General features: G+C 37.8%; 1 protein-coding gene across 1 annotated transcript; it reads left to right on the top strand.

Moving 5' to 3' along the window:
- The first annotated feature begins 19,766 nt into the window (after nt 1-19,766).
- On the top strand, nt 19,767-71,403 carry Samd3 (sterile alpha motif domain containing 3). Its single transcript, XM_042666835.1, has 10 exons — nt 19,767-19,845; nt 20,546-20,738; nt 23,537-23,647; nt 41,340-41,525; nt 41,764-41,848; nt 42,381-42,548; nt 61,996-62,196; nt 69,805-69,976; nt 70,750-70,832; nt 71,054-71,403. Exons 1-10 carry the CDS (start codon nt 19,767-19,769, stop codon nt 71,336-71,338), a joined length of 1,563 nt encoding a protein of 520 aa, XP_042522769.1. The 3' UTR covers nt 71,339-71,403.
- The last annotated feature ends 686 nt before the right edge of the window (nt 71,404-72,089 follow it).

The following is a 72,089-nucleotide window of genomic DNA, read 5'->3' as shown; positions in this document are numbered from 1 at the left end:
TGTCTTTAGGGCATGGCATACATCATTCCAGGCTCTTCTTGCTTTGTCTCTGCTGAGAAATCTGAGGTGATTCTAATTGGTTTCCCTTTAGATTGATCTTTTCTCCTTGACAGCTTTAAGGATACTTTCTTTGATCTGAATTGATCCTGTGTGGATTATAATGTGATGGTGGGATGTCCTGTTTTGGGTTGGTCTATTTGGGGTTCTAAAAAGCTTCCTGTATCTGAATAGGCCTATCTTTTTGCATGTTTGGGAAGTTCTCTCCTAAGATCCTGTAAATAATTTCCTAGACCATTAACTTCTGTTTCTAGTTTCTCCTCTACAACCATTATACTCAGATTAAGCCTTCTGATAGTGTCTTCTAAATATTGAATAGATCTATCATATTTCTTGGATTTGTCTTAGATAGTTGTGAGCTCTTTCTCTATAATATCTAGGCTGTCTTCAATCCCAGATTTGATATTCTGCATGTTCTAACCTAATGTCAAGTTTTTACTTTTTTTTATTTCCTTTCCTTCTAATTGGTCGGCTTTGATGGTTTCAATTCTTTGTGGGAGCTTTATTTTAGGTCTTGTATGGACTTCTTTACTTCCTTCATTGTTTATTCTCAAATTCTTTAGTTGATTGGTTATGGTTTCATTGGACTCCCTTTCCTTCAGATGGGCTCCATTCAGCATTCCCTTTGTGGTATCCCTGGATTCCCTCAGCTGACTGTTTATGGATTCCATGAATACCTCTATTGATCTTTGTCTATTCTCATCCAGCTCATGCAATTCCTGTATTATTCTTTGATTAGCTTCCTCATGCCTATGTAATTCCTGTATTAATTGTTGGCTAGCCTTATCATGCTTGAGAAGTTCCTTTATTAATCTTTGGTTAGCTTCCTCTTGCTCCCTATCATGCTCACACTGACTCCTTTGCAGTTTTTCAATCTTTCCATTCACCATATTTACCAGTAGTGTTTGTAGGCCTTTTTGGGAACTCTCCTCTGGATTATTCATTAACTGTTCTGTCACCTGATTATCATGAGTGGGAGTTGAGATACCTGGACTTGCCATTTTTCTTGTGTTTCTCCGGCTTGTTCTGCCCATTTGGTATGAAAGTAACACCAATTTTGTACTAGAACACTATTTTAAGGCAAGCATCAACCAGAGTCCTATCATTGCACAGTCAAAATGGCTGCAGATACAATCTAGTTCAACAGATACAATCTATTCAACATCAAACAACTCTGGATTAATGGGCTAAGAACATCAAAAAGGGATTCAGCAGACCAGAAATTAATAGGTTTAGGGAGAATTGTGGGGAAGAATAGGATTACAGGGATGGGGAGAGGTAAAAGGAAAGAATGAATTTAACCAAATCCTAATCTCAGAGAGGAAATGGATAGAACAGAATGAAAGGAGATAAAGAAACAAGAAAAATGAAAAAACAAAAATTTAAATTTAAAAAATGAAACACTTAAAAATTCTGTAAGTATAAAGAAATAATACTAATAGAAGAAAAGGATAGGATGAGAGGAGAGAGATAAAAAATTAAAAGGAAAAAATTAAAAATGGAATACTTAATGATTATATTGGTATAAAGAAATAATACTACTGTTAAAGAAGTTAAGCCTAAGAGGTTGAGAATTGAGTAATCAATTTCTGAATTAAGTATGTACACAATAAGCGTAAGGTCTAATAATAGATGACAAGTATATATCTGGGGATGAGCAGAACAGCAATTAAGTCATGCAACCAGTCTCTTGGTGGAGTCTCTGGTTTGCTTGTGGTGCTTGGTTTTCCTGTGGCTTGATTGGTTTCTTAAGTCAGTTTGTTTGAGCAGGCAGAAAAATGCTCTGCCTGACCTAGGACTTTGTAATCTTCCTCCCAGACTAGTTCAGTGAGAGGGAGATCTGCTTTGAGTCTCATAAAAGAAGGAGATGGCTGTTTCCTATAGTTTGGAGTTGCTGTGATGAAGCTAGGTTCTGGGTAGGGTTGAGGCCTATCTGCAATCTGAAGCCTTTCCTGTGGGGCTAGCTCCTGAGACTCTCACAGAGCCCAGTCTGGAGCCATTCTCAGGATTTATGTTTACTGAATTTCAATTGTTTGTCTTTTACCCCTCCTGCTGTCCAGGCTGCAGTGGGGAGGGGCAGCCTCTGGTTCTGTTTACCCAGTGAAGAAAGTCACTCCTCTGGGGGCAGAGCATTCTCTACCTGGGAAGGGTGACTTTCCCCTGGGTGGAGCTGAGCCCAACAGGTCAGGACAGGTTCCTGGTGAATGGCTCCTATTGTTTTCTTCCAAGGCCTGAGTTGGAACTAGCTACTCTGCTGGACTTTTGTCAGTATCAACGATGGAGTTCTTCTCTGGTGGTGGGGGAGGGGCTATCTTCCCACCGCTGCTCCGTGAGGAGTGAGGATGTATTGGGTCTACTCACAGCATCCTCTTAGTTTCTGGGCTGTCCCTGGTCTGTGATCAAGAGGATGAAGATTTCTGCTCCTTGTCAGTTCTTGCTGGTGGTGAATAGAATCCGCTTGCACACTGAGTCTGGCACCTTTGTCCCGGGCTCTCTTTGTTGATATGGCGTTGGGAGCAGCTGTCACAAACGCCACCTCAGATATCGGCAAGTGCTCAGATCTGTCTCCTTGACCAAGCTGCCTGGATTTTTTCTCTCTGGCCAAACGTCCTGTACTGTGGTAGCAGACTTGGTGTGATTCTCTAGCCTAGGACTGTTCACTGGAACACTAAAACTGCTTTCTATGTGAGAGCTTGTTTAGCCTCCAGCTTCTTCTCTGCCATCTTCCTCTGGACTCAGCTACCTATACTTTTTATCTAATATCATAAACAAGAATCCAAAATCAAGTTTCAGACAAGATACACTTCTGAGACTACATAAGAACAAAGCAACATACAAGCAGCCATGGATAAATTTTTAATTTTTATTCTATAATTAATGACAGATTTGTCATATGTGGTATACAGTGTGTCATTGTATATGTGTGTGTGTGTGTGTGTGTGTGTGTGTGTAACACAGATTAGACATCTTGTTTTAGCTGTCTAATGGGAAGTTACTAAAATTCATTGAACCCTATGGTTTCTAAATGAATTCAAAGGTATCGGTCTGCTTTTCCATAACTGAAGGGACTACATTTAGCAAGAACACAGTTCAAATCCCTGATTCCCATAAATCTCATCAATGTCTATGCATTAATATAGATTAATTAATTAATATAGAACTAAAAAATGCTTCCCGTTGAATAAAGTTGATTTTAAATTGTATAATATTTATTTATCTATTTATTTATATTTATTTTGCTTTGCCTGTTGTGGGGCTTAGACTCAGGGGCTGGGTACTGTCTCTGAGTTTCGTTTAGCTCAAGGCTGGTACTCTACCACTTAACTCACAGCGCCACTTCAGGCTTTTTTTCTGTTTATGTGGTATTGAGTAATCGAACCTAGGGCTCCATGCATGCTAGGCAAGCACTCTACCGCTGAGCCACATCTCCAGCCCTATAATATTTATTTTTAAAATATCATCTGAAGACTGTTTATATGGCTCAAGTAATAAAGCAACTGACTAGTAAGCACAAAGTTCTAAGTTCAATCACTAGTACCACGATAAATAAATAGATAAATCATATTGTTTCAGATTTTTATTTTCTATTATTTGATTGTACAAATGCAATAAGAGTAATAAAAATGTGGTAAGAATGTGATAAAAACAGCTAAGTTTTCTGTTAATGAATATTTGTGTTCATATCAGTTCAATGCAAAGAAATAGTGTCTCAGAATAATAAGCATAGTATAAGGAAAAATCACAAAATGCAATGAAAATTAGGTAGGAGTTAATAGGTTAAAATGATGAATTGTGCAAATGACACAATATAAGAATCTTTATCTAATGATAGAGAAGTAACCAGGGCAATCATCGCTCACACCTATAATCCTACCTACTTGGGAGGCTAAAGTGGGAGGATCTGAGTTTGAAACCAGCTCCAGGCAGAAAAGTTCAAGTAATTCTATCTCAAAAATAATCTACCATTTAACACACTCATAACACACACACACACAGAAAAAGAGGGACACAGAGAGAACATGATTTGATTCTGACTAGGGGATGGGTTAGGACAATAAAAGGAAGGTAAAATGCAAAATAAAGGCTGGAAGGTGAGTGATTTTGCAGTTCATTGCACCTGTATATGAATATGACATAGCGAATCTTAATGAGAGCTGTTGATACACTGTGGGGTGGAGGTGCAGACAAATAGAAATAAGCTTTGTTTGGGGGGGGGCGGGTCTCAACATGGTAGGTTTGGGCCAACAAGGATGGTAAATGAGATTGAATGGCTTCTTTGCATTGATGACTAGAACAATGATGTCATGGAAATTGTGTAGGGAATGGGGGAGGGGTAAAAGAAAGTGAAAATTATGGAGAAGGGTAGGTTGATTAAGATAGATTGTGTACACACAGAGAAGTGTCAAAATAAAACTTCTAATGCAATTAATTCATACTAAGAGAAAAAATGAAAAATGAAAAATTAAAGAAAAAACAATTTACAGGGCTAGAGGCATGGCTCAAGAGCATCAGCTTAGTGAGTGCCAAGATGTGAGTTAAAGTATCAGTACCACAAAAAAGGCTAAGAAAAAGAAAAGGATATATTTCATATTGTAAACTAGACATAACTTTGGTCATTTAAACAAAATAATCCTGGTTATTTTTTCTTAGTTTTATTTGTTTAGAGTAGGAAAAATAAAACCTTTAGTCTTAACTTTTCATGCTAGTTCAGACTAGTATACAAAAATAACATAGACTGGTCTGCAAAGATGAACATGACTGTGTAATCCAGAATGTGAAGTTGAAAGTTTTACAGCCTGACTTTAAAAACTAAATCATTGAAAGTGTTTGGCTATTAAGTAGAATTTACAAATAATTTACATTAAATGATTTGGAGAAATAAAATCTGTGCATTCATTCAAAAGTCTCTTCTAGATATTATCTCATTGTGAATTTTGAATATTTTTAGGTTATAACTAAAATCAAATAAATTAAAAAATCATTTAGGCAATGAGTTTTGGAGAGTTTACCCCTGAATTGAGACACAGAAATTACTGGCTATTGGGTAGCTTCACTGCATCTCAACTATAAGATGAATGTAATTGTACTACTACACAGACGATTGCATAATATGATATCTGTTAAGATTTTGCACAGTACTTCTCAGGAAGTGTTGTTCATGATACTAAAATCATTATTCTTAAATATAACTGAAAAATAGTCTGTACTACATAATTGGAAAATATAGCCATATGTATATCATCATTTTTAAATACTGAGAGAAAACTACTTTTAACCCTCTGAGGAGGCAACTGATAATTGATGAATATAGAGGAGCTAGTCATTTGCATCTGTAAAAAAAGAACAACAATGTCAAGGGAAGTATGCTGGGTATGAGAAAGGAGGCAAAGAGCAGTGTTGGAAGGGAATGATTGATTGGATATACTATATACAAGGATTCTATTCCTTGTATACACAGTATTACATATTTATTTATATTCGAGTCAAGTGTCTTTTTTCCTCATAACACTCAGAAAGCATGCAGTTTTAGCTGAATGTTTTACAACCTTAAGCTATGGTCAATGACAAAATTCATTCCTAATTATTTTTGAGGGCTGATATTTTGTGTTCAATCTAACAGTGGACTCATACTTAAGATTTAGATTTCAAATCAATGAAAAACTTATTTAAGGGAAAAATCACATCATTTTAAAAAACTGTACTAAATTCAAAACTCATCACAATGTTCAAGTGTAGTATAAAATCAAATGATTACTTTCAAACTCAGCATAGAACCTTGGAATTGGTTTATAAAAATCATTTTTAAAAATAATGCCCTACGCTGGAGTTAAGTGGAGAGACTATGATGCACAACAAGATTTAGCTATGCTGGAAGATAACACGATCACAGCATTATATACAATGCCACTAGGCATATTACATTATGTATTTAGATACATGGATGTTTATACATGTATCTTACATATGTATATGCACATGCATGTAGATAAATTGCATACATACATATTTTTCCATCATTAACTTAGTAAACTTACCAAACAAAAGCTAACATGTTTTCATATTCTTGGGATATAGCTAAAATAGGCATTTGATTTGTCACTTTAAAGAACTGTACTTTTTTCTAGTTCCTCTTACAATTCTTTGCAATTTCAAAGACTTTAGCAAAATGCATAGAGATTGCAGTTCAAAGAAAACTTGTCTTTAATCTCTGACATGACCATAGGTGAGTATTGAGGCCTGGACCAACCATTCCCCATCAGTAGGGCAGAATAGCTGAGTGAGATGCAGGATAGACCTTCCAAGCAGGGTTCGTATAGGAATTCAGCAGTCTTCTTACATCCTGGGCCTGATTTACTATGCAAATTTGATAGTAATTCAAGACATGCAACTTTGGGGAAGATATATTAATGATTTCATGGATATACAAATATACACAGATTTCCGTAGATTTCATTGCTGTGTATATTAAAATTCATCATGTTGTACTTTTTGTTGTTGCTTGAACTCAAAGCCTGGGCACTGTCCTTGAACTCTTCTGCACAGGGCTCGTCTCTACCACTTTGAGCCACAGTTTCACTTCTGGTGTTTGAGTCATTAATTGGAGTTAAGAGTCTCACGGCAACTTTTCTGCTTGGGCTGGCTTCGAACTGTGATCCTCAGATCACAGCCTCCCGAATAGCTCCAGGTATGAGCCAACAGCCCCCAGCTATAGTGTACATTTTAAAAGGTGTACCTTTTTGTAGATCAATTAACTTTCATGAAGTTGCTCGTTAAAAAATCTCTTTGAACCTGACTTATGAAACCCCTCTGTACAACACACTAATAATAACAATAAAATTATATATTTTTAAAATACCATCATAAAAACCTTCTTTGGGCGTAAATGAGTGAAGAGAAGAAGAGGGGAAAATACAGTCAAAAGCTCAGTGAATGTCTTACAAGATTAATAAAAGTGAGGGAATTTGGGGGTTGGGAGGCGTGGGTGAAAATGTTGAAAAAGGGGTCATTGATCAAGATGCATTGTATTCGTAAACTGCTTTGTTCAAAAGCAACTACTTTATGCAACTATTTAAAGATAGGAAAAGAGAAAAACCTCTTTGATATTGGAAATAGTCAAACAATTAGAGATGTAAATTTAAATTTTATATAAAAATAAATGTAAATGGACCTTGACCAAATGTCACTTTAAAGTACAATACTTTTTTTAGTTCCTCTTAAAATTCTAACCACAAGTCAAACAGAAAAATTAAACCTTAGCTAACCACAGGAGTGGTGAAAATCACCTGGATTGCCAGCTCCCATGACGAAGATGGGAGTGGATGAGAGGGCACTTCCTCACATTTCTAATGGCCATGGAAAACGATTAAAAGCCCATACATTAAAATCTGGCATATGCTACCAAAATTTCTACCAAAACAACAATGTATTTAGTTTTGATCCAGCAAGTCTTCTCTGAAGATTGTATTCTCCAGATTCTCTTACTGAGGATAAATGGTGCATAACCACAGACAGCACCACAGTCGGAATGAGTTGGAAAGCAGTGCATTGGGACCCTGCTTCATGAAGTGGTAGGAAGTCTACCCAGGGTGCTGCAGAGCTGTAGGCGGGAGGTATGTGCACTGTGCTAGGATGAGGAAGTATTTCTGAAACTTGTTTTTAATAAAACTAGACAACAGTGTACTATTAACAAAATGAGAATGTGTGATTTCATCATATGTGGTCATAGCAAAATGAGAGGAAAGTAGGTTAAAATAACACGTTACTTCTAACAAGGGAAGAGTTGGTAGTTGGAAGCAGGAATGGAAATATGATGCTTATGTTTCTTATAAAATTATTTTGATTTTTAACTAGAATGTTTTTAATTTTAAAATATCGAAATATTTATATATCTATTAAAACAGAAACAAAGACTAACGATATTGTCATGTTTGTTAGGTGGGTTTGTTAGTGTTACACCTGATCATTTTTTTTTCTTTCTTGTTTGTTTGGTTGTATACTTGTTTCTTTATTTGACTTGTCCTGGGGCTTGAACTCAGCACCTTGCACGTGTTAGGCAGAAAGTCTTGCACTGAACCATGCCTCCAAACCTATAGATGTTGGATAGCTCGTGTGTTAAAGGATTGATCCCCAGAATGGCACTATTACGAAACGATGAAACTTGGAAAAATGAGACCCAATGGGAAGTCTTGGGTCATTGGGGTGTTTCCTTGAAAGGAATGGACTCAGTTTTTGAGGCTAGGATGTCAGAGGCACATACCTCTGCTGGCTTCTGGTGAGAGCCCAGCGCTGTGTCAGCCCATGTGAGGAAGCAGACAGGCAGCTGAGCGTATACAGAAGAGACAAAGAGGAAAGGCAGCCTCATTTTTACAATTATCTTTTCTCCCAGAAATGAAAGCAGACTCTCCAGATCCAGAGTTCACTCACACTAGAAAACATTTGTACAGACAAGAGCCTGGGTTCCATCCCCAAACTTCCCAGAAAGAAAGAGAGGAGAGAAAAAAAGAAGCCTGGAATAGGGGAAGAGAAAAGCGGGCAAGGGAATGTGGCTTAGTGGTAGCGTGTTCGCCTAGCATGCATGAAGCCCTGCGTTCGATTCCTAGCTTTATTTCCACAGAAACAGAAAAAGAAAGAAGTAATGCAGTGGCTCAAGTAGTAAATTCTAGCCTTAAGCAAAAGAAGCTCAGGGACAGTGCTCACATTCTGAGTTCAAGCCCAATGACCAACAAGAAGAAGGAGGAGGAGGAGGAGGAGGAGGAGGAGGAGGAGGAGGAGGAGGAGGAGGAGGAGGAGGAGGAAGAAGAGCAAGAGAGTGTGTGAGAGATTATTCTTTCTTAATGATAGATTCATCTCATAACTATATTACCACAATGCTAATTATATTTCAAAATAAATTTTGGTGATGATAATTTGCATTCAAATCATAGCTAAAAACATACCATATTTGAATCTAAATGTAATTGGGCAAGAAAATTCAATCCCTAAATAAGCATGAAATGATAATAGAATGGCCTTATGAATGCATGGGGTTGTGCTCATGTTGTAAGAGCATATAGAAAAGTGTCTATAAACCGCATTTTCACCCATTAATATATTAATGTTTCCTGGTGCTGGGGATGAAACTCAGACCTCATATGTGTTAGGTAGCACTCTACCACTGAGCTATATCAGCATCTTCAGCTCTGGCTTTTAAAAAGTAAGCAATGTGATCTTCACTGAAAAAGCTATTGCCCTGTATTACCGAGTAATGTTCCATAAAGTTAATTTAAAAAATAAAGTCAGTGTCTTCATTTCAAATACTAGATTAGCCTTATGTGGGGGAAATCAATTTCGGTGGTGATAGAAATCAAGCAGTTCTACTTCTGGATTAAAATTAAAATTAAATCAATAGAAAATAAGCCGAACAGCCTATCACAAAGGTCAAATGTCATCTTTCAGCAAATCTTGTGATTTTTTTTCCTAAAAAGTCAGCATTTAATAGAAATCAACAGCTTCTTGACATTTATTCTTCCATGCAAGTCAGGATCTTTCATGACTGCATTCATTTTGCATTCACCTTGCTAGGTTGTTGGAGGACAATGTGGCACATTAGTTAATCCAAAACTTAAAACCAAATCCTTTCCATTTTTAGCTTGAAATTTAAATCCCCAGTGATGGTTAGTAATCAAAGCATAAAGTTAGGATTATCTGATTCTCAAGGACTTTATGCCAAAATGACAAATCCATTTGTGGACAATTTCTTGGCAGCTTTCCAGGGCAAAACAAGACTTCTAAACAGCCTACATGATCTCCATCCTGGGCAAAAACTGGATACTTTTTTTTTTTGGTGCTGCCACACATTTCTAATTTGTGCCACAATAGGAAATGTGAATCCTGCCTGCCAATGGAAGGAAAACTACCTCAGTAACTTAGGGTGGGCCCCAGTTGGAATTTAGAGGTGAACACACACAGATTTTGCTCACAGACATTTGCTTCTTTCAAAGAAGTCAGGGGAAAGTAAAGGTTGTAATATTGCTCTCTGCCCCTTCTGTGTTCTTCCCAGGGATTTTCATAAGTTCAAGTGTACATTATCTTGGGGAAGTGAAAGAAGGTTCTTCCATCCCCCTGTATATGTCTGTATTTGGTTAACTCAGCCATATGTACTATGTATTGTTAGAGGTGTTTTTTTATTTGTTGTCGGTCATGGGCTTGAACTCTGGGCCTGGGCACTGTCTCTGAGCTCTTAAGCTCAAAGCGAGCACTCTACCACTTGAGCCACAGCACCCCTTCCGGTTTTCTGGTGGTTAATTGGAGGTAAGAGTCTTTCCTGCCTGCGACCAGCGATCCTCAGATCTCAGCTTCCTCGTGAGCCACAGGCACCCCACAGAGGGCTTATTTTTTTCTTCTTCATTTTTTTATTGTCAAAGTGATGTACAGAGGGGTTACAGTTACTTAATAAAGTAATAAGTACATTTCTTGTCAAACTTACCCCTTCCCTCATTTTCCTCCTACTTTCCCTCCCTCCACTCTCCCCACCCCCAAGTTGTACAGATCATTTCCAAAATATTGTCTTGTGTATATCGCTGTTGCATTGGTTCTTTGTCTCACCATTCTGTTGTTCCCCGCCCCTTCCCTCATTCAAATAAACGTATATACAATATCAGGGTACCAAAATCAAATACAGTGACATCAGGGAATATATCATAGGAAGAAGAACATACAAAAGAAACAAAAGAAAATCACATACTACATTAAACACAACAACAAGACAAAACTTATGTCCAAAGAATGACACCGCCTCATTTTAAGGAAATGGAAAGACTTGGAAAAAATGATACTAACTGAAGTTGGCCAGACCCAAAGAAACACAGGTCCCATCGTTTCCCTTATTTGTAAATAATATATGTTTAGGATATGCAGATTAGTATATGTCTAGGATAATCTTAGCAGATGAGCAGAATAGCTCAATAACTATGTACATATGACCATATAAGATGATGCTAAGGGAGAGGGTTTGTTTTTTAAGTCCAATATTTGTAGCCTATCATGACTGCAATACAGGTTTTATAGTTACTTTTTCTTTCTTTCTTTTTTTCCTTCCTTCCTTCCTTCCTTCCTTCCTTCCTTCCTTCCTTCCTTCCTTCCTTCTCTCTTTCTTTCCATCTTTCTTTTTTTTTTTTTGCCAGTTCTGGGGCTTGAATTCAAGGCCTCAGCACTGTCCCTGAGCCTCTTTTGCTCAAGGCTAGCATGAAGCCCTGGGTTCAATTCCTTGCTAGGTGAGCACTCTACCACTAAGCCATATCCCCAGCCCTATAGTACTTTTCCTTTAGGCATCAAAACCCCAAAACTTAGGGAGAATAAGGACCCCGGGTCTACACAGGATGCTCTATCATCTGGGTGGTTAATGGTCTCATGGTCTTACTATGCTTCAGACAATTATCTGGATTACAAATTGTCTGGCTAGTCTTTATTCATGGTAGAGAACTTCTAAGTACTTGGCACTCCCAAGTGATGGGAATATCTTTGTGTGATTTAATCCAGAATGCCTACCTAATGAGTCTTCACACACACACTGGATGCTGAATCTTGGGTGATTCAATGCCCTTTGAGTATTGTCAAACTTCAAAATAAGGAGACTTTTGTCTGGAGAATAATGAAAGCGTGGCATTTAGATATTCCTCAGACTGCCTTCCATGTCTTTTCTTTGGATGATTTTAATTTGCACCCCCTTTCCACAATAAAACTTAATCATATGTATAGCATTTGCAGTTAGTCTTCTATCATGGGACTCTAGGGGGTATTGAGAGGGTGTCCCCAATTTGTAGCCAGCAGTAACAGTAGCTGTCAGGATTGCTGAACTTGCAGCTGGTGTTGGAGCTGAGTGTAGTGTGGTGGACAGCCCTGGCCTCTGTGTAGTTTAGGGAACTCATTTTACTTCCTTAAACCTTGTAGACAGACTTGCCTCTGCCAGTCAGAGGGCTGGCATGACATACTCCACTTGTGCCAGTCATGTAGCAAATAATAACCCGAAGCTTATGCCGCATCTATGGAATGTTCTCTGTAGCTTCTAATCAAGCAATTCTTTCAAGAATTGGAAGGCATACAACTCTTCCACTTGAAAAGGTAGGCCCAATTAGTAATAGTCTCAGATGCACTTTTCCTCCACAGCATTGCTAAAATTAACAATAAAATAAGACATAATCAGGTGTCAGTGGCTTATGCCTATAATCCCAGCTATGCAGAAGGCTGAGATCGGAGGATTGCAGTTCAGATTCTTATCTCCAATTAACCACCAAAAAGCTGGAGGAATTGTGGCTCAAGAGGTAGAGCTCTAGCCTTGAGAAACGCAAGCTCAGGAACAGCACTCAGACCCTGAGTTCAAGCCCCTGGACTGGCACATGCACGCACGCGTGTGTGCACGCACGCACACACACACACACACACACACACACCACACAATAAATTCTAAGTACAATGACTGGTAATGTTTTTTGCAATTTATGAGGCTGGCACAATTATCATTTTTGTTTTACAGAAAATGACACTGAGGCTTAGGTTATAGAACTTGTTCAACATCATACATTCATACCGAGAAAGAGACAAGATAGGAAGCATGTCAAGTCCATTCATTGAACTTTTAAACTGTATATATTCAGAACTTACTATTCCTATTTGTACCACTAGCTTGGTGTGGTTTGGAGAGGGCAGCACTCTTAGTTTTGGTTTCCTAAGATCCTTAGAAAACTATGATTCAAGGGCTGGGAAGGTGGCTCAGTGGTAGAGCACTTGCCTTGCATGCATGAGGCCCTGGGTTCGATTCCTCAGCACCACATAAGCAAAAAGAAAAAAGCCTGAAGTGGCGCTGTGGCTCAAGTGGTAGAATGCTAGCCTTGAGCTGAAGAGCTGAGGGACAGCACCCAGGCCCAGAGTTCAGGCCCCACAACCAGACACCCCCCCCAAAAAAAAGAAAAAAAAAGAAAACTATGGCTCAAAAAAATACTAGGAGTGGATATACAGATCAGGAATAAAGGGTAGTAAGGTTAACTGATTAATTTGAACTTGATCCTGCTCAGGAACCCTTGCAGTCTGAGAGAACCTGTGTCGCTGTGGAATCTACAATGGTCTTTTCCAAGTAATTTAGGGATATATTTACAAACCCAAGTCTATTAGTCCATTAGTCCATCTTCTGTTCCAGCCATTCCTGTGTGGGCTCAGTCTGCTGACCATTTGCACTATAAACCTCTTTGAGTTGTAGTTTAAATATTCTAAATGCAGAGTTTCAACATAATGCCATTCTTCTAAAAGGCTTGATGTAATTGTTGCAGTGTTCAGGGTCTCTTCACAAAGATTCTATGGAATAAATCTGGATTCTTTTCATTAGGAATTTAATCACCAGCAGTGTTCTGCTCCACAACTTACACTGTGTAAGATGGAACAGCACACATCACAATTTATTACATGAGATAATATTTGTAGGAAGAAGTAATTGTCTTATGAGTTATGACCAGAGGAAAAGAATTCCTCCAGCTGTAAAGCTTGCCTGTTTCAGGATCTGCAGTTGTAGATTTGACAATCATTAATATTGTCAACATGGTGAGATTTGCTGACTCTTTTCTGCTTTGAGCTTCCTACACAGCTCCTCTCTACGCAGTTCCTTAGCTTGTTATCCATTCAATGGCTTCCTCTGTGCCAGTCATGGTGCTAAGTACTGAAACTATGCACAATGTTGGGTAAGAATCAGTCCTTCCCTCAGAGCTAGCCCCAAACTCCATCTAATGAAGAAACCAATTGTAATTCCATGATGAACGATAGAAGCATAACATGATACCGTGCTACTCTATGACTTGGTTGTTTCTTTTTAAAGTATCAGCATTTGGTTATCAAGGTTATCAATCTCAGTCCACTGAAAGCAGGAGATATACATCTTTCATAGTCATTTAATATCAAGTCATTTAATATCTGAGTCCTGGTTTGGTCATAGTAAAGAGAAAGAAAAACAGCTTTAGTTCTTGGTATCTCCTGCTGGACTCCCTGGAGCTGTTAAGAATTCCACAGCATGGACATCGCTAGGGCCTCGGCAGCAGAGGCTGTGGAGCAAGGCCTTTCATCATTGGACCCACATGTCGACCAGTTCTCACATTGAGACCCTTCCTCATTACTGTATCCCCATGTGTTTAGGCATTCTTCGAAGACCCACAGAGATCTCAGCATGAAGACTCAGGCACAGCAATGTTGCTGCAGTGTCACGGCTTCCTTGGAGCTCTGCCTCTTCCTCCAGTTTGCCAAGTCCTCCTCTCTTTGTGTTTCAACAGAACTCTCTCTAAAACCAGGGAGTATCTAAACTCTCCCTAGGGCTCTGGTTTTTGTTTAAAACTAAAAAGTAGAAACCACCTCCAGGTTTCTTCAGTTTCTTTCTTCATATAGTTTTCATTGTACAGGTACTTTGCCTCCTTGGCTAGGTTTGTTCTTAGATATATTTAGTGACTATTATGAATGTAATTGTTCTGCTAATTTCTCTCTTCATCTTTTTAATTGATGCAGAAAACCTATGGATTTTATAGTCTACTACTTTGTCAAAGGTATCTATCAGGTCAAGGAGTTTGGGGTAGAATCTTTAAGGTCCTTGAGATATAGGATCATATCATCTATGAATAGGACAGTTTGACTTCTTCCTTCCTGGTTTGGATTCCTTTTATATCTTTCCTTATTGATCTGGTTAGAAACTCTAGTATTACATCACAAAAGAGTAGAAGAAATGAATATTCTTGTCTTGATCTTTTAGAAGAAGTGCTTATATTCTTTCATCATGATGTTGGCTATAAAGACTTTATTATATTAAATATGATTCTTTTTCCTTTTATTCCTAAGCTTTTCCAGAGCTTTAATCATAATAGGGTGTTTAATTTTGTCAAAGGCTTTTTCCCCACCTACTGAGATGATCATGCTGTTCGTGACCTTGCTTCTGTTTATGTGCTGTATTGAATTTATTGATTTACATGTGCTAAGCCAGGCTTGCATACCTGAGATGAAGCCAACTTGGTCATGATGTATGAATTTTTTAGTAGCTGTTGAATTTGATGAGTAAGCATTTTATTTAGGAGATTTACATCTATATTCAGCAAACTATAGTTCTCTTGTGTATGTGTGGAGGTGGTGGTTCTGAAGCTTGAAACTCAGGGCCTGGGCACTGTCTTGGAACTTCTTTTCTCAAGCCTAGAACTCTTGTACTTGAGCCACAGCTCCACTTATGATTTTTTTTTGTACTGAACTGGAGACAAGCATCTCATGGATTTTCCTTCCTGGGCTGGCTTAAAACCACAAGCCTCAGATATCAGCCATCTGAATTGCTAGGTGACACACAGCTCTTTTCTTTTTTCTTTTCTTTGTTTTTTGATATGACTCTTGTGCATTTGCCAAAAAGATTTCAAGTCAGGATACAATAAAGATACCTGAACACTTACTTTCATTGCTGCAGTATTTCCAGCCTGGTCTGCTCATTTCTCAACCTGCAGATCCCATTCTGTTGATTGCAGGAGAAAAAAATTGTAATGCATGCTGGGCTGAATAAGTGAGGTTGCTTAAAGTCTCTGAGTATGGGGGACAAGCTATCACTGCAGCTTCAAGGTTGACTGGTTCTTAATACTGTCCACCAATTGGAGGCACCCAGGAGTCTTTCTGTTTATACCGCATTAATAGAATTGCCTTCAAAGCATATTCACACAGTAATTGTAAATGCATCTGTGCTTGCAATTTTAACTCGGTAATCTCTGAAGGCCTGCTAGTAATGTAGAACACAGTATGCAGACTCCAAAAAGACACAGTTGTTATCCTAGATGAAGGCTTCTGGTTTATATTAGACTGAAATTTAATTGCCATTGAAACGATTGCTACAGCATGCAGACTTACATTCATTTTTATGTCCTTAGGTATTAGGAATATTATTAGAAGGTTGATGGGTAAGAACATTCAGAAAGTTTGGACATGGACATTATTTGTCGAAATGAGCTCCAAGAAATGGAAACAAGAGGTGTTTTCTCTTTTCTTTTCTTTGTGTCTTGTTTGTTCAGTTATCTGTCCTTGGGAGGGTAAGGGGGTCACATAAATAGAGGGACAAAGGTTGAACATATGCAGCAGTGGGACTCACTAGACACTACGCATCCCCATTGTCTGGGGATGAGAGGGAAAAACTGGTAGGGAACGAGGGAAGGAGTGATATTGTCTAAAAAAATGTATTTGTTACATGACATGCAATTGTAACCCTTTTGTACATCACTTTTATAATCATAATATTTTCAGCTGGTTAGATTGGAATTCAGATTGTTTTTGTGCATGAGCTATGGAATATTAGATAATTTATCTTTGGAAAGTTCAAGATCTTTAGCTATAAATAACATAGATAGAAATGACATGACAGAAAAGCTATATCGAGTTATATTCCCCCTAGCAATGTATAAGAGAACATATCACCTTTTTCTTTGGCTAACCTTATTTTCAAGCATTCTGTCACTCTAGTGTGTTGTTCCTTGGTGGTAAGTTTTCTGGCTTCTTTAGTGTCTCATTATTTATCTAACTCTGGGCTATCCAGACAGTAAGTGTCTTTTTTGGAGAAAGGATAGAGGAATTGGGATTGAATTTAAGGCCTTCCACTTGCAAGGCAAGTGCTCTACCACTTGAGCCATGCCTCCAGCCTCTTTTGTATTGGTTATTTTTGAAGTAGAATCTCAAATAAATGCTTGAGGCTGGCCTGGACTTTACTCTCTTACTGGTGCTTCTTTGTGTCCCTGGGGATGACAAGCATGCACCACTGTGCCCCGTCATTGAGTTTGCCTCAGAGCTCAGATCATGGATATGTCACAGATATATGACACCATGACTTCCACCCCCTTGTTGCTTAAAAAGGAGTCTCATGAACTTTCTGCCCCAGCTGCCCTCCCATTGCAATATCCTGTTCTTTGCCTCCCATGTACCTAGGATTAGAAGTGTAAGGCAGCTGGGCTGGAGGGCAATAAGCTTGAAGGAAGTGCATTATTTCAGTCCTCTTGGTCTGGTGATGGTTAGGATGATCATCAGCCCCAGGCAGATGAGATGTTCACTCTACTGGATTACCATCAATAATTTGCCTGTATCCTAGCAAAACTACTCCCTAATGAAGTTGCCCAGAAACTATACCTTCCTTAATTTGGTAATTCCGTTTACCTTCTTTTTTTGCCCACAGATTTGAGCCTAAGGGTTTGTCCTTTCAAGTTCAGCCATGATGGGACCTGCTTTATCCCAGGACAAAAACAGATGTAGACCTAGGACCGGCCATGTCTTTTTTGTCTTTTGGTTGTCTTAGTTTTTGAACTTCAGGAAAAGAAACCATTGAATGCAAAAATGAAGAAATCTGATAAAATGTTCTTATATATTCTTTCAAAATACTGCTATGTGATTGTGTTACGTTGTCCCTTAAGATTCCAAGATTCGCAGCAGGGTGTTCTATTATCTTTCATTGGAGTGTTAGCACATTTATTAAATTAATGAGCTCATATTAGGGCGCTTTACCTAAAGTCTTACTTATTGCCTTCAGCTTGATGAGTCCCTTTAATATTTAATATACATTTCTTTTATTGAACTATAACTTAATCATATGAGACTGTCCTCACTGGAACAGTTACACATAATGTTATTATTAATTCTCTTTATTCTTATTATTGAGTCTTAAAATATTTAGGGATAATAGTTGTTCTCCTATTTTGTATTCTTTTCAAAATATTTCCGCATCTCAGAGTAAAGATTCCAGATATTTTTTCATTTAATATAACCTTTATCCATTCATGGTATAGGAGTTCAAAATATGTATCTTTCATTCATATTAGAAGCTGCAATGTTGCTACCTAAAGATGTAGCATTGCCCTAGGCAGTGATATTATTTTACTTAATATTCAGAGAAACTATAAACCTACTATTTTTATTTTTTGTTTGTATGAGGTTATAATCTAACAAGTGTTTTTTTTTTCTTTCCAGAAGTAGTATTGAAATTAAAAGCTGCAAAATAAAAATATGTAAATGGTTTCAAGTGCAAGTATTGGTTTTATTGTTAAATTTCCCTTATCCCTCAAGTCAGTATCTTTTAATCTTGGATTTTAGTGAATTGTTTTCTTCCTTTTTATTTTACTTCTTTATTTTTCCCTACATCCTACTCTTCACAAGGAAGCCAAAAGTGTGACAGGAAGGTGTGATTTTTAATTTACACCAGAGTCTCGCAAATAATGACTTTTCACACCCTGCTCTTGTTGCTTAGCCTAGGGGAAGAGTTCTGTGGCTACTGTTTGTCATAGCAAATTAAACTCACTGCTGTAATGCAAAAGACGTTCTTCTATATTTAACCCTTGTTTTCAAATTTTCAACTCAGGGTTTGTGAATACTCATGGCTATGTTCTTATTGATTTGAAGTGTACTTGTTTTCTAGGAAATCATTTTTGGAGGCAGTTTTTATTATATTGTCAATTATGGAAGTAACATCTTTTCCCTTTCTACCACTCTGACCATGAGGTAGGTTATTGTAACTTTCTTGGATATATACAAATAAGAAATGGCAGAATAGTTATTCTTAGAACTTCTAACAATATATATAATCTAATAAATATATTTTTCTTTGTTTATGATTCCATTTCACCAACAGCAGCTTTTTCCTCTGTCTTTACAGAATCATCAGTATCATAGGATCCAAATTAATCAGTCGCTTAGATTGAAAATCAAAATTGAAAACTGTTAAATGGTCAAGATGTTCGTTTCCAGTTTCTAATGTAACAAATCAATGGATTAGACTAGTCAATCTATTAGTAAACTTTTGGTCTAAATTTAAAAATGGGAATAAGATGCCTCAGGCAAACAGGAAAATGATTTAAATTGGGGTCAAAGTTGGTATATTTGGTGTTTTCAGGATAGAGATATGCAAAACAAACTATGTTAAGACTCTGTCTTGAAAACTGTATATACTTCTTTCACATATATAATTGCCAGTTTTTAATCCCCCTGGGGTAAAAATGCAATTAATATACAAGATATATTAATATACTAGATATCTTTGGTATCTTCCCAATCACAAAATCAAACAATAAAGTTCTAGTACTTAGGAAAAGTGAAAGTAATATTGGAAGGAAAGATAGACCCATTCAGAGTCTCCTGCAAAACTTGGCTCCTCTTCTTGCAAACCAGAGCTGTGAGAAGTGGTTTCAGCTTTTATTCCTATCTGGGAGCCGCAAAGGGTTAACTCATCTTGGATCTTGGTTTACTGAGTATCTGTCAGCCTTTTATCTGATCCTTCCTCCCCATCTCCCTTGCCCACCCCTTTTGTAAATGTCAACCACTTCCTGATGATTTCACACCTTTCTTTTCTTTGTGAAGAAACCTGGGTGTTAATGGTACAGGATTGGGTACCATTGTATGCTCTGTCTCTCTGTTAGTAAAGCCCAGGGATGCCTGTGGGAAAAAAGTAGGAGAAGGTGAAGAGATTTAAGAAATGAGACTAGACAGTAGTTAAAATTATCTTTTTTTAAAAAAATGACTATTTTATTAGAACTTTTCAATGTGTATGGTAAAAATATTAACTTTTAGGAAGCTAAGTTTTGACAGTCTAAAGGAGTTTAGCAGAGGAAAGATTTCTTTAATCAAAGAAGAATAATTTAAAAAAACATTAGTGATTCTTGTCTGTTAATTCTACAGGTGTATTATTTACAAGCTTTGCCACAGTAATGGAAACTTGGTCAGTTGAGCAGGTCTGCAGTTGGTTAGAGGAGAAAAACTTAAGAGAGCTAATTCCTAGGTTTCAAGGTGAGTTGTTTTTACTTTTTAAAAAAAATTTGTCTGACCATCCCAGATATTATGAGTGTCTTCTGCTGTGAAAATTAATTTTGTTGTCTAATGTCTGCATATGTGAGTGGGGACATAGGGTTATTGGAGCAGAGATATTTTCACTTCTCTATTGACTGACAGTTTCTATTGCATATTTCAAGAACTCAGTCTAAGAGTTAACTCAAAATACATATCAATTTTATGTTGCTTTTTTCCATATATATGGATATATTTATACTGTATACCATTTTTTGTTGGCACATTGTCTTACACCAACTTTCTGTATCTTTTGTCACATATAATCTAGTATATATTTTGAGCAATGTTTGATTTACAAGCATTAGATATTGGCTGGGAGATAAGAATAATTTCCCAAGATTTTCTTTTTTTTTCCTTTGGCCTCATAAAGATAATACCTGATTTAATAGGAATGGGGGTGGGTATTAATAGGCAAATAAAGTTTTGATTGTGCCTCCGCCTCCTTGTTCTAGTATTTTGTTAGAAGCAGAAGTTAATTTGGAATTTGCAGTATCAGAGTTCTATCTTTGTCAAAAATAGAGATGAGTTTCTTACAGCAGAAGACAAGTTTAGATGGCCCTTTGAGCCCCAGAAATTCTTTTGCAATGCCTGTATTTTTACTGGGAATTCCTATAGACCGAATCATTTTTCTTTTTCCCAGAGGAAGAAGTAAGTGGAGCTGCTCTTCTAGCACTTAATGATAGGATGGTTCAACAACTGGTGAAGAAAATCGGACACCAAGCTGTTCTGATGGATTTAATCAAAAAGTACAAGCAGAGCAGTAAAAACCTAGAGTCTTCTGGAAGCCTGGGAGAGTCAGACTTGGTAACCTCTTCTGATGCAGCCCCAAAGTAAGTATGCTCCTAAATGGCTGCTTGTTTTGATACTGTGTAGCCTCCAGAGAGGTTAGAACGTCACATTTGGAGTTCAAAGATCTTTGTACGCTGAGGCTTTACCACAAGACTTTGTGTCCAGCCTTTCTAGTATTTTGAATAAAAGGTAACCTGTAAAGAATCTTTAAACATTGACTCCAATGATCAGGGAAGTCCTTCTGTAAGGAACTTTGAGTTCCCACACAAAATGCTAGGGATCAAGCAGGGAAGATGTAAGGTATGGGAAGGAACTTCTGTAGTTCAGGTTTTGTTTTTAAGATAGTATTTGCAAAGGCATCTGTGTCTGCTGCTCCTTTTGCTGTGTCCAAAATGACCTACTTATTTATATATTTGTGTATTTATTTGTTTAGAAGTCTATAGTAACTCATTTCTCCTTCCCGCTCCAAGTCCTCACAATATAATTTACTAATCACCTTTGCCACCATGAAGTTTTTAATTCTTTACGAGTCATCCTTTAAAAAAAAAAGAATGTGCCCTCAAAGAAATATGCAGAAAATTTTTGGTATGAGATGAATGCTCTGAGAGTTTAGAGTGGATTTTTTTCTTCAGTCTTTTTATTTTTATTTTTTTACATTACTAAGTAATGCAAAAGAATGATAGTAGAATGTATTTGTAAAAATTTCATTTTACAAATCTATGCCCAGGAATCCTTTCAAATATTCTGATTTGCTGTTTCCATATTTAAAAGACTTAAGATGCAATATTTGTTGCAGATAAATTATTCTTTAATGAAAAATAAGAGTGATGTTTTATAGTATTCCTTCTACTTTATACTATTTTGAAATTAGAGCTGGAATCGTATGTGTATTTCTCTCTGATAAGGAATGTAATGTTCGATTTGCCTAAAGTAATTTGATTCCTAGAATTAAATATTCAGGACATGTATCCTTGAAGGGCTGGTTTATAGTTAGACTGAAAAATTTCCCAAGTGACATATTTGAAAATGTATCCTGAACACTGTTCTGGCATAGTCTTGAACTTGTGACTCATGGTGAAGTTCCCACAACAAACATTTACTCCTTTTTAGCAAAAGGGAGGCTACAAACTTCAAAGACAGTGCAGAGTATTTTGTGGACATTTTGGATGATGAGAACTTTTAAGCTGGAAGTCCCTCTTAGCTGACTGGAATCTTGATATTGCCTTGGGCACAGTTCAGAAGGAAACAGGAGGCCTGTGGCCACGACAAATCACTTTATGATGTTCTCTAGTAAACAAGAACTGACTCAGCTGCCAGGAAATCTGGGCTTCATTCCTGGTTCTACCACTGCCTTGGACTGATTAAATTGAATGATGGCATTTCTGTTTCTTCTTCTGTACATTGTATAAGTAATATAGTACCTAGCACCTTGTTAATTCACACCAACGTCAGGGAGTAGCATAATCTTTCAGCAAATCTCTCCTCTTGATACCAGTCCTAAACAGTCCTTGTTAATTAGGAAGTTTTGTTACTATGGTCTACTAGTTTCAGTTGTAGGCAAGGCAGAATCGCTGCTTGTACAGAGCTTATGAGTGAAGGCTTGCTACTTTACTCAGTAAGCAGGTGACCCACTGTAAGACAACTGTGTTTTCTTATATTTAGGTTAAATTATTCTGGCACACAAAAATTCACAATTGTATGTGAGAGGATACTGCTTGTTAGCTATATTTGCTTATTGACAAATCTATTGCCATTATTGTCAAGTGCAAATTAAAGTAAGGAGGTATAGAAATATACTATTTGGTTAAACCTTTGTAGAAAATGCTTCTCGGAAGCAGGAAACTAGGTATAAGAATGATCTCTAAAACTAAGTATCAAAACACCTGATTTCAAACCTGTCCTACGTCTTCTACTCATCTAACCTTAGCCATTTGTTTCAGCTTTTTCAAAGTTTTAGCTCCTTTGACTGTAAAATAAAGTGGGTCAAATAAATGATTCTTTTTTTGGCTCTTCTGAATGACAATCTTGATCAGAGATAACAGAAAGTTCTACACTTAAGAAAAATTCCATCCAAGGGCTGGTAGCTTCCTGGTATGTTAATTTGTAAAGGATTTGTGATTCATATCTGGACACAATATTTGACAATCCATTCAGAACTTGGCAAATGACAGGACAATACTTTCTCGGTATGTTAACTTATAAAAGATTTGTGGCCCATGTCTGAACAGATATTTGACAATCTATTCACAATGAGGCAAATGATAGGAATATGAAATTGATGAAAGCATTTGCAGTTACCTTGTGACTCAAAAAATCACAAATCTGGTAGAATATCACTGGACTAGAAATTGAAAAAAATAATGAGTAAGAATTCTGGAATTATCACCAAGTTAGTAAAAACTGACATTCCCTTCTGAGCTTCAGTTGCACCCCTGGGAAAATAAAAGGAGTGTAGTTATAAGATGAAAGATTTTTATAGACAATAAATGATGCCTCAAAACAGCAATGAGTTGAAGAGGGGTCTAACACCATTAACCATTTTATTTTGTAATGTTCATTAAGAGAATCATTGTCATTTTATAAATGTAAGGAGTTCCTTAATACTATTTAAAAATACTCCAGCCTGGTGAAAACAGCATGGTAAGTTGCAGCCATCTCCTTCCTAGAAAGTAGGAACCACTGAGAGATTCCAGAGGGGCTTCCTCTCAGTTCTGAGTCATGTCACGTGAATTTGGACATAGATGATGATCACGTTATTGACTATGTGTACCAGCAGTGGCATTGTGAGATAACAGTGATAGCTCCTATTGAATGACTTCTGACCCAACTTTTCTTTTGGTTCCAGGAATGAACAATCTTACAGTCCTGCCAGCCATAGGGAGATGGTACCATTTCCCTACCCAGCCAAAAGCCTTGATAATGGACTAATTGACCAAAGAGTATTAAAACAGAGGTGAGGTACCAATTTTAAAGTATTTTAAAGACAAATCATAATCTTTCTTTCTTTTTATTTTTCATGCTTTTAGTACATTTCTCATTGGAAACTTTTTGTTTTCTATAAAAGAATATATTTTTATATCAAGTGGTAATGATATTTGTAAGATTTAAGGATCAAATTTTCTGTTCTTTGTACTGATCAAGTACAGTTTTAAAATGACACTATATATACATACATACATACATACATACATACATACATACACATATATATATATATATATATATATATATATATATATATATATTCTTAAGGAAATAAAAAAGTAGTTTAGCATCTTAAACTTTCCAGGACAATTCATATTAGCCTGAAAAGGATGAAATTTATTATGTGAGCAATGCTGTACAGATTATGCCTCTGTCGAGTCACAGGGGTTTTTGTGGGGTTTTTTTGTTTTTGTTTTTGTTTTTTGAGTTTTGATGTTATTGCTTTAACTTGACCGCACCAGGCAGAGGTGCTCTTCTGATTGTGCTTCTACACTGGGTTTTACATAGTGTAATGCTTCCATGTCTGGATTTCATTGGAGCAAAACAAAACTGTGTACTTAGAGAACTCCACATAGGAATGTGGTACTAATTCAAAATTGGAGAGGGACTACAGGTAAGAGAAGCCTTGGTTGGCAGCTCCTGAAAGCTTATGTGGCCACAAGGTCTGGGCGGTCTGTCCTTTTGAAACTCACAGTACCTATCATAGCATCATTTCACAGCAAATGCATTTCATCAGTTTACTGTCATGCAGAGGTGAGACTGTCCACATGCACAGCAGAAATAATCTACAATGACCAAGCAAACAGTGATTGGTCATTTATCATTTGTATTAATCCTTTACCTTATCATCCTATTTAGTCCTTATGGAAGTCCTGCAAAGAAGGCATTTTCCCCTGTCTTTTTTTTCTTGGTAAGTAAGTATATCGGAGATTTAGGAATCCCTTTTGTGAGCAGTATATCCCAGTGTTAGGACCCTGATTCCTTCATGTTGTAACTTCTGTTTGGGATAGTGAGCAAAAAAAAGTGGAGGGAGTAATCTTAGGCAAGAAATCAGCTTTATTGTCCTTCCTAGATTGAATGGTGTTTCAGAAAACACAAATTCATTTTTAAGGTGGCTTCATTCCCTTCTTTCTGTCCACAGGTGATTGTTGATTGATTGCTAGAACTTTTCCATTGAAGGGGCTCCAAGAAGTAAAACCATGAGTTCTCAGCTACTCCCTCCAACAGGAAGCTGCTGAATGCAGCAGTCCCTTCTGTCACAGTAGTGTGATTAGGGAGAAGTACGATTAGCACCACTGTCTCAAGAGGGAGATAATAATCCTTTCTCATGCTACTCTTGTTAGCACTGAAGTGCCAGACAGAATGGAAGCACCTGGAAGGCACTCGTCACAGGTGTTTTTCCAGCCTTGTTTTCCATAATGTCCCTGCTTTCATTAGGATGTCCTCTTTTAACTCCCTACCTGCAACATTGAAAGATGGTTGATACCTTCTAAGTGCATAGGCCTTTTCTTTTTCCCATGTATCTATCAGATCTTCATAACTGTGTTTCAGGTATAGTGATGACACAGAATTGCACTTCCATCTTTTCATGGATTCTATTTAAGGGAATTGCCTGTGCTTCATGATATATTTCATTCTTCACGGCATCTGGCAAAAAGAAGGGGTAAAATGGGAGACAAGCTTAAAAATAGAGAAAATAGGAAGGTGTGGAAGCCAAGACTGATTGCTCCATATGTGTATTGACACCACCTAATGCCCCTGTCTCCACACAAGACCCTCAGAGTTACATCTAAACATTTTTTATTCCTACTTTCATAGCCAATCATTTGCATGTAAAAAACAAAAACCCCTTGAAATGGCAAAAGTTTACTGTAAGGATAGCATTTCACAGAGTCCAACAGCCAAGTGCTAGAAGGTAGTTGGTTAAGGTCTCCCTTCTTTTATGCATAATAATATAGAATGTTTGGGGCTATTCATTTTCCATTTGGCTTCCTTCCTTTGCTTCTTGCTTTGGTATGGATTTATACGACTAATCATGGCTGCTATGTTCTCGTCAGACTGGTACACAAACGCCTTGCCACACACCAGCTGCAAAGAGAAATCTTTTTCTGAAAATAGCTTAGGTCCTCTCTGCCAACTGACCCAGACTTTCAGTCTTCCTGTACTGAAGTGTCTGGCAAAGGAAAACAAACAGGTCTCACATAGGTCTGGTGTCTCCTACTGAGAAACTGGATATGCAATAAGGGATGGGTAAGGTCAGAGAGACCTATTTTAAATATTAGCCCTCTAGCCCTGACCTTTGCCAAGGGCTGTAGAATGGGAAAACAGCATCTATCCTCTACCCTTTTCCCTCCATGTCATGTCTCAAACAATGGCTCTGACGTACAACCATGTGTTCTAAATGTCTTGCTATCACCCTGGATCTTTTCCTTCTGCCCCTCTGCTCAGGACACTGTGTTTGATAGTTGTGTATTAAGGGCCTCTTGCATGTTTTATGTTGGGCTGTGTTTCCTCTCTTACATACCTAAGACCTGTTCATCCTTTAAAATGGTGCCCAATATCCCTCTTTGAGTAGTCTCCAGTGGCATCCAAGCCAAATAAGGAGCCTCCTTTTCTATAGAGAATCCTTTTCCATGTGTTTTCAGAAAGTGCCTAATGACATTGAGTAAAGAAGCATGATGAAGATGAGGACCATGCCTGTTCACAGCTATAAGCCTAGCATCTAATTCAACCCCTAGAGGCTCAAGCAGATATTTAACAATGAAGTGTGGGTTTGTGAGTCAAAGATGGAATGTACTTTCATGGAAGAGGACAAGTGTGTGAATATCTCCAATTTCTTTTTAGACCTTGCAAGACACTGCCTACTAAATGCTAGGCTAAAGTTCAGAGGTTTATAAACCATTCAGAGACTTATAGAGGCTTACAAGGGCTTTCATGAAGCCACTGCTTTGAAGAGGTAGGAAGAGGAGATGGAATTGTTGGGTTTGGAATTCAGTTCCTGGATCCTCATTTGCTCAGCGAGTACATTCTGTGCCCACCTGGGATGAAACCATCCACCTTGATGGGAAATGTCCAAGGTCCAAATGGGAGAACACAGCCAAACACCTGGCAGCTGCCACCACAACACACCATACAAACATTGTTCTTGTGATTTTTTTTCTTGTACTCTAATTCCCTAGAAGAAGTACATACCTTCCATCCAGATGATTTGCAAACAAAAAAAAAAGTGTCTACAGACTAGAAACTCACCTGACTTTGGCTTTCAAAAAGTCTTTGGTAGTAATGAAAGTGACGTGTGTGTGTGTGTGTGTGTGTGTGTGTGTGTGTGTGTGTGTGTGCGCACACATGTGTGCGCGTCTCCCAGGAGAGGAATTGGAGGTCCTCAGGGAACTCTAGGGTGCTCCAGCATGATGCAGTTTTCTTCAGTAATACGAGATTGCTCTTTACTGAGTGGCTTTAAAAGCTTTCTGGATCATTTGGTCCCATCAGCATCCTGTATTGATGATGCTTTAGAAATACTTCTTTGCTAGAGCAGTATTTTCTTATGGTTAATCTTCTTAGTAACTATTCCTTTCTTCTCTTTTAGTACTTAATAAGGCATGAAATCAGATAAACAGGTGAAGGTAGCTTTAGAGACACTTCACTTGAACTCTATGTGTACAGATGTTTAAATTTTGCTTTGGGGGATAATTATAAATCAATCATGGTCTATGCATATTTAAAGATCATTTTAAAGATGATTTCTCCCATTTGGTCTGATTATTGCTATAAATAAGTTTAGCATTAGTGCTATAGAATAAGTTTAGCTTTCTGCCTTGGTTCAGTAAGTAAAGTAGTATCAATAGGGTCCAACACTTTTGATACATTAGTTCCAGTCACTTCCACATAAGCAGCTCAGACAAAGGGAAACACATCCTACCCTAATGCATCCTACTCTAGTATGAAATAAAGGAATGTTCAGTCACATGTGCAAGCCTAGTCACAGGTATCTTTATATGAGATCCAATCAGATTTGTGATTAATCTTCTCAGCAATTGTTTTCTTTTTTTGTGCAGTGCTAGTAGTCAAACCCAGGACTAAGTAAAACACTCTATTATTTATGCCACATCCCAACCCTGGGATTAGATTCCCCAATTCATACATATCTATGTCCTCTAATGTCCCAGAGCTGTGGGAATTGAGACTGTCAGGGACAAGAGTTTTGCAGTGCCTGGCATGATCAACTAATGTTCTCTACATGAAAGGAACATTATGCCTTTTCTTTAGTCTCATCTTAACTGAATCAAATCCGCACCACCATAATAGAGATCAAAAGAGCCTTGTAGAATGACATCAGATTGAGATGTGGCATTTTGAGATCCATCAACATAGATGGTGGTTCACTCATAGTCCTACGACACAGATGTGCTAAAAAGGGCAGGAGTGAGGGGAAGTGTAGTTCAAGAACAGTCAGGTTAGTGTGATGGGACAAGATAAGCTGGTAACACTTATGAATCCTAGCTCTGCTGCGTGCCAGCTGAATAGGCAAGTTCTCTAATCCCCATGACCCTCATTTCCCACCTGTAAAATGAACAGAATAATGAGAAGTCTTGAAGGCCTAACACATAGGAGGAGTTCGTAAATTATAGCTATTATCTTTGTTCGCTGGCCAAGTATCAAACACAGGGTCCAATAAAACTCAAAACAATTTTGTTCTCAATTCTAACAAGTGGTCCCAGAGTAGAAGAGCAGGATTTGTGCCAGGAAGAATGGGCAGCCAGCAAGGTCTGGAAGCCTTCCCCAGATTCAGGCTCTAGGCCAGAGGAGGACAGCTTCAGTCTTTCCAGAAGGCCTGGGACATCTGTTGATAGTTGTGATAGAAAACAACAATTTTTTAAAAAAAAAAAAGTTCTGTGAACGCTGTGCAATGAGAGGAGGAGTGGGGCTTTTAAGAACCTTATAACGAAACCTGGTCACAACAGAGGGGCATGAGAGAGCACACAGTGGGTGTTTTGCCACATTTGGACACTGAATCTCAGTTAAGTGGACCTCTGAAGGAAGTGTAAGACCAACCATTTCCTACCAGATGTGCTCATAGATGACCTCATACCTACAGGTCTGTGTTTGGGATGCATTGCATACTAACTCTGCTTCATTATTAAACATTTCAAATGTACAGAAATGTAGTAAAGGCTACAAGGAATCCTAGAGTAAGAAAGCTGTTTAGCTATTTAACCCTTCCTTTCTCTGGGTTGCATCTATTAACATCACAGAAAATGCCTTAGAAAATACTGTTTTAAAGATTTCTGATCTAAGTCAGGATTCAGACATTCATTTGTTCAATGGATAAATATTTATTGAATGCTTTATGTACGAGGCATTGCTGTAGGCCTAGGGCTACAGCAACTAACAGAGCAGATCGAGCCTCCCACCACACAGAATTTGCATGCTAAAGAAGAAGAAAAGTAACAAATATATATTACATTATGTAGTTGTTGAAATGCTATCAAGAACAAGAATATAAAGTAGGGGGAGAGGAGATAGAGAGTAAGCAGGGTGTGTGTGTGTGTGTGTGTGTGTGTGTGTGTGTGTGTGTGTGTGTGTGTGTGTGTGTGTGTGTGTGTACAGTGAACAGGTTCTAGTTCAGAGAAGGTTTTGGAGAAGGCCTTCAACTTTAATTAGATGACACCAGAACAGAGACTCAGATGAAGTCAGGACTACTGACTCCCTGAGGAAGAATCGATCTTTTCTCCAGTAGAGTCCATCTGTGGAGCACAGAGGAAATTTGAAATACAAATCCTGCTTTAAAAGGTCAGGTGTGTGACCTGAGATTCTGCATTTTTAAATCCAAGCGTTGTTTGGGGATTTATGTTTTGGTGGCTAGGCACTAAACCAACAAAAAATAGAATTGGGGCCAGGATATTCACTTATTTTATTTCCACAATTCTAATATGCAATGACAGTTGAGCATCAGGCTATAAGCTATAGAAGATAATGAAAAAAATCAGTAAATGGGATGATTTGAATATGTATAGCTTTTAAAAATCATTTTCTGGGTGGCTAGAGAATTGATTGGAATAAATGAGGGGAGCACAAAGAAACACCAAAACACTAGGTGAAAAGTCTAAGCAAGAGACAATGAAGGTATGAACTAAGATGGTAATAATGAATTTAAATACAAAATCAACACAACTTGATGGTTCTGCTAATAGAAGGAAGAGGTGATTGGTTAGATAGCAATTTTTTCCTGTTTATTTCTGACTTGTGTAACAAGATGGTTGCTTTGCCATTATCCAAAATGAGAAACTAACAGAAGGTGAGCATGGTGGAATGTACTTTTAATTCCAGCACTCAGAAGGCAGAGGCAGGATGATTGAGGCCAGCTTGAGCTACAGAATAAGACTGTTTCAGAGAGAGAGTGGGAGGGGGGCAGACAGACAAACAAATAAACAGAGAACAAGAATAGGATAGCATTGTGAAAGATAGGTTTAATCCCTTATTCAATAAGATTCAGTGGAGTTAGAAAAACAAATATTCTGATAAAGCCAGGCCTTCTTCTCCCTAGTTTATATATTAGTTTTGTATAAAGGCAAACAATCGATGGAACTAAGCCTGACCAACAGTTTAATAATGGTAAGAACAACTCACCATTTTTTTGAAAACCCAGCTTTCTACATTCCTCAGCATTTATTGAGAACTCCTGCCTTTGGTAGCTGTTGAAAACAAATCAGATCACTTGAATTCTTATAAGTGAAAGATTCTGATTTGAGGGAAGCTATTTGCTTCCGAGGTTCTGGCAAACCAGTCCACACAGCACAGGGCTAGGAGCAAGTCATTGAAGAAGTTACCATATGAGGCATATAAAACCAGAAGTCTGGGCAAGAGTTGAAGAGTAGTATTTTCATTTCTATCCTCCCTACCATCCTTTCCCCCACCAAAACAAAAACTAAAGCCAAGAAACAAAATTATCTAAGGACATTTGCTGTTCTCTATAGATTAGCGCAGAAGCCCAGCAATGTGAAGGTGGGTAAATAAAAAGTTGCCCTAGATCAATCCAATCAAGTGTGAACTAACAGATTCCTATACTTCCTAACAGAAAAAAGAATACTACTGAGCCATTTTACAATAATAAGTAGGTCATATCTCATTACCTTTTCTAATATGCGAATGAGAAAGGAGAAAAATAAAAGAAGGACTTGGACATGATACCTCTGTGAACTCTGCTTAGGTGAGTGTCATGGTAGTCAGTGGAAACTTTGAAGACAAAGACCAGATTTCTAGAAATTTGCATTTCTGTCAAATATGAGGAGAAATTGGGGAGTGACAGGATATAAAGTATTTATGTATTGTTTCTTTTCTTGCTTACTTCTGATAGCTAAGAACAGAAGGATTGCAAGGCATCTGTCTATATCACCTCTGATCTTATTCAGCTCTCTCATTTCTTTGTGTTGGATTATGTGTGTTTCTACATGCATTTTAGAAGCTAATTTTCATATGTGAATGCCTAGACTATGAAAACATATCTACTACATTATATATAAAATATACTATAAATACTATATACTATACTATATAGCTTATAGCTTATAGTTATATAGTATATATACATATATTCTATATGTTAAATAGTTGATATGTTATATATAGTATATAACATACAGTATAACAATATATATTAAAACATAAACATATATAACATATAACCTATAAGTATATAAATTATATATTATATAAAATTATATACATATACATATGTATATATATATATATAATAAGTGAACATCAGTGTCCTAAGAATTGAGGCAAACAATGTCTGAACTAGTGATTGATGTCATCAGTTGCAATAACACAATAGAGTTTCCTTCTTGGTCTCCACATGCCATAGAGTGCCAGTGTTTCACATTGTTATTCCTTACTTGCTGACAAGTTTGTATGGGTGTGCCTTTGCATCTCTCTTTTTTAAAATTCTTTGCTGGGAATTAAACCCAGAGACTTGGGACCTCATTTGTGTTAGACAAATGTTCTGCTGCTCATCTTCTTCTCCAGCTCAGCATACATCCCTTTATTGTGTCTCTGTTGCCCCTGCCATAAGACCTGGCTGTAGGTCTGAGCAAGCCACATTAAGAGAAAATAACATCTACAGAAAGAAGTGAGGAAATGAATTTATTTATAGCTTTGGCTACAACTTGAGAGAGAGAGAGAGAGAGAGAGACAGACAGACAGACAGAAGACATAGACATAGACAGAGAGACAGAGAGAGACACAGAGAGAGAGAGAGACAGAGAAAGAGAGTCAGAAAGAGAGAGAATTCTTGTCCATCCTGTCCATATTAGTGTCACAATGTAGAAGTAGAGTGGAAGGCTAACACAGGAAGCTAACCAGTTTGAGAACACATAGTTACTTCTAAGCCTATCTGGGCAACATACAAAAAAACTGAAACAAATTTTTTTAAAAAAAAAGAAATAATAAAAACAAAGCCAGAAGATACTTATGTGAAGATAGTCTTCCTAGACTCAGACTAGTAAAAGTTCTTACTTTCTTTGTTTTCATAAGAGAAGAAACTCTTGGCAAGGTTACTGGCATTATTAACACAGAAGCTACATTTCTGCTTAAACTTGTAGTCTGACAAAATGTGTTCATTACTGTGAAGATATGTTTCAAAACATCCTTCTTTATCCCAGGATAAGATGACAGCAGATTCCTTAAACAGATGTCTAGCATCTCCTAGCTTTCACTTCTTCATTTATGTGCCCATAACATTTAAGTTTTTAGGTGTTTCTAGCATCACATGCCATTTAGTATTAGAGCTGATGATACCCTATCAATCTATACTGTTCTTAGTGAATACAATTTGCAGTGGGGAATACAATGAAATGGAAGATTTCAATTCAGCCCTTGGAACTTTGGTATTTCTAGCTGCCTCCATCTCTCTCTGCCAGTGCTGGAAATCCTGCTTTTGGTTATAGGCCAAATGTGAAGGCCTAACAATTTAGGGCCTAATGATTTGATGCATCTTTTCACCTTGGTCCCTTGTTACTTAATTGCTATCCGTGAGCTGTTTTATTAGAAGAGAACCTTCTTTTTTGAAAGATGTTATATACACAATCAGTCAAAGGTTTACAGACCTCCCCCCAAAAAGTTTTATCTGTTGTAAGATTTTATAAAATCTAATCATGTATTTCTTTCATAATTCCTAAAACCTTTCTATGATATTTTTATCATAAACCATTCTACTAAAAAAGACAGTGTGAACAGAGCCCTTTGCCATTATAGCCTGGCTCTGGGTCTATTCTCTTGCCTGCACGAATTAGAAAATATCATAAAATACACAAAATGGAAAAATCCTTTTATTTACAGTTTCTGCCAAAACTGCAGATGAGAATCATTCTATGTCTTCCTTTGCCTTCCCTATAGCAGTTTCACAATTTATAGAAAATGAACAAAAGCTGTGGGTCCTAGTGAGTTGAACTGGGAGATAAGTTACAAAAGTGTAATACCATTTTTTGTAGTTCTTATTGTACCTTCTTGGTACTAGAAGCAGGGGAGTGGGGATTCTGGAGAGCTGTCTCTATTTTATTTCCTGTGGGACTAGAGCTGAACAAGATAGTTTTTGAAGTACTAATTTTGAGGGAGTCCTATTGTAATTCTTCTTTTTTCATGCCCTAAAAAACTTGTCATATTTTTATTTTCCCACTCTTTATTTGACCAGGGTTTTCTTATCCTTTAAAAATGTATCCAGGGCTGGGATGGTGGCTCAGTGGTAGAGCGCTTGCCTTGCGTGCATGAGGCCCTGGGTTCGATTCCTCAGCACCACATAAGCAAAAAGAAAAAAGCCGAAAGTGGCACTGTGGCTCAAGTGGTAGAGCGCTAGCCTTGAGCTGAAGAGCTGAGGGACAGTGCCCAGGCCCAGAGTCCAGGCCCCACGACCAGACCCCCCCCCAAAAAAAATGCATCCAAACTTGAATCCTGTGAAATATTGGCAATAGGTTACCTTTATCCAATTACAAAATGTTAAATGACATAAGTCCCCAGTTAAATTGATGCTGGTTTACAGATATATTCCCTAGGTGACTAGTATCCAATCCTTTCAATTATCAGAAGTGGCCACGCTTGGACTTCCACGGCATTTAGGCACATCCAATTATCTTCAATAATGATAGTTATAAAACAATGAGCAACACACACATAAGCCTGAAAAAGCCTATCATGCTAACAATTTTAGTTTGGAGGACATCAACTTGGTAAAGTGTTCTAAGGTTTAGGCTTTTCATAGGCTTAGGAAATAATGCTAATGACAAAATATCATTGCTTATGTACAAATGCATCCCATAAATACAATGACGGTTATTTAATTAAAACAAACATAAATCAGATTTGAAATGACAGCATTGCCTCATATGATACAAGGTTTTTTGTTTTATGTTTTTTGTTTTTGTCAGTTGTGGGGCTTGAACTCAGGGCCTAAGCACCATCCCTGAGCTCTTCTGATTATGGCTAGTGCTCTATCACTTTGAGCCACAGCTCCACTTTCAATCTTTAAGTGATTACTCAGAGATAAGAGTCTCACAGACTTTCTTGCCCATGAACTGTGATCCTCGAATTTCAGACTCCTTAATAGGTAGGATTACTAGCATAAGCCTCCAGTATCTGATGACACAAGATTTTATTGTTGTTTTCCTTGCTTAGTTTTGTGTTTTTAATATTGATAACTTATATAAATTTAATAGATCCAAATATATTATCTTTTTGTAGGTTGTTAAGAAGGACTATATTTAGCATCATTTTAATTTATTTATATATAACTCATATGTCTTAGCTCTATCATGAAGTTTGTTTTTCCTCAATTCGGTTTTTAATAGGTATTTTTAGATTTTCTATGAAATTTAGGATGCCAGACAAAAACTTTTCTTTACCAAAGAAAACCCTTCATAAACAGACATAGAAAGTTAAAATATCCTTATTGGCTAGTATATAAATTAGCAGTTCTTAGGACACCATTCTTTTATATTGTCAATACATTTAAATTAACTCATTTGTCAGGGAGCTAGGTATGCTAAAATTTTTGTCATAAGACAAAGCAGCATAGTAATATTAATTTTCTCTGGTTATGAATTGAGAGCTAAATTCCAATTACATTAATGACAAACTGAAGCAGGTAGAGGCCATCTTGTTATGTGACTGAATAAGATTTTCAAGCCTTATCTGCTCTTAAGCAAACGTTGTGTAACAGTAGGTTTTCTAAAAAGCCTTCAGACTTCTTTTTCTGTTCTCTCAAACAATCTGAAACTTATTTTTGATGTATACATTTCTACTGAATAACAATCCTCTAAGGAATTTCGAGGAATAATGTTGTTTTAGTATAAAAGAATAATCAGAGAGAACCAAAACCTCTTATCAAACAAAACTAAGCAAAACAAAACAAAGACATACTAATTTCAGTACACAGAACTAATATGTGAATTTATCAGAAAAGCAAAAACAAAACAAATGAAAATACTCATGAGCTCAAAAATGGAAAAGGTGGCCAGAGATACTCCAGTCAGTTAGTTTGAGTCCTTCATCTCAAAGTACTCATTCTGTACACATGACATAAATATACATCATAATAAAATCATAAATCACAATCAAACCTTCTCTAGAGGACTCCAAACTAGTTAGCACTTTCCATTCTATGCAACTAACATCTCCAAATATACATAGTTCCCTATGTCTCTTAACATCTCGGCAAATTTCCTCTAAAAATATAATCCACAGCACAGAAAACCCAAGTCAGACAGACAGTTTAAGAAAAGTTAAGCCCAAATTTGCTCATGAGAAAGCCACATATGACAAGAAAAACAGGAAGAAGCTGGACACAACATTACAAAGTCACCAGGGGAACAAACATTGGGCCCATAGTTTCCAAGACATTCATTTTTCCATTTTATCTCAAGTGGCAAAGGGCCATTGATCTTGTTCAAAGAGTCCTGAAACAAAATGAGGTTTCACAGCTATAGGAACTATCTCCATTCTCCCTTTGCAGCCATAACTCAAAAGTCTGGGAACATGTGCCCAGAAGACATTGTCAGAGATAAAAATCCCTTCATGGCTGTCAAATTCTGTTACCTGTTACCCTGACTGTGAGGACCTGGTTCTGAGTCCAACAACCAGCCAAGTTATAGAGAAAAATAACATGAAATAAAGGCAAAAATGAATGGATTTACAGTTTTGGCCGAAACTAGGGTAAGGGAGGAGCAGTGGCTTTCTTCACCCTCCCATAGCAATATCACAACCTATAGAAACAATTTAACAAAAATATGTGTAAGTACCTATGTAGATTTAGATGTAGTCCCAGGGAGTTAAACTGGGAGATATATGATAACAGTTGAAGCTCTGGCTTTTGGAGTTCTTGTTGTATCCCAGGGACTAGGGATTTTGTGGGGATTGTCTCTCCTCCCTTCAGCATATTCCCTGTGAAATTGGAACTGAAAAGACAATTTGTATATTTTTAAATCCTAGTTATGAGACAGCTCCAATATAACAGGAAAATCAAGGCAGGCAGTTGAGAATAGACAAATATCCAACATAGCCATGTGGAGTATTCAGACAGGGAAAAACACCTTAGGACCAAGAGAGCAGGGTGCAGGATCCACCCAAGGTGACAGCATAAGATAAGCCCGAGACAGCGCTTGTGGGATAATTGCTGGCTGCTGGGGAGTAATTTTTAGAGATTTAGTGAAGTGTGCTTCTTGTCAGATCTGAAATTTTACATTGTGTAGTGGTTCATAATTACATAGTATAATGTTCTTATTATTGGACCATATTATGAGTTATTCTAATCATTAGGCATGTAAAATTAAATTCTGAGATATACTACGGAATTTTCTTTTTTTCTGAGAACATACCTGAAAAAAAATCCCATCGTTGCTTTATTTGTAGAGCTGAGTTTTTAAAAATAACAAAGTTCCTTGAATGTGAGAATCCACTAAATTGAAAGCCACAGTTTCAACCAGCCAGAAAACTATAGTTCAACTAACACATTATTTTTTTTTTATCAGTCCTGGGGCTTGAACTCTGGGCCTAGGCGCTGTCCCTCAGCTCTTCAGCTCAAGGCTAGCTCTGTGCCACCGTGAGCCACAGTGACACTTTCAGTTTAACACACTATTTTTAAAGAAGCAGGGAAGTAAAATTCTCTAAATATTTTAGCTTTCTAGTGAAGAGGTTTAAGAATTTACTTTGTCCTCAAAGTAATATCATCCACTTTCACAAGGGAAAAAAAAAAATGATTGCAAACACGCAATAACTGCAAATGGAGTTTAACTGCAAAGAACAAATCCAGGGTTTTCTTTCCAAATGTGAAATTTTATATCCAAATGCGTTTCTAAATCATAGTTACTCTCTTCTGAAGAATCATCAGGAACTTAAAAGAATGATCAGTACAACAGGGACCTGGCTCAGAGTTGCCCTCCTGACCAGGAAACAGACACTTTCAGGGAAACTGGATAGAAATGGGATTCTGAAGGTGCTACTAGTTATTTACATAGTAACCTGGATCCCTGCCTACCATGTCCACTGAACCATGTATCACTGCTAGTGATAGAAGAATCCTTACTCAATGTCATTTAATATATGGGTGACATTGCCAGAAATCAGGGAGATTATCATGTCTATAACAATTGCAATATTATTATGGACAAGATAAATAATGACACATCCAATATTCTTTTGTTCTTTCCTTCCTTCCTTCTTTCTTTTTTCTTTTGATATTTTATATAGCTTTAGATTGTAAATGTTTCTATGTGAAGACTATTGTTTTAGCGAGCAAGAAAATTGTTTGGCCTTAAACATAAATGAGAAAAATTTGTCTTTTAGACATTAGCTTAAATTTATTTGGTTATTTTTCTTTTAATTGGACTATGAATATCCCAAAGATTGGAACAGTTTGTGTATGGAATTTGGTGCTGCTCTTCATGTGCACATTCTTTTCTGGGATGTTCCTCTCCTTGTCCACAGATATAGCTACCCCAAATTCTTTCCACTAGTTCTGTAGGCTACAAACACTCCAGATTTTCTATTAAAGTTTTAGCTCTACAACTTGTTGTTTGTACTCAGACCCAGGGCATTTTGACCAGTCATTTCGTCCATCATTCTCTCCCACTACCATCTCCATCCCTACTGAGCTCCTCAAGTTTCCTAGTTTCATTTTCACATATGTACATTGAGAATTATGACTGCATTTGCCTACCATTCCTTCCTACATTCCTTGATCCCCCTAACCTCCCCTTAAGCCCTTTGGTTTATAAGTAGGATACCATAGACCTTTGAGAAAGTAATCACAATGAAGCAATGAGCAAGAGATTATATATGATAAAGGAGGTCAAGAAAAAGCAGAGGTCATGTTTGGAGTTTAAGTAGGAAGTAGGGAGCCACAGAATTGTTTCAAACTGCCATAGCTCCTTTCTTCAAGTACTGGGCTGCAGTTACACTAAGCAATGCTATATATACTATAGTAAGAAATAGTTCCTGCCATGTATAGTTTTTGTCTCTCCTCTGATCCCTTCCAACGTTCAGCTTCTCTTCTGTGTGTTCAGATGTTTTCCTTAGGGTACTCAATTGAACCTGTCTTAACAGGATGTTCTTCCTTATCGTATGTAAATCCCATAGAAATATGCTGTCTGCTTTTTGAGGGCAGAAAAAAATGAATGATTTTCTACTCTCACTACAGTTACACAAAGTTGGAGAGCTAATGAGATTTTTATGATGCTTCTGATCATAAAAACTGCATAATCAAAGAATATACTATTTCAGTTAAAAGGAAGGAAAAAACAATAATGTTAGTTAGCTTGATTCAGTAATTCCACCTTCACTATATACCATTGTATCATAAGTAATAGGACCTTGTGTCCCATGAATACATAAAATTAGCATGTCTCTATTCAACAAAAAATTTTAAGTGTAATAATAATACTACCAATTGTCAAACTTTTGGCTTAACTTTATTGTAAGTTGTATTTTAATGCTTATATGAGCTGAGTGCTTAGTAAAGAGTAGATTTTGGTTCACTTAAACAGAGATCAGGGTTAGCATTTATATGATTTTAAAGCCTTCTGGTTAATTTTCTATGGATCTAGGTTTGAGATCCACTAAATTAGAGAGCAACTATTTTTAAATTTTTTTGAGAGCTGTTATTTTGTGGTGGTGATTTTATAAATAAATAAATAAATAACTGTGAAGTATGAACAGAATTAGTAGCATCCTTTGCAATGGAGAGTTCTTTGTGCCCGGCACTTATTTTACAGTGGCTTTTTTTGGTGCTCTGCCCAATTCTAGCTCAGCAAATTATTATGAATAATTTTAACATAATGATAAATATTTAGTTTAATGCAAAAGTAATTTTACCAGTAGGAAATGGTTATTCTAGCAGTTACTTGTTTCTAAATTAGATTGAACTACTTTCTGATGGGACTGCCTTATATAATACTCATTTTGATTTGTATTAGCTAAGATAGTTTGGATCACTTCCAAGTACATGTATTTTAGTTTCAATATAAATAAAAAGAAAATTTGATGCCTCTGATTTTGCCTGATAACTCTTTACTAGATCTTTAATAGATCCTGTATGTGTCTGTTTATATTCTGTGTTTAATAGAAATAAGCCTATGCATTATTGTCCCTGTCTTTATGTAGAAGACTGAAAGCATACACAACACATATATGCAAACATACACAAATATATATACAACAAAATGGCAAAAATAAAAAAGGAAAGATATGCTAGAATGTACTGATACCAGGTTAGTCACTTCGCCTTCTTAAAACCCTGGAGAGCCACAAAACACAGTCAACCAAACTAACCCCTGGTCTCTGTAGATAAGGGAGAGATAATTTGGCTATAGGAGGCAAAGGCCAGACAATGAATTGTAGAAGGAAATGGGAAATGTACAAGAATACCTGGTATATATTAGATTCCCAATGCATATTATTTGAATGAATTAGCAATATGAGAGAGAAATGTATTGAAAAATATTTTGGGCTGGTGCAGAAATTTCTTTTTCTTTTTTAATAGTGAAAATACTATAGAGAGGGGTTACAATTACATGGGCAAGATAATGAATGCATTTCTTATCAAGCATTGTTGCCTCCTCCTTTGTTTCCTCTTCCCATCCCTTCCCATCCCCCGATTCCCCCCATGCCAAAGTTGTAAAGTTCATTTTTGACATAACATCTTATACATCTCGTTGTTGCAATGGGTCCACCTGTATCCCTATTTAAGCAATTTATTTTTTCCCTTCCCCTCAACAAATTATACCAATATCAAATACAGTAAAATTTCTGAGAATTGCCAGTTGCTGTGTTGTAGTATTAAACTGTAGGTGTGTGTATTATAGCCAGCAGATTTTTACCACCATTGAAGACGTTGCGAGAGCTTATCAGAGAAAGAGATGAGAGTACTTTCTCCAGCTTTCTGATTCTATCTTTTGATAGAACTACTCTTTTCTTTTAAAAGATGACCTATGATACTGAAAGAAGTTTGGCCCTTGAAAACTCATCAGAATTTTATTTGAATTACCAAGAAATCCATTGTCTTCAGAAAATTTACCTAGCTTGGTTAGTTTCGAAAATTCTTGGTTTACAAAGGAGGAGGCAACAGTGCTCAATAGGAAACGTACTCATTACCTTGCTCATGTAACTGTAACTCCTCTGTACAGTATTTTCACAATAAAAAACGTACAAAAATAAAAAATAAGAAAAAAGAAACTAGAAATTTCTTGGTTGTCTACTATTCCTTCACTTGCATCTCAGTTAATCCCATTGGTGAAATAGATTGAGTTACCTGGTGCCTTTAGTTAACTGATGCTTGTAAACTTTACTATTAGAGTCTTCTTTTTATACACCCAAGAGTCAGCCACTAATGTGAAGGTTTTAAAGTGTTCCTGAGACTTAATTTTACTTATTGATGACATAAAATTCACCTTTGGAAGTGAAAAGTCAGTTAATTATAGTAAGTTTATGTTTAGTAATTTTTGTGCAACCACCCTAACTATGCATTTTTGGCTACTTTCAGACTTTAGGCAACCATGAATTAGTTTTTAGAAGTTATGATTTTCTATCATCTGTTGAAGAAACTTCCAGTGAATGAAAGCAGAATATCAGATATTTGTTTTTAATTTATTAACTCAATGTTTCTTTTATTAACTCAACGTTTCTTATTGAAATAACAAACAACTAAATCAGGTGTACTCTATATTTCAGAAGCAGAATAGAGTAGAAAAAAATTCTTAATCAGTAACTAAGACTAATTTATTGCAGGCCTCATTTGCTTTTACATAATTGCAATTTTCCATCTATTCGATAACTCTTGCAGTTTTGAGCTGTGTATTACAAGTCACCTCTTCAAGACACATGAGTTAGTATTCTTTTCAACTGCAGGCCTTATTCTAAAAATCTATATTAGAATGGCCCTTTTAAAAAAGAATTGTAAGTATTGGTGCATGTGCAAAGGGGAAAAAATACCCAGAGACATCAGATAAACCTTCAAATGTGTATGAGCACACGAATGAATGGGAAATGGATCCATGATTTTATACATTTAGGTCGCAGGAAAGTGGTTTGTGTCACATGTTCTCCAAGGGTAGAGAAGTAAATAAGTTGTCCCAAGATTTGAAATAGGACTTCACTGTTCCTGTGTTTTTATTTCACAGAAGAAATGTGAAACATATTCTAGCAAGGAACAAAGCATTGCAATGGACCAAGTCCTACATTTTACCTGAGTTTCCCTATGATGTCAAGTGCATGTTAGCGGAGCAGCAGTGTCCAGATCACAGCATGAGGATACGCATCATTGAGTTTCTCCAGGCCGACATGACTAAATACCTGGATGGCTCGCTGTAAGTAGCAACAGGGCAGACTTTCAGTTTGGGGAGAGGATCTGCTTTCTGAGCAGAGTAGAAGTTCATTTAGAATCAAATCTTCAGCTCTTGGATGACACAGGATAAAAGTCCCACATGCACAATATTCCAATGTCTATTTTGTTTTATGGGAAAATGTCTCAAAAGTGACTATAACATAGACTCCTCTTGAATGTAGGCTCTTTGAAGTGAAATGACTCTTTCTTGTGGTTAACAGGTATCCCACCACCCAGCAATACAATGATGTGGTCAATGCCTTACTGCAGGCCCATCCGTTCCTGGATGAGGACGGCTGTGGCTTTGTAAGTGACCTGTGGTCCAGTCATCCTGTTTTGCTCAGTCCACCTTGAAATAATAGCTCATTTGACTTTCCTCAAAAACCATTGCAGCTGACAAGACTGAGTCTATTTTTCCATTGATGATCAGATCACCTGCTAATAGTTCCTTCGGTAATATGTACTAGAGCTGGTCTAGATGTGGGACTTCCCTACTGAGATTGTGATACTTCCTGAAGGGCAAGAAATAATCTTATGGAGACTTTTGATGTAAAACAAAAAAATAGTTACTTCCTTCATGCCAAAACCTTGCCTAACATTATTTTAGTAGCATTCCTATTGTGTTTTTCTGATTCAATTTCCTCAGCTGTAATTTAAGATTATAATTTGTATAATAATGTTCCAAAGTTATTTAAGGATAAATCAAAGGATAGATACATTACTTCTATTATGATTTCAAGCCCAAAGATGATAAACAAATAAAGCATTTAACACTTATATAGTGTTTTTTCTAATCTCCTGTAAAAAAAATATAACTAACCTGTTTAATTTTACACAGTTTTTATGGAAACGAGCCCTCAAAGATCGTTTTAAATATGTTCGAAGGCCTATAGAAGATGATGAACAAGTAATGAGAAATAAGTACAAATTTGGACACCGAAGAGGCCAGACGAGGAAATCCCTTGCTGATACAAGATTTGATGAAGTTAAAATTGTACAGATAAAAGTAAGATTGAATCATTCAATGTTCAGACTTTAAAATGAGACACCTTTAAAGAATTATAGGTGTAGTCAGGATCCAATTAAATGAATAGCTTGCATGCCAAACCATGTCAGTAATGTCTCCGAAAGCAATTTGAGGCAAGAATGTTACTAACTATCTCGTGGTCATTTTTTTCACGATCTTTAAATAACCTGGGAAAACTTGAAGTTCTGGGCCCTTGAACTATTTCTCTTTCTCTCATTCTCTTATATATTTTATGTTTATGAACTTTTTTTCTTTTTCTTTTTCTTCTCTTTAGGTGATAGGTGGCTTATTTTTTAATTATATTTTTTATTATCTTTAAGTAGTTGTACAAGGGGATTTCCATTCAACTAATCGGGTTAGAAGTACAATGCATCTTGGTCTTGTCCCACTTTCATTATTCTCCCTCATTTCTTACAATCCAACTCTTCCCCTCAATTTCATAGGATATACATTAAATATTATGACTATAGTCTCTTCTTCCTTCTTATTTCTCTCTTCTGGTACTGGGGCTTCAACACGGGGTTTTGTGCTTGCTAGGCAGTTCTCTTTTTGGTTGGGCCAGCAAGGACTGTGATTCCCCTATTTATGCTTTCTTTCCTCTATAGTTATGGTGATGAGTGCACCCCATTCTTTTGGTATGGGCCTTGGAAACATTTTTTTTCCTGAGTTAGTACCAGCCAGTCTTAAGTACTTAGGGAGACACTGGCTCTCCCAACCCCCATCAAAAACAACCTGAAAAGTCATAATAAGTTTACATTCCCACCAACAATGCAGTAGGGTTCCCTTTTGGCTACATCCCCTCCAGCATCTTAGAGTTCTTGATTATAGCCATTCTAACTGGAGTGAGGTGGAATCTCAATGTTGTCATGATTTTCATTTCTTTTATGGCTAGAGATGAGCATTTCTTCATGTGTCAATGGCCATTCTTTTTTTTTTTTTTTTTTATTGTAAAGCTACTATACAGAGGGTTACAGTTACATGAATGAGGTTATGAGTACACTTCCTCTTGAACATTGTTACCCCCTCCATTGTTTTCCCCCTACCATCCCCTCCCTCCCTCCCTTCCCCGAGGTTCTTTTTTTTTTTTTTTTTGATTGTGATTAAATGATTACATAATTTCAAAGTCACAAGTTCATTCTAACTTCCCTGGAGCAAATTGTCTACCACAGTCTGTAATATATAACAGTGTTCACATTTTATATACCATATTTGTGATCAGCAGCATGGGGATATTTAGTAGTGGTTCAACCAGATGAGCGGGAGTTCTTTGTTTCTTAAGTCCTGTTAGTTTTGTCGTATCACCTAACCTTTTGGATTTAGCATCCACTTATCAGGGAGACCATGTACCGTTTGTCTCTTCGTTCTTGGCTTACCTCGCTCAACATGATTCCTTCTAGCTCCATCCATTTCCCTGCAAATGCCATTATTTTGTCATTTCTAATGGCTGCATAATATTCCATTGTGTATAGATACCACAATTTTTGGATCCATTCATCTGTGGTGGGGCACCTAGGTTGTTTCCATATCCTAGCTATTGCGAACAGTGCTGCAATAAACATGGAGGTGCACGTGTCCTTGTATATTGGTTCCTGTTGTTCAGGGTAGATGCCTAGAAGTGGTATGACTGGGTCATAAGGGAGGTCAATCTTTAGCTTTCTAAGGACCCTCCAGACTGCTTTCCAAAGTGGTTGTATAAGTGTACATTCCCACCAGCAGTGTAATAGGGTTCCTCTTTCTCCACATCCCCTCCAGCATTTGTCGTTGGCTGATTTGTGGATGTGGGACATTCTGACTGGGGTAAGGTGGTATCTCAGGGTTGTCTTTATTTGCATTTCCTTCACCACCAGGGATGATGAACATTTCCTCATGTGTTTCTTTGCCATTTTTATTTCTTCATTTGAGAAGTCCCTCTTTAGTTCCCTTGCCCATTTAGTAATTGGTTTGTTAGGTTTGGGAGGGATTAGTTTCTTGAGTTCCCTGTATATACAGGATGTTAACCCCTTGTCTGGTATATTGCTGGTAAATATTTTTTCCCAATTAGTTGGTTGTCTTTCTAGCTTAGTTGCGATAGATTTAGCTGTGCAGAAGCTTTTTATTTTAAGGTAGTCCCATTTGTCGAGTCTCTCTCCAACTTGTTGTGACCCTGGGACTCTGTTCAGGAAGTTCCTTCCTGTGCCTATTAGTTCAAGTGTCTCTCCTACTCTGTCCTGTAGTAGTTTCAGAGATTCAGGTTTAATGTTAAGGTCTTTAATCCATTTTGAGTTGATGTTGGTGCATGGTGATAGGCTGGGGTCCACTTTTAGTTTTCTGCATGTGGCTGCCCAGTTTTCCCAGCACCAGCGGTTGAAGAGGCTGTGTTTCTTCCATTGTATGTCTTTGGCTCCTTTGTCGAATATCAGCTGGCTGTAGGCCTGTGGATTTATATCTGGATCTTCTATTCTGTTCCATTCGTCTTCGGGTCTGTTTTTGTGCCAGTACCATGCTGTCTTTGTGATTATAGCTCTGTAGTAGAGTTTGAAGTTCGGCATGGATAGCCCTCCCATATTGTCTTTATCCCCTAGAATTGTTTTGGCTATTCTAGGTCTTTTGTTGTTCCATATAAATTTTTGGACTGTTTTCTGTATTTCAGTGATGTATGTCATTGGGATTTTAATAGGAATTGCATTGAATTTGTATATTAGTTTTGGAAGTATCACCATCTTTACTATATTAAGTCGGCCTATCCAGGAGCATGGGAGGTCTTTCCATTTCCTAGTGTCTTCTGCAATTTCTTTCTTTAACTTTTTATAGTTCTCATTAAATAGTTCTTTTACATCTTTGGTTAGGTTAATTCCTAAATATTTTATTTTTTGGGAGGTTATTGTGAATGGGGTTGCTCCCTTTATTTCCCTCTCTTCCTGTGCGTTATCAGTGTATAGGAAGGCAACTGATTTTTGTGGGTTTATTTTGTATCCTGCTATTTTGCCGAAGTGACTTATGATTTCTAAAAGTTTGGGGATGGAGTTTTTGGGATCGTGGAGGTATAGTATCATGTCGTCTGCAAAAAGGGATAGTTTAACTTCTTCTTTCCCTGTGCGGATCCCTTTAATGTCTTTTTCTTGCCTTATTGCCCTGGCTAAGGGTTCTAGGACTATGTTGAAGAGGAGTGGAGACAGTGGACATCCTTGCCTTGTTCCTGTTTTTAGGAGGATTGGTTGTAGCTTTTCCCCATTAAGTATAATATTGGCTATTGGTCTGTCATAAATGGCTTTTATTGTTTTTAGAAATGTTCTTTCTATTCCTATTTTCTCCAGAGCTTTTAGCATGAATGAATGTTGAATTTTATCAAAGGCCTTTTCTGCATCTGTGGCGATAATCATGTGATTCTTGACCTTGGCTCTGTTGATATGCTGGATTACATTTATTGACTTACGTATGTTAAACCATCCCTGCGTCTCTGGGATGAAGCCTACCTGATCATAGTGTATTATTTTTTTAATGTGTTTCTGGATTCTGTTAGCTAGAATCTTGTTAAGGATCTTTGCATCTGTGTTCATCAAGGAGATTGGCCTGTAATTCTCCTTTTTGGTTGGGTCTTTGCCTGGTTTGGGGATGAGTGTGATATTGGCTTCGTAGAATGAGTTTGGGATAGCTCCCTCCTTCTCTGTTTCTCTGAAGAGCTTGAGGAGTATGGGTATTAGTTCTTCTTTAAAGGTCTTATAGAATTCTGCTGTGAATCCATCTGGTCCTGGGCTTTTTTTTGTTGGAAGACTTTTGATAGCTTCCTGTATCTCATTATAGGATATTGGCTTATTTAATTGGTTAACTTCTTCTTTGCTCAGTGTGGGTAACTTGTATTTCTCTAAAAATGCATCCATTTCCGCCAGATTTTCTTCCTTTAGAGAGTATAGCTTTTGAAAGTAGTCTGTTAGAATTGTTTGGATATCTTGGGTACGTGTTGTGATGTTTCCCGTGGCATCCCTAATCCTATTAATATGGATTTCCTCTCTTCTTTTTTTAATTAATCTTGGCAACGGGCCATCAATTTTGTTTATTTTTTTCAAAGAACCAGCTTTTTGTTTGGTTTATTTTGGTTATGGTTTTCTGATTTTCTAATTGGTTAATCTCTGCTCTCAATTTGGTTATCTGGCTTCGTCTAGTAGCTTTAGGTCCCATTTTTTCTTGTTTTTAGTTGCAACATGAGATTATTTACTTGGTCTGTCTCCATTCTCTTGATGTGGGCACTGAGGGCAATAAATTTGCCCCTCAGGACTGCTTTTGCTGTGTCCCACAAGTTTCTTTGTGAGGTGTTTTCATTTTCATTGAGTTGTAGGAAATGCTTTATTTCTTCTCTGATCTCTTCTGTTACCCAGGCCTTGTTAAGGAGTGTGCTGTTCAATTTCCATGTATTAGAGAAATTTCTGCGGTATGCTTTGTTATTGAGAGCTAGCTTGATTCCACTGTGGTCAGATAGGATACAGGGGATTATGTCGATCCCTTTGTATTTGCTTAAGTTCCTTGCATGAACTATGATATGGTCTATTTTGGAGAAAGTTCCATGAGCTGCTGAGAAGAATGTGTACTGTGTTGTTTTAGGGTGAAATACTCGGTAGATGTCAGTTAATTCCGCTTGAAGTATGGCCTCACTTAATTCGGTAGCTTCTTTGCCAATTCTCTGGTTGGTAGACCTGTCCTTTGGTGAGAGTGGCGTGTTAAAGTCTCCTAGTATTATCATATTGGGATCTATTTTATTCTGTAAGTTTGAGAGCATTTGTTTAACATATCTGGGTGCACCGATATTTGGGGCATATAAGTTGATGATGGTTATATCCTCCTCTTGGATTGTTCCCTTTATTAATATGTAGTGTCCGTCCTTGTCTTTCTGTACTGATTTTAATGAAAAGTTTATTTTGTCAGATATCAGGATAGCTACACCTGCTTTCTTATTGGGGGAATTTGATTGGTAGATCCTTTTCCACCCCTTCACTCTGAGTTTGTTTGTATGTTTGGCTGAGAGGTGGGTCTCCTGAAGGCAACAGATGGATGGGTCTTGTTTTCTGATCCAGTCCTCAGTTCGTTTTCTTTTAATTGGCAAATTCAGCCCATTTATATTAAGAGAAAGTATAGAGAGATGCATTGTTGTCCCTGCCATTCCGTTTTCCTAAGTTTTTCTTCTTTCCTTTCCTCCTGTGCTTGCTCAGTTAGACTTTGAGTAATGCTTGTTTGGGGCAGGTCCCAGTTCCTGGTTGCTTTCTTCAGGTTGTGTCCCCCCTCTTAGAATTCTTTGTAATGCTGGCTTAATGTTTATGTATTCATTTAGTTTTTCTTTGCTATTAAAAGTTTTCAGTTCTCCATCGAATGTGAATGCTAGCTTTGCCGGGTATATCAGTCTGGGTTGGCAGTTATTGGCTCTCAGGGCTCGTATGGTGCTTTCCCAGGCTTTTCTTGCATTCATTGTTTGTGTGGAGAGATCTGCAGTGATTCTAATTTTTTTCCCGTTGTAGTATAGCTCCTTCTTCATTTTTGCTGCATGCAGGATTGTTTCCTTATTATTCAGATCCATCATTTTTACTATAATGTGCCTAGAAGTGTTTCTCCTGGGATCTTGCTTGTTGGGTGTTCGATAAGCTTTTGTGATGTAGTTAAGATGGTCGTTTTTGAGGTGGGGAAAATTTTCATTGACTATCTTGTTAAATAGGTGTTGCATTCCCTTGCTCTGGAATTCCTCACCTTCGTCCACTCCGATTATGCGAAGGTTAAATTTTTTAGCATTATCTGCTTGCTCTTGAATTTCCCTTTGGTTTAATTTGAGTGATTTTTCCATATCTGTCACTTTTTGGTCCAGTTGGTGTATTCTGTCTTCTGTATCTGACACTCTACCTTCCATTTCATTCACTCTGTTGACCGTGGCTTCTATTGTGGTTTGCATGGTGGAAATGGATCCCTTTATGGATTCAATGTTGGTTCTCAGAGTACTGATCTCACCTCTCAATGAGGTGAGATCAGTATGCATTACCTCTAATTTGGCGTTTATCTCACTTCTTACTGAGGTTTGTGCAGCTTCTATTTTTGCATCCAACTTTTGTTTGATGTCCTGTATATCTTTTGATAGTTCATCCTTGTGCTCTTTCAATTTCTGATCCATTTCTCGCTTTATTTCTTGAGTCATTGCCTCCAGCAACCCTTGGATGTAGTTTTTGTCTTCCATTCCTGCTTTGCTCCCACTGGGGCTCTCCCCTGCGTGGCTGCTGGCTTTTGAGGTGAGCTTGCTGTCCTGGGTAGTGGTAAACCTTGTGATTTTTCTCTGTGATTTTCGCATGGGGGTTCAGGAGACTGCTCTTCAATCTTGTTTTGGTGTGTCTGTCTTTGCTTGGTTGCTGATTCTGTATTGGTAGAGAGAGTCTGTGCCTGATCTGGATTCTGTTGGGAGCCTATTTCCAGCTGCTATTCTGACTTACTTAGGATTCTCAGCTCTCTGCTGTAGCAATTCCCGCCTTTGGAAGGGTTGAGCAGCCTAGACTGCTTGTGTTTGCTCCTGCGGGTGCTCTTGGGAAGATCAGATGCTCTGGATGCACTCTCCCAAATACTGGAGTCTGCTATGGGCTCCTGATGTGTTTTTGTTTGTTTGTTTTGGCTGGTTGTGGGCTTGAACTCTAGGTTTGGGTGCTGTCCCTCAGCTCTTCAGCTCAAGGCTGGCACCCTACCATTTGAGCCACAGCCCCACTTCTGACCCTTTTTGCTTTGTTCAGGCGCCGGTCCCCGGGCCTGGTTCCGGCCCCAGCCTGGAGCGCGCTCGTTAGGCCTGTGCTAATGTGTATACCACCTAGGTTATGCAGCCTGGAGGACACAGTTCAAATTTCTTCTACTGTTGGTAGTCTTGACCCAGGGGCGCTGTTCCTGGCTTGGGCATTTAAGCTCCCTTCCAGGGGCGCTCTTGCTCTGGCCTGGCCAGCAGAGTGTGCTCCACCGGCTGGTGGAGCTCTCGAACAGTTCCCAGTTTTAGTGGGTCCTGTGGTCCAGGTGTTGGGGTAGGGAGTCTAGGTCAGGGTCTGGGGATTCCCTCCAGCTCTGGTCTCCCTTGAGGGATTCACTGTCCCCTGTTGGGTACTGACCCTGTAGGTCATCAGTTGTTGTTGCAATCCGAGTTCAGTTGGGGTGGTTGCGGGCTGGGTTGGGCAGCCCCCGCCGGGTCGTTGCGATCGCGATTGGGCAGGTGGTCTGCGGACAGGTCCCTTTGTCGCGCTGCTGGTGCCGGGCAGCTTTGGCGGGATGGAGCCTCTCCGCTCCGGTGGAGAGTGAGGGGTGGGGGTGTGATCCTTGTGGAGACTCCCGGCTGGGCTTATGTGGTGCTGAGGAATCGAACCCAGGGCCTCAAGCATGCAAGGCAAGCATTCTACCACTGAGCCCCATTCTTTTTTTTTTTAATTGTGAAAATACTGTACAGAGGGTTACAATTGCATGAGCAAGGTAATGAGTATGTTTCTTATCAAGCTTTGTTGCCTCCTCCTTTGTTTCCCCTTTCTATCCCCTCCCATCTCCCCCTGAAAGTTGTAAAGTTTGTTTTTCGACATAACGTTTTGCACATCTCATTGCTGCAGTGGGTCCACCTGTATCTCTATTTAAGCAATTTGTTTTTTCCCTTCCCCTCCACAAAGTATACCAACATCAAATACAGGTCATTCTTATTTCCTCTTCAGAGAACACTCTTTAAGTCTTTAGCCCACTTATCAATCGGGCAGTTGTTTCTCTGAGGATTTGTTGTTGGGGGGTTTAATTTTTTGAGTTCTAAGTATATTTTAGATATGAGACCCTTGTCAGTTGTATTGCTAGTGAAGATCTTCTCCCAGTCCCTGGGCTTTCTATTGATCTTGCTAGCTATGTCCTTTGCCATGCAGAATCTCTGTAGTTTCATGCAACCATTTATCCAACCTTTGTTGTGTTTCTGGGTCTGTATTAAGAAAATATGGCCTCTGCCAAGGAGCCCTAGTGTTTCTCCTATTCTTTCCTGTAATGTTTTCAGGAGGTCTACTTTGACTTTGAGGTCTTTGTTCCATTTGGAGTTGATTCTGGTGCAGGGTGATATATAAGGATCTAATTTTAGTTTTCTACATGTGTTTAACCAATTTTGCCAGCACCATTTACTGAAGAGGCTGTCTTTTTTCCATTTATTTTTTTGGCTCCCTTATTGAAGCTATTGGTGGCTATACGTCTGCGGGTTCATTTCTGAGTCTTCAGTTCTATTCCATTGGTCCTCAGGTCTGTTCTTGTGCCAGTACCAAGCTGTTTTGATTACTATGGCTTTGTAGTAGTTTGAAATTTGAAATTCCTCCTGCGCTGTTCTTTCTGCTAAGAATTGTTTTTTTGTTTTTGCTATTTGGGATCTTTTATTGTACCATATGAATTTTTGGATTGCTTCTTCTATTTCATTGAGAAATGAGGTTGGTATTGATAGGTATCGCATTGAATTTGTATATAGTTTTTGGCAGTATTTACATTTTCATGATGCTAATCCTCCCAATCCAGGAGCCTGGGAAGTTTTTCCACTTCCTTAGCACTGTTTTAATTTCCTTTTTCAGGTTTTTAAAGTTTTTGTCATAGAGGTCCTTCACCTCTTTAAGTTAACTCCTAGGTATTTTGTTTTTTTATGGGGCTATTACAAAAGGAATTGCTTTCCTAATTTCAGCTGCGCTCTTCTCATTATTGGCATAAGGGAAAGCTGTTGATTTCTGAGCGTTAATTTTATGCCCTGCTACTTTGCCAAAGTTTTGAATCAGCTCAAGTAACTTGTGAGTGGAGTCCCATGGGGCTCTTTAAATACAAGATCATGTCATCTGCAAAGAGGGAGAGTTTTAGTTCACCTTTCACAATTTGAATCCCCATTTATGTTTGCATCTTGTCTTATTGCCCTAGCTAGGCATTCTAATACTAAGTTGAAGAGGAGTGGAGAGAGCAGACATCTTTGTCTCGTTCCTGAATTTAGAGGAAATGGCTTTAACTTTTCACTATTTAGTATAATGCTGGCTGTAGGTTTGTCATACACAGCCTTTATTATAGTGAGGAATGTTCCATGGATTCCTAGTTTTTCCGGAGCTTTCAGCATAAAGGGATGTTGGATCTTGTCAAATGCTTTTTCTGCCTCTATTGAGATAATCATGTGGTTCTTATCCTTGCTCTTGTTGATGTGATGAATTATATTATTTGATTTGCATATATTGAACCAGCTTTGCATCCCTGAAATGAATCCTGTTTGGTCATAGTGTATGATTTTTTTGATGAGTTGTTGAAGTCTATTGGCCAAAATTTTGTTGAGAAGTTTTGCATTGATGTTCATAAAAAATATGGGTCTATAGTTCTCTTTCTTTGATGAATCCCTTCGTGGTTTTGGGATGAGGGTTATGATGGCTTCATAGAAAGAGTTTGGTTTTTTCCCTTCACCGCCACAAATTATAACAACATCAAATACAGTGAAAACAGGGGTTATACTGTGGGGGAGGAACATACAAAGCAACAAAGAAATAATCTTAAAAATGTGTTAGAAACAATCGCATGAAAGAAAAAAAACATTTGAATACATATCTTAGGGTTCATTTCCCTAACATCAACTTATCTGACCTTACAACTTTGGTGGGGGAGGAGGAGGGTTGGGTGGGGGTGATTGGAGGAGTATTGGTGTGAGCTCTGCTTTGAAGGCCTTGTAGAATTCTGCTGTAAATCCATCCGGTCCTGGGCTTTTCTTAGATGGAAGGTTTCTTATTGCTGTTTCTATTTTGATGCTTGAAATGGGTCTGTTAAATTGGTTTAAATCATCTTGGTTTAGTTTGGGCATGTCAATATTTGATATTCTTCCATATCTTTCAGGTTCTCAAACTTATTAGCCTAAAGGTTTGAGAAGTATCCCCTTATTATATTCTGAATCTTGGTTGTTTCTGTAGTGATGTTTCCTTTCTCATCTCTGAGTTTGGTAGGTGTGTTCTCTTTTTTTCTGATAAGATTTGCTAAGGGTCTGTCAATTTTATTAATTTTTTCAAAGAAGCAACTCTTCGTTTTGTTTTGGTTTTGGGGGATTTTTTTGGATTCTATTTCATTTAATTCTGATTTAATTTTAATTTTTTGTTTCTGTCTACTGGATCATTTTTGTTTTTCTATGGTGATGAAGCAAAGGATATAAATACTGAGAAATAAGGCTTGGAAGAACCTCCCAAACACTGAATTTATGTCACAGAATTGTAAGCTTCAGATTGATTGCCTAAATTACTTTTAATCTCTATTTTGACCTTATAGAGGTTTTTCCATTTCCTTAAGATTTGAAAAAATCTTAGAAACATTTGAAATAAGACACCTTTAGGTAATTTTCACATCTTTCAAAATTCTTTGACTGAGTAAAATGCTTTCATATAAACAAAAAAACAACCATTACTGCCGGTGCTGGTGGCTCATGCCTGTAATTCTAACTACTCAGGAGGCAAGATCTGAGGATCGCGGTTCAAAGCCAGCCCACGCAGGAAAGCCGTGAGACTCTTATCTCCAATAAATGACGAGAAATCCAGAAGTGGTGCTGTGGCTTAAGTGGTAGAGCACTAGCCTTGAGGGGAAGAGCTGAGGGACAGTGCCCAAGCCCAGAGTTCAAGCCCAACGACTGACAACAAAACAAAATAAAAACATTACTTTGCCTGCTATAGAGATGGAACATTCTGATAGAGCCAAAGAGTAGGAGCTATCCATGGAAATGCAGGAAGGTAAGAATGGCTCACTTGGAAGACCTTGAAAGAGTCTTTGGAAGGGGAGAAGGTTTGTTTTGTTTGCTTTGTCTCCATGGTTACTTTTTCCTTTGATGGTAAGATGCAAGAATTAAAGGCAGATAGTTCAAAGGAGGAAAGAAAGCATGTGGATTTCTTAATCTTGTTGTATGAATTCCCACAGGTAACCCAAGATGCTGTGTGCCACTTGTGTGGTTTTAAGTAGAGACTGAGATCTTTTGTCTCTAAAGCTCCGCCTACCACAATCTGTTTCCAAGTTAGCTCTGCTTAAATAAACTATATTTTCTTGGCTATAATAACACCCAAGACACTGATCAAGCTGAAGTACCACCTGTGAATCAGCATGCCTGGGTCCCCCTTGTTCTATTGCTAAAAGATTGCGCAATATTTTATATATAGCTATACTAGTCTAAATCCTAGGCTTTGTCTTCAATCCAATTCTGCAAAAGGCTAGCTATTTTGAAAAGTTTAGAAATACTTTTGTCCCCTCAAGACCCCTTGTTGCTGCTTATATGCATTCAATTATATGCAGCAGTGTGCCAGCCTTTCTTAAGCACTTGACTTTCAGTGATAAAAAAGAAGTAAATGAGATAAAGAGAAAAGTCTAGCCTATAGCAACGATAATTACTCATGGCTGAGTCAATAAGCTCAAATAAATCCAAATAGCTCCTGAATTAATGTTTTATTTTTCAATGGTATTTTACTATATACTTCATTATGTATTTGTAAGAAAAGATATAATTAGATCCTCATACTATCTTGTTTAAATGATGAAAACACTGGTTTTAAAAGTTCACAGGATCTGTGAGGAACCACAGAGTAATATCCTCAATATGGTCATAAATGTGCAAAAATCTCAAGTGTGCAAATTAAGTGAATAAAACTCATCACTTCCTGTCTATTATGGTTGCTTTTCTCTTAGTATTTGTTGTATTTTTATTCCCATTTCTATTTGCTTTTTTTCTCCACTTGTGCTGGTGAGAGAAAACAGTTTTGTATGCTTACAAATATTCCAAAACATATTCTTTCAATGGATGTTGAGTATATTTGATGTAAGCAGAATTCATCATGTGTGTTTTCTTTTTCTTTCTTTCTTCCCTTCATTTTTTCTTTCTTTCTTTCTTTCTTTCTTTTCTTTTCTTTCTTTCCTTCCTTCCTTCCTTCCTTCCTTCCTTCCTTCCTTCCTTCCTTCCTTCCTTCCTTCCTTCCTTCCTTCTTTCCTCCCTTCCTCCCTCCCTCCCTTCCTTTCTTTTCTTCTTTTCTTTCTGTCTTTCTCTCTCTCTCTCTCTCTTTTTTTGTCTCTTGTGGGGCTTGAACTTTGGACCTGGGCTCTGTCCCTGAGCTCTTCAGCTCAAAGTGAGTGCTCTACCACTTGGGCCACAGTACCACTTCTGGTTTTCTGGTGGTTTATTGGAGATAAGAGTCTCATGGACTTTCCTGGCCAGGCTGGCTTTGAATTGTGATCCTAAACCTTCTGAGTAGCTAGGGTTACAGGTATGAGCCACCAGTGCCAGCCTGTTTCTTTCTTTTCTTCATTTCTTTTCTTTTCTTTCTTTTACTTTTTCCTTCCTTCCTCTCTTCCTTTCCCTCTTCCTTTCCCTCCCTCTTTCTCTTTCTTTCTTTCTCTCTCTCTTTCCTTTATTCTTTCCTTCCTTCCTTCCTCTCTTCCTTTCCCTCTTTCTTCCTTCTTTCTTTCCTTCTTTCTTTCTTTCTTTCTTTCTTTCTTTCTCTCTCTTTCTCTTTCCCCTCCCTCCCTCCCTCCCTCCTTCCCTCCCTCCCTCCCCTCCCTCCCTTCCTTCCTTCCTTCCTTCCTTCCTTCCTTCCTTCCTTCCTTCCTTCCTTCCTTCATTCCTTCCTTCCTTCCTTCCTTCCTTCCTTCCTTCCTTCCTTCCTTCCTTCCTTCCTTCCTTCCTTCCTTCTCCTTTACTGATACCCTTTCAAATCTATTCATGTTTCTATTTGAATCTTAGGTGCATTGATTTCAACCATTTTTGAATACTCCGTGCATCAAGTTCCATTCTTCCTAATACAAATTGCAGTGCAGAGAACACCCTTATCCAGATCTGGTTCCAGAGCTGTGAGTTGAGCTTTACTAGTATTATATTTTTGCCTTTAAGTAGTTAACGAAAGAGTTGCCTTTTCCATGGCTGTTTTTTCTCATGGCTCAAAGCTGCACAGGACAGCAAAAATCAGAGAAAAATGTTGACAGTTAATTGGATTCTGGATAGCATGCAATTACTGCCATTAGCAGGTGGCCAGTTTACTAATACTTTAAAGTTTTCCAAGTCAGCTGCACATTGGGAAGCATGGGGAAAATATTGCGTGGAGCAAACTTTGCCTGCTGATTGACAGAAACACATGCCTGCATATTAAGCAAAGAGACCGTGCAAGTTCCCCAGGGGATGCATCCCTCCCGAAGTCCTCTTGATGACAAAAAGATTGAAAAAGGAGATGACTGGAATTTGGTAGGAGGAAACCCTTAGCATCCAACACAGTATTGTTCAATAGAAATGTAGTAGAAGACACAAACATGCAATTTTTAATTTTCTTGTAGCCACACTACAAAAAGTAAAAAGAAACAGGCATTTAGTAGTGTGTTCTATGTAACTCAACATATCCATAATATTATCATTTCAGTACATACTCATTATACAAATTATTAATAAGATATTTTACATTCTTTTTCTGCATATTAAATCTTTAAAATTCAGCATTTCCAGCACACATTTTTACATTGGTCTATCCACGTTTAAATTGACAGGATTACAAAGGTGGTTAGTGGCTACCATACTGGATAACTCAATATGCACAACCTTGGAAGAACTAGAAACGAAGTGAGGTGACGCTGTAGTGAACAGGGAGCATGCCCAATCGTTTTCCAATCGTATTTGTATTCAGAAACTAGTCTTCAACCCTTTATGTTGTTCCTTTACACAGAGGATCTTGCAAGTTGTTGTTTTTTTTATTTTTAGCTTGTTTGCTTGGTTTGAGTCAGAACCTTGCTAGGTAATTAGGCTGTTCTGGAACTCATGATCCGCCTGCCTCTTCCACCTGAGAGTATAGGCAGAAGCTACCAATCACAGCTGGCTGGCACAGATCCATTAAACCAGACTTTTGATAGTCTTTAGCTATAGAAGAATTATTAAATTTTCATAATGAGGTATGTTCTTTGTAAATTTATTCAGATAGCAGAATGTAGGGTAAAATTATGTTAATAAAAGTCAACTGAGTTTATTTCTGGGAGAAATAAAAGGATATAACTACATTTTTAATCATCCTGCAGTAGCTTACTACTTCAAAAGCAGTCCCCATCTTCTGTCAAAATTGAATTTAGAAATATTTGTCTTATTTCTGTTCCAGCTGCCAACTTAAACTCAAACTTGGCTAAAGCTGAACTCCATGATTCCAACCAATTCTCTAGAAGCTGTATGGCTCTCTATGGCTTGTGTTTATTTGGTATGATCGAGGAAGGTCCAGAGTGTCAGAGTTCAACTGGAGTTCATGTTCTGGTTAAATTATGTGGATGCCTTTAAGGTCACAAACCCCCACAGAGGAGTGGAGACTTCTCTTCCATGTGTTCCTCCATCAGGAATAATCTTGCTTCTACCTCATCTCTTTACACTGTGTTTCTTTCCTGGCTTATCCTGAGTCCTTTTGTGACAACATCTTGGAATTGATGCTGTTACAGCTGCATGTAGTTCTGTAAGATTCAGCCATTTCTCATTCATTACTTCCCTCCTCTCACAGTGCATCAAAGAAACTAGCTTTCACAACTAGGACATCTTTCTTCTTAGAGAAGTGGGGCTATATCAACCAGGATCCCCACCCGTCCTGGGAAGTCACCTCCCGCTTTGTTCTCATTGGTATAAGGGGTATATGGACCCAGTTCTTTCCAGCCCTGAAAGCATTTAAGTCATAAATAATAGAATCTAACAATATATAAATGATTAAAAGCAAGAGATTTGGGAATTTTCAAATCTAATTCAGGCTTTTAATCTGGACTAGAATCCCTGGTCAGGTCAGGTAGAAGCTTCCTAAAAATGATTGTGTAGGACTTTTGGGAGAAGCAATACATCATGTATATGGTGGTCCCTAAATGTCACTATCAGTACTTAGAGAATTTCCATGATACGGCAGTAGTAGAAAGCTATTTATATAATTAACATTTATACTTTCTTTTACTTTTCTACATGTATTCAACAATTATCATTCTACTCATTTGAGACTTTTTAAAATATATAATATATGGGTACATATGTTATTCACAGAACACTTGAGATATCAACACCCAGCTTTAGAATTAAATCATGGCTGATCCAGTCATGTTGACCTGGATCCCTCTCTTCTACTCTCTCTCTCTCTTTTTTTGGGTCAGGCATAGGGTTTGAACTCATGGGCCTGGGAGCTGTCCCTGAGCTCTTTAGCTCAAAGTGAACACATTAGGATTTTAGCCACAGCGCCATTTCCGGTTTTCTGGAGGTTTATTGGAGATAAGAGTCTCATGGACTTTCCTGGCCTGGACTGGCTTTGAACCGTGACCCTCAGATCTGAGCTTTCTGAATAGCTAGGATCTATAGGCATGAGACACTGGTGCCCATTCCTCTTTTCCTTTACCCACATTTGCAACATCCAGAAGTACCCAGAGCTGTGAATTTTAGGCTGATCGCATCTCTGATTTTTTTTTTTGTTTGGTCGTGGGGCTTGAACTCTGGCCCTGAGCCCTCTCCCTCAGTCCTTCAGCTCAAGGCTAGCACTCTACTGCTTGAAGCACAGAGCCACTTCTGGTTTTCTGGTGGTTTATTAAAGATAAGAGTTTCACTGACTTTTTCTTTGTTGCTTTGTATGTCCCTCCCCCACAGTATAACCCCTGCTTTCACTGTATTTGATGTCAGTATAATTTGTGGAGGGGAAGAGGAAAAACAAATCGTTTAAATAGGGATACAGGTGGACCCATTGCAACAATGAGATGTACAAGTCGTTATGTCGAAAACGAACTTTACAACTTTGGTGGGGGAGGGAGCGGGGAGAATTGCATGGGGGGGGAACAAAGGAGGAGGCTACAATGCTTGTACTCATTATCTTGCCTATGTAATTGTAACCCCTCTGTACAGTATTTTCACAATAAAAAAAAAATCTGGTACATGAAAAAAAAAAAAAGTTTCACTGACTTTCCTGCCTGGGCTGGCTTTGAACCGCAATCCTCAGATCTCAGCCTTCTGAGTAGCTAGGATTACAGGCATGAGCCACCACCGCCCGGCTACATTTCTGATTTCTTATATAAGTACACTTACATAAATGATTTGGGCATCTATGCAGTGGGTTCCTGAGGAACCTGTTCTGTGTACCTTTTTAATCTTTGAGGCTACAAATGAATACGAGTAGTATATGTTGTCTTTGATGATTCCCTTTTTTGTCACTCCATGTGATTCATCCAGGCTGTTAAATTCATCTGTGTAGTTTATTCATTTTTCCCATTGGCTTAATAATCTATTTTGACAGAGAACCACAGTTTATCTGGCTATTCTCCTGTCAACTTATATTTGATTTGTCTCCAGTTTTGGCTGTTCTGAGCCATGCTGCTTTGATCATTCTTGGATGTGTGCCTTGGGGCATATGCACAAGCATTTTACAAGGCTTCAAGCTTAGTAGTGGAGTTTCTGGCTCCTGGAGTATGTATGCAAATACTCATCTTTGTAGGACAGAAATAGTTTACTTAAGATGATCGTAGTCATTTGTTACCAGATTTCCCTGTCCTAACCTATTGAGAATAAATTGGTATCTTCTTTGGACCTTATTTTCATTATAATTATTTATGAATTGATCAGATTTTCATATGGTTATGAAATGTTTGTGTTTTCTCCTCTGTAAAAGGCTTGCCTGCTCATGTCTTTTATTTGTCTAACAGCCTTTTACTTATTTGCAAGAATCTTTAATATATTTTGCATTCTAACCTCCCAATTATTTTTACTGTAAATATCTTCTCCCACTTGATGCTTTGTTTTATAAATTTCTTTCTGGTGCCTTTTGATAAAGATAAGTTTGTCATTTTAATATAGACTTGACAATCATTTCCCCTATAATTAGTATTCTAGATAATCACTGCCTTTAAGTGATAAGAAATTCCCTTTAATTTTTTTTTTTTAGTTTGCCTTTAATACTGAATTTCATAAGCCTCATAGGATTTCGCTTCAGCCCCCATGATGGGTAGACCAATTTCTTGCACCTTTTATAAAACAAGCCTTCTCTTCCCCAGGAATCTTGCTGGTGCCATCTGTTACTTCCATGATTCTTGTCTAGAAGATCTGCTTTTTTCGATCAGGAAAGTTCTCTCTTCCTACAGGAAGACCACTTTTTCCTTACTGCATAGCTACAAAATGTCTTCATTCATTCTCATCACTACACTCGTAGAAGTGTCTTGGTTATAAAACTTTCACGTAAGGATGACATTGATCAAGATGCATTGTACTCATAAACTGACATGCTGAATCAAAATGCCTTTGTACAACTGCTTAAAGATCATAATAAAAGAAAAACTCATTTTATTAAAACAATAGGGATTTTTGCTATAAACATTGGATCTATATTTATAAGGGGGACTTCCTTGTACTAATTGAATCTTTCAGTGAGCATGGAAAAATTTATCTATTTATTAGATCTCAGCAATATTTTCCAGTGATTTTTGGAATTTTCTTTACGTCTATCACAAACTATCACATAGTTTGCTAATTTTCTATCTAGATACATTAAAGGTTTTGCCAATTGTAAAGAACAAACAAAATACCTTTTCTAGCTGGAACTAATGAGCCTGTGGCCTTCACAGCAGCAACTGTAGAGGCTGAGACAGAAAGACCATGATTTCATGTCCAGCCTGAGCTACATAGTGACGACATCTGTCTCTAAATAAATAAAAATATAAACCTTTCTCTTCATTGGTCAGTATATATTTGTATGTTGATTTTGTATTTAGTGGCTTTGGAAAAACTCTCATTTATGAATAATAATTTTGATTCTTTTCTTCCAATTTTTATACCTTATTTTCTCTATTTTACTACTCTGGCTAAGTCTACAGCTGATACCTTTTCTTGTCTTAGAATTTAAAGATAATCCTTTAAAATTTTCAAAATTAAAAAAATATACTCTTAGCCAAAATTTTGACTGGACAGCTTTATAGGTTTTTAAGGTTTCTCATTTCAGCTTGATCAAGAGTTTTTTTCTTTAATCCTAAAGCATAAAGGGAGGTTGAATTATACATTTTTCCTGCATTATCTGAAAAAAATCTTATTTTATCATCAGTTTTATTACTGATGTAAAATATGTACAGGTATTTAGATAACAAGTAAATCATAAAGATGTTAATACCCTTCATTTCTTATATAACTATGTTTTTCCTGCTCCAAGCTTTCCTATACCATTTGCTCCAGATCAGATTGCTATATGACAATACATGAAGTATAATAGGTAAATCAATCATTTCTCTTTAGCTTAGCCTCTTTACTAATATCAAACAAACATTGAACTGTACATACACACACACACACACACACACACACACACACACACACACACATGCAAACAATGTTATTGTTTTGTTTAGTGGTCCCATTAGCACTTCTTGCTCCCTCTCTGTCAGGTTTCCATTGTGGGAGTGACCTGTACTCTATCCTACACAGGCTCCTCCAGGAGTGAGGGTCAACATCACAGAGTATCACAGAACAAGTTGGTGTTGCTTTCTCTTCTGCAAATATTTTTACTTTGCAGTTAAGTTTCTGTAAGACTGTAGGAAATTTCACTTTAATCCATTTTGGTAAAGTATATTTTTCTAGGAATGTATTCACTTCATCTGTGTCCTGCTGGTCATTCAGATTTCACAGGAAGTGGCTGTACCTGACACTTCCTCAGTGTGATTGTAAGGTCTTTGATGTAGACTCCTTGTCATCTTCTTCACCATTTATAGGTAACATCTGCTCACAGTCAGACCAGTGAGGTAAGTTGACTTTCATTCAAGTGCAGTTCTCCTGAAATCCCCTCAATTGTCCTAGAAAAATCATTTGCCTGTTTCCTTGAAGCTATTTGCCCTAGATTTTCAACAAGAGTCTCTAATATCTTTTCAGCTTCTCCTACCCCACCTAGTGTTCCCGAATCTGGTGAAAATAATAGCATTATGGTTTAGCATATCAGGTACACACACACACACAAACACACACACATACTTACATAACACAATTAATGTTATTATTTTGAGTTTGGTTTATATGTCTGATTCTTCAGGCATTTATAATGAAAAAGGACAATACCAATAGTAAGAACCTGACTATAAATTTTTCATCTACTCTTGACATTTTGTCTTCTAAAATTTTCATATATAAAAATAAACAACATTCCTGTTAGGTGTGTACTTTCTAGGTAATCTAAGTTTCCTTATAAATGGGTAAGTAGGAATTATGTTAATTTTTTAAGTCTGTCAAGAGCATAGCTTATAATTCCATGGTAAGTAAGCGCCTAATTAGATTTCATTAAAGACCATTCCTTGGTTAACTGTGTCCAAGGCCAAGTGTAATTAGGCATGGTGATGCTCCCCTTAGGAGTGCATTATTAAGACTGCAGTAACATGCTGCAACTCAAGTGTTCATGTAGTACCAAACTGCCACTTGAAACATGAAACTCACTGATGTTTTGAAAATATTTGGCAGGAAGAGTCTGTTTGTTTAGATTCTGAGGTAGATGAACACATTAACTGGTTCCAGCAAGAATATGTGAAAACAGAAAAGAACTGGAGAGAAATTGACAAGAGGATGAGCCAGACTTTGGAAATCAGAAGGAAGATGATTGACAAGAGGACACCTTTGAAGGATATTCTTAAAATGTTTCCTTTCTTGAAATGCCCTTACCAGGTATGTTGATTCACCTATATCACTCTGATTACTGAATCAAGGTGTGGCCTTCAGAATTCTAGTTGCCTCTCATGAGATTATTGTAGAAGCTTGGAAATCATTATTTCAAGTTATTTTGACAGTATAAATTATTTCTCCTTTGCATGTGTTTAGAGCATCAAGACTACATATCAAGGAATATGCAACATTATTTTATTTTAGAACCCCAAACTATAAAGTGATATGTATGTATATATGTATGTGTATATATATGCGTATATTTATACAGATATACACATATGAATATACATATATATAGTTTAATGGATAAACAAAATACCTGTCTTTTGAGTTTTTTTATGACGGCCATCCAGGAGTCATATCACCAGTTTAGTGTGATTTTAAGAAGAGATTTTTCATAGTTTTGTCCGAGAACACATATCATGGAAGAATTTTAGGAGCTCAATCACATACATGAAAAATAAAACATTTGACATACTTTTTCATTTTCTACAAAAATGTTCAAGAAGCATTTTCCTGCATGTATTAATTTAATAATATCAATAGTAAACATGTGAGTGCTTATAGCTGGTGTTTTTCGGGTTTTTACGTGGGTTAATTAATTTAACCTGCAGCAAGTTTACTTTGATTTTTGTTTGCTTATTTCTTAATCTCAGGGTTGCTAGGACAGATCACAGGCAATAGCCCCTAGCTGCTATTAGATGTGAAAGCAGTGCCAGACAGATGTACCAGCAAATAGTTTTAAAGTAAAAATCTGCCAGTCTGATAGGGGATAAACTCTTTTGATACAAGAAACAAGGTTTAAATATCAGTCATTCTCAAGGTCCCTAGTTAAGCAGTGTGCATGGCAAAAAAGCACATTGTATTTTTGGACATAGAATAAATCAGCGGATGTTAGTAATGATGCTCTAGTCACTGATGTTAGGAGTTTTCACTGGAGTTCAGCCCTCAGTAGTTTAGTGATAGAATAGGTGAATTACAGTTAGGGATTCATTCAAAGAATCATAGATGGCATTAGGTCTGACTTGAATGAGGAAGCCAAGAAGTTATTGGAGATATTTAGATTTTTCAGACATCTCAAACTATCCCATGCAAGACCTACCCCAGCTGCTCCATATTCCCTTAGACTTTTCACTTTCTATGTCTAAAATGTGCACCAAAGAAGGACAAAGACCAAGATTGCTTTTTGCACTGACTATGTGTATTAGATGAAATTGTCTATTGGGCTGGGAAGGTGGCTCAGTGGTAGAGCACTTGCCTTGCATGACTGAGGCCCTGGATTCGATTCCTCAGCACCACATAAGCAAAAAGAAAAAAGCCGGAAGTGGCGCTGTGGCTCAAGTGGTAGAGTACTAGCCTTGAGCTGAAGAGCTGGGGACAGCGCCCAGGCCCAGAGTTCAGGCCTCATGACCGAACCCTCCCCCCCCAAAAAAAAGAAATTGTCTATTAACTGTATTTTTCACAAAATAATAAAATAGTTTTGGTTGCTCCAGGACATAACTTTCTATGATGTAGACCCACGTAGCTGGGATGTACGATTGCCAAAACTCTTATACTTCTTAAAATTAAAGCAAACTTGACCATAGCTACAGTTATTTGTACAAACAACTTGGAGAGTAGAATGGTCGTGCTTGTGTCGGGGCTTACTGCCACTGCTATTGTGAAATCCCTTCAGTGTTGATGGAGCTGTGATGCAGCTGCTGAGGAACAGAAGCAGCGGGCAGGGAGAAGGCCCTGAACCTTGGTCCCTCTTTTCCTCCTCTCTCTCCACTCAAAAACATTTTCAACTGAAATTTTCCATTTTAAAAATTAAAAAATTCATGTCGTAGTAAGTACTGGACTGGTCTTCCCCACACACATCTAAAGCTAGAGAAACCAGAGATGAGGCAAGTGTTTGCTGACATTAGTTACTGGCAGCCCAGGTGCCTACTTAAAAGAAGCATAGAAGATGTGCCTCAGATTTCTGCCATAGGTGAGCTTCCAGGTCACTGTACAGAAAGGCTGTGCCAAAACAGGCTGGAAGCAGGAAGCAGGTTGTAGGACAAGGTTTTTGAGGGGAAGGAAGTGGGGGAGAAGCCCACACAAAGCCTCCCAGTGTGTTTGGCTGTGGACTGGCCTTCATAGGATGGGACTGCACAAAGCCAGAGGGGAATGTGGAGAGAGAGGGAGGAAGTGGGGACTGGGAGAGTGAAGGAGAGAGCGAGGGAAGGAGAGGGAGAGGGAGAAGGAGAAGGAGAGAGATAGATGGGGGGCTCCAACATGACAGAGAGCTGCTGTCAGAGGACCCTCCACACTCAAGAGTAAGCATTCTGACCAGAGTAGACAAGCATTGCCAAGCACCTCAGGCATAGACTTATCGTTCCAGGAAGTCCATGCCTTATGAGGGAGAATTATGCCCTGGGCTTCATTTTACCTGTAACTAAGAGGAAACTTCAAAATAAACCTGCCCAAACAAATGATAACATCAATTCTGACAAGACCAGAAAAACAACCAGCAACTTAACTGCCTGCCAGACTCAAACCAAGCACTCATTAAAGGAACACAATTTAAATCCTCTGCTAGTGGATCGCTGGGCAATCATCAGTGATGTTGCTTGGTTGCCCTTTGATTCACCTGTGAGTCTGACCATAGAAAAGTCTGTATAGTAATATCAAAATGCTAATGTATAGTGTAGACAGCCCCGGGGAATTTTGTCCAAGATCTCCAAGTATTGACATTTTAGCTGGTGCTGTACCCAAGTCTTCACCAGGTGACTCCATCATTTTTATCAAGCTAGTTGTTTTGGGTGATAAGAACATGGCAAGACCAATGAATTCCATGCATTTTATCTGTGGGGGGGACTCAGCAGAGAAATGGAATATGAATATTTCAATTTAGAAATTTAGAGCTGAGAAGAATATTTAACTGAAATGCAAACATTCCTGGATAACCTTACTAACATGGAGGAAAATCAAGAGTCTGAATTTAAAAATAGACCACTAGAAGTTACTAATCTGAATAACAAAGAAAAGATAACAGTTAATTTCTGGGACCAAATTAGATGTGATGGGAAAGGTGATTTTTCTGTAGCTGGCCAATCACAGCTAGAGTTTGGCTATATGGCTGAGTGGAGATTTATGACAATAAGTAAATACATTGATGATAATGAGAACCAGGCTTCTCACTACTGCAAACTTGGAAGTATGGAAAGAAGAAGTTTAGAGAAAACCCTACAATATTAGAGTGAAACTTAGTTTTTATTATATATACAGATATATTAATAACTATATATATGTCTATATATACATATGTATACTTATATACTATATAGATATACATATAGTCAACCTAAATAATAAACAGAAAGAGATTCTGAAGAGATAATAAATTTGACACTGCAATGGGAATGAGTAATCAAGGAGGAAAGGTATATGAAGATTTTAAAGGGAAAATTGAGGAGGATTACCCAAGTTGCTTTAACAATATTCTTGACTCAAGGTCACCATTAAAGGTGACATCAATCCATGGTGAGATAGGTAGTGCTTGGACAGGTGATCCTATACAAAGCCCTCTCTGTGTTGGATTGCAGTGGTCTCTGGGGAAAGTCTGGTTCTGATAGAGGGTTTGGCATTAGTTGTTACCAGGCATCCATGCAGGAAATTTTCTATTTTTGAAACTTCTGGCTTTACTTTTTGTTAGAGTTTGACACCAGTGACTCCATTTTGATTCCGACACTGTCACAATATATAAAAATAAATGTCTTAGCTTGTTCTTTGAGAAAGCCTGGAGCAATAACACTTCGATATGGGATGAAGCTTTAGTTTCTAAATGCTTCTCTTCAACAAAAGGAGAAAAAGAGCCCTTGGAGAAATGACTGACTCCAGACACAAAATGATCTGAAATACTGTGTTCTAATGCCAGAAATTAAGGAAGTACTCACAGTCTAATAGAGTATGTCCAGAAGACAGAGAAATAGACTTAAAGCAGCTCCCACTGGGTGAATCTGGAAAACCTGAGCAGATTATAAAAAGACAAAGGTAATTGAAGGATCAGATTTGAGTGGAATAAGGATATATTAGTCTGTAGTGATATAATAAATGCAAAGGTAAATGAATGTGGAAGAAGAGAAAATTCTACCCTATTATAGGAAGCCAAGAGAAGAATGGGCTAAGAAAGTTGCTGTTGGCAATGATTGTAGGGATACTTGAGACAAAGGTCATGAGCAGATGCTAAATCTGGTAGATGAAATTTACATGAGAAACAAGTTATTTCCAAAAACTCTAAGTATCAATACAACACCTATGAATTAACTGCACAGTGAAAAACCTGGTAGATTCCAATTTAACCAGATTATAAAAATTAGTATGTGCAACATAGGTACTAATTAACATCTTGTGCTTCCTGGTGCAGGGAGCCATCCAAGTATCCTTGTCCTGAATATGTAAATCATGAAGGAACAGCATTAAGCCAACCTAGATCGAAGGATGTTCTATGTCCCAAATGGTCACTTTTCAAAAATATCAAAGACTTCAAGAAGTTTTTACTGAATGCAGACTGAATTTGAAACATGTTTTTTAAATCCATGTGATTCTGGATTCGATGTCTGACCTATGAAGAACATGATTGGAACAACTTGTAAATCTGAATGAAACCTGTGGATTAGATTCCCTGATTTTGAATTTTATGGTAAAGAAATATAAACAAAGAGTTAAGGAGTAATGGGGCATTGTGTCTACAGCTTATGTTCAAGCAGACCAGAGATCAGGGCCATTTGAATGAAGGGTAATTTTGTTATACGGGAATTTGATCAGCAAAATACAGAGAAGCCACGCCTTTAAGAGGTCCAACTGGGAGTCTTTATTAAAATATGGTTGTCTACAAACTTGCAGCCCCAAATGTAGCTAGCACAAAGCTCCTAAAGGCACAAACCACATGCAGTGTGAGGAACTGAACCTAGCAAGTGTTTTACATAAGTAAAACAAACCAGGTGAGGAACAATTAGAGGATTATGGTAAGAATTCCTGGGAGCAAGACTTTTCTGAAGCTAAACATGACACATCTGCAGATCAAAGAAAGATATTTCATCTCTAGAGCATTCCCGGAAAGTCCCCATCTCTCCCAAGATGGCAGTGAGGACAAAATGGTCTCACTTAGACACTCAGTATCCATATTTCATTGAGAGCTCTATTATTTCTATAACATTAATGTAAACTTAAAAGTATTTCAGAATAGTTAAAAAAATTCTTAGGCTATTGGCCCAGGGAAGTAGTATATTCTACCTTCTTTTTATTTATTTCTTGTCAGCCTAAAAAGAGAACCATTTTCCAAGGTTATTTATCCAGAGAGCTGCCTAATATCAAAACCATTACATCTTTAGGAGAATTTATGAGGATCCCAGCTTTCTAAAAACTTACTTTTCAGGGGCTGGGAAGGTGGCTCAGTGGTAGAGCGCTTGCCTTGCATGCCTGATTCCTCAGCACCATATAAGCAAAAAGAAAAAAGCCGGAAGTGGAGCTGTGGCTCAAGTGGTAGAGCGCTAGCCTTGAGCTGAAGAGCTGGGGGCAGCGCCTACACCCAGAGTTCAGGCCCCACGACTGGACCCCCCCCCCCAAAAAAAAAGAAAACTTACCTTTCAGAATTATGTTTGTTTAAGTTATGATCTACCAAAATATTCAATGAACAATGAGGGCCCAGTTAGTATGTAACTGGGAAAATAAATATATGTAGTCATTACATTCCCTTAAAAAATGAACAATGATTTGATAAAGTCACTTTGTCAATCAAATGGGAGTGGAGACAGAATTTTCAGAGTGGGAATTAGGAGCCGGAAGAAAGGAAAAGACTTATGATTTCAGTCTATCATGATGTAAAGGCATGGCAGCACAGAGTAATTCGCATTGCAAAGCAAAAGAACACCAGAAGTGGTCCAGGTAGATTTAATCCCTATGAAAACACTCCCATTAACCTACTTCTTCCAACTAGGCTCCAATTGCTACTTTTTAACCATCTCACAATAATGCCTTGAGCCTGGGAATCCATCAAGAGATTATTCATTAGGTCACAGCCCTCTTCTATTCCTCTCAGGAAAAGCTGTCACAGACCTACAGGATTGCTTTACTAATCTCTTGGCAGTTCTTCATTCGATCAAGTTGATAATTATGCATAGGCATCACAATGGTCAACTTTTCTGCATTTCTATTGTTTTTCCTTGTTTTTCAAATGTTATCATCTCAAGAACACTGCAGCTTTTTCAATTTAGGATGCTATCATAAGGTATTGCTGAAGGGTTGTTTTCTGAAATCTAGTAGTTTCCTTGTTTTGCCTCTTGTTAGACAATGTCAAATCAAAACCAGAGTTTACTTGAAGAGATAGAAGATCCTATAATACCCAACCCAAATAGCAGACTTCTGTATCATTTGTTTTCCTCATTTAGTTGAATCTGCATCTGGGATTGAATTCAGTTTTACATTTCTTTTGTTTTTCATTCTTGTGTTTTTAACTCAGGCATCTGTTTGCTAGGCAAGGTGCTCTACTGCTTGACCCATACCTCCAGCTTTTTGCTCTGGTTATTTTTGAAGTTGAGTCTCACTTTTTGCCTTCACCACCCTGGCACTCAATCTCATTTATACTTCCCACCATAGGCAGACGACAGGCACATGCTACCAGGCCCAATCTATTCTGCTGAGAATAAACTTATTTGCCCAAACTGGCCTTGAACCATGATTCTTCCAACCTCTGCCTCCTAGTAGGATTACAGGCATGAGCTACTGATACTGGCTAATGTTTTCATTCCTTTTTTGTTGTTGTTGTTGGTTGTGGGGCTTGAACTCTGGGCCTGGGTGCTGTCCCTGAACTCTTCAGCTCAAGGCTAGCTCTCTACCACTTGTGCCACAGCACCACTTCCAGTTTTCTGGTGGTTAATTGGAGATGAGTCTCATGGACTTTCCTTGCCCAGGCTGTCTTTGAACTGTGATCCTCAGATCTCAGCCTCCTGAGCAGCTAGGATTACAGGCATGACTACTGGCGTCTGGCTACATTTTAATTCTGAATTGGCTTGACCTTCAATATTGGAATTAGAAGATTCTTTATTCCATTGAATACAGTGTTTCCCTTTTTTTTTTTTTTTTTGTGGTCATGGGGCTTGAACTCTGGGCCTGGGCACTGTATCCTCAGCTCTTTAGCTCAAGGCTAGTGTTCTACCAATTGAGCCATAGCGGCACTTTTGGTTTTCTGAGTGGTTTATTGGAGATAAGAGTCTCACGAACATTCTTGCCCAGGCTGGCTTTGAACCGTGATCCTCAGATCCTCAGCCTCCTGAGCAGCTCAGATTATAGACATGAGGCACCGACACCCCGCTTCCAATTTTTTAGTTCTATAGATCTAGAATTTTGCCATGTCCATTATTTATCATTTCTCATTCACTTTAGCCTTTTATTATTTTCTCTTCCCTCTTCCTAAGTCTTCACTTCTCCACTAAAGCTAACAAAGTATCTATTTTAAACCAATTCCAAACTTAATATAATTCCAAAGTTATTTACTTACATGGGTATCTATCTATCTATCTCTTTACCTATCTATATTAAATTTTCTGGTGACCTGATATATCTACTGATTTCTCCTTTTATCAGATGTTCAGAGAATTCCAGCTTCTTACAAGAACGGATATTTGTAAGAAAACACGGCATATTTTGGAATCCTATTCAGAAAATGTACTGACTGCCTTTTCAGTGGCAGACAATCCAATCAACATTGCATTACAAGAAAAACTGAAGCAGTATACAGATGAAGACATGCTGAAATGTTAGTAAACCTGGGCACAGGTTAGCTGGGCTCAGCTGTCTGTACAATTCAGGATAATTAAGAATGCTCCACTTTGGTAATAAGTAAAGTTTGAGAAAATAATTGGCAATTAGGAAAATAATTCAAATTGTGCATGTTTTCATTTTAAAAGTATACTATTATAAATCTCTATTTGGGCAGCAGTATACTATTAGCTGTGTGTGTATGTGTGTGTGTGTGTGTGTGTGTGTGTGTGTGTATGTGTGTGTTAGTCCTGGATTCTGGTCCAAGGCACTATCCCTGAACTCTTTTGCTCTAGGCTAGTACTCTGCTACTTGAGCCTCATTTCCATTTTCACCTTTTTGGTGGTTAATTGGAGATAAGTCTCATGGACTTTCCTGTTAGAGCTGGCTTCAAACGGTGATCCTCAGATCTCAGACTGTTGTGTAGCTAGGACTACTGGTGTGAGCCAATGGCACCCAGCTAGTATGCTGTTAGTTTTCATAATGCAAGTCATGAGGTAACACTGAGCAAAATCATCCTGGCAGAAGGATAGAGTGAAGATCTCTTGTTTCTTGAGGAAGTGATCTGGAGAACATGTATGATATTTTGAGCACTTTGGTAGATGTTGGCTTTAAAAGATTTTGGAACACTCATCTAAGATGGCTAGTTCTCTGTAAGAAGTAATTTTTTTTAAAAAACAAAACACCATCCTGATGTTTTAACACTACTTTTGCTTACAATTAACTGAAAATCTATTTTTACTCAGCCTGTGAACATGCTTGCTTTGACAGATATGAAGATGACAGCCACATGTTTACTCCTCCCGGATGTTTTTGGAGATGATTCCAGTCTTTTTGTTGTTGTGAACGAGAAGGTATGCAGTGTGTTAAGCCATTGGTTTTCCACTTCACATTTGCATCTGATTACAAGCAAGAGAGGTGTATATTTTGAAGTATAGTTTATCATAGTTACAATTATGCTAACGTGCAACAAGGTCACCGATTGCAATATTAAGTGTTCAGTGCAGGCATGTTTTATGATTTAACTATATAAGCTATCATGGACTAATGATTTCCCTTTATTCCCTCCCCTCAGGTACAAGTGTCTACACCGGTGTTGAAAGTTAAAAACCCTTTCAACATCGATGTTTGTGAGTTTTCTTTATATTTGGACAAAGAGAAGCTCACCAAAGTGGATGACTGTGTCACAGCCTTGGCTGCGCTGGTGGCTGCCTTTCATGTGTTTGGGATTGAATGTCCAAGAAGACTATCACAAACCCTCAACTTCCTGGAGACCTTGATCTTTGATATGCATAGTCCCCATTTTCCATCCTCCAAAGAAAAGGAGAAGGAAATAGGATCTCAACCCTCAATCACTTAATAGAAGCCAAATAGTGTATCAGAATGTAATCTCTGGCCAAATGAAGCCTTATAAAAATTGCTTTGATTGAGGGTGTGGTAGAAGTAGATGTTAGGAAATCATCTTGTATCAAATGTGAGAATAAATCTCAATGCCTTCTTTGCATTCTTTGCGCAATTCTGTAATAAAATACTACTTAAGAGCTGTTAATGTGATCTGAGTTCTTAAAATTCCATTGTCCAAGTTATACTTTGAAGAATGTGTTAGTTTTTAAAAGACATTATAGCTAAGGTAAACAAATCCTGTGGATTCAGATATAACCTTGAACAATAGATGCCCACTTCTGGGAACTCAGCAGCTGCATGTGTGTGACCTATGGCCTGCCTCTCTGGTCTGAACATTTCTTAGAAACATTCTGAAATGGCATGTTTTAAGAAGGGACATAGCAATCCAGTTCTTCTTACCCTAGATGACCTGCTGCCCTGAGGTGCTTATGTTCTCTTTAATAATGTATGCTGCAAACCTGAGGCCTCCTCCTTGCAGGCCAACATTGATGGCACAGGGCTCTGCTACCTGTGCCCTGTTTAACCCCCACTGCTTTCCTTCCAAGAGACCCATGCATACCCACCAGCTACTGCCTATCAACCAATGCTTGAGCTCTGTTTCTCACCGTAGGGCGCAAGTACTTTTGAAGTCTAACTAGCCTCCGTTCACTTTGACTCTTTTGCACAGGAAAAACTACAAAACTAGTTTTAAGCTGCACTTTGATGTT

Source organism: Dipodomys spectabilis, unplaced genomic scaffold, assembly GCF_019054845.1.
Source record: "Dipodomys spectabilis isolate Male_0828 unplaced genomic scaffold, ASM1905484v1 ptg000001l, whole genome shotgun sequence".
Classification (NCBI taxonomy): domain Eukaryota; kingdom Metazoa; phylum Chordata; class Mammalia; order Rodentia; family Heteromyidae; genus Dipodomys; species Dipodomys spectabilis.
Note: the sequence above shows the minus strand (reverse complement) of the source record. Positions and strands in the feature narration are given on the sequence as shown.

Bases quoted from the DNA above. Each gene is read 5' to 3' on its own strand.
- Samd3 (XM_042666835.1), top strand. From the start codon at position 19,767: ATGGAAACTTGGTCAGTTGAGCAGGTCTGCAGTTGGTTAGAGGAGAAA. The intron at 62,197-69,804 runs GTATGTTGATTC...TCCTTTTATCAG, and splicing joins TCTTGAAATGCCCTTACCAG to ATGTTCAGAGAATTCCAGCT. The intron at 70,833-71,053 runs GTATGCAGTGTG...CCCTCCCCTCAG, and splicing joins TTGTTGTTGTGAACGAGAAG to GTACAAGTGTCTACACCGGT.